The following is a 72089-nucleotide window of genomic DNA, read 5'->3' on the forward strand; positions in this document are numbered from 1 at the left end:
GAATAACATCCTCAGGCCTTATATGAGCAATATAAGGCCTGAGGATTAGTTCATTACCAGGGCCCTGTTTCAGAAAGTGGGTTTAGAAAAGTCAGAGTTAAAAATGATACTCAGGGTTGAGTAACCCCGAACTGTCCAACTCGGAATATTCGGTTTCAGAAAGGCTGATAACAATTAGTTCAATCAACGCGGAGTTGCTTTAACCCCAAGTTAAGCACGCGCATAAAGCCCTGATTAGTGGAGCACAGATTAAGCGAGTCACCATGGAGACGGAGGGAAAGAAGGCGCGGCCAATGTATTTTACAGCGCTTGAGGCCGAAATTCTGATGGCAGCATATGCCAATAACATGCAAATTTTGCGGAAAAAAAGTAACACAGCCTCAGCTGCAAAAGAAAGGGAGCATGCATGGCAATACATAGCCGACAGAGTCAATGCGTGAGTGTTAATTTAAAAATTGATCTAGGATTTCCACCCATTTAACACGTTATTTTATTATATTTCATTTTATTTTTATTTTATACATTTTATTTTGTGATGTGATGTGAGCGCAGGTGCAACCCAACAGGCCCCAAACGTTCCTGGCAGCAAGTAAAAATGAAATATAAAAATGTAGAGGAAGAGGGTCCAGCCACTTCTCCAACAAACCTTTCCTCAGTAAGATGTTCAGCACTGATTTACAACCAACCTAAGTAGGCATGTACTATGAATGTCAATGCTATTTTCTGTGTTTCAATAGCTCCCTGTAAAGCAGCTGTACAAGACCTGTTTGATCAAGAAAATAAAAAATGCTTTTTGGAAATGGAACTCTTCAAGCAGCAGAATGGAATGTGAGTGCCATCTATACAGCCAATCACGCCTGGGAACCCTGAAAATAAATGTAAAATCTAAGTAGTAGTTCAAGTATCACCATGTCATGAATTAAGTTTTGTTCATCCTGATACCTGCAATTTTGTGGAATCCTCTTTGATAAATCTTGTGGGTCTATGACCGGGAACACCACAAACAAGTACAGGAGACGTTTCAGTGCAACTGTAACATTCCTGACTGCCCGACAGACGGTAGCCTTGGAAAGCGTGCTCAGCGTCACCAATATTATACAGAAAGCTCCCGTTTGCAAAAAAAAAAACGAAGTGCAATACAAATAATATGTACAGAACTGAGAGAATGTCCGCGATGTGTCACATGAGCAATATAAGCCCTGAGGATGTTATTCAAATAAATTATCGATTGTGCTGAAAAAGCGGTAACGTTCACACAGAAAATCATCAGGACATGATAAAATGTCCAAACGCGCTCTAATCACTCTCTCCGGCGGAGAGCTCATGGAGAATTTGGGCTTCAACATCTACTGGCTCTTCAAGGAAGGGGGCACGCCATGTCTGACACTTCCTACAGTCAGGTTTCCGACAAAGAGGCAGAGAAAGTCAGGGTTAGTTGAAGTAAACCTGCTAGGGGGCAGGTTAGCTTCACGGAGTGTGTCGTCATAGTAACTCACTCAGAATTAATCTAAACTCGCTTTGTGAAACCGAAAACCCAGAGTTTTTGTTAACTCAGGGTATACTTACTCAGAGTTTGCACTAAACCGGCTTTCTGAAACAGGGCCCAGACGACAAACAAAAGTAAACACACAAGCTGTGTCCCAAAACGTCGGCTGCATCCTTCGGAGGACCCGGCCTTCGCGGTCTACATGGGCCGGGTCCTTCAAAGACCGAGAAGGCCGGAAGTGCGAGGCTGTGAAATGGGACGGTCTAGCCTTCAGATTTGCGTCACCGCTGTGTCGGTGGAGTTTAATAAACTCGGCCGTCTGTTCCTTGCTATCTAAAATATAACAGGACACTGCCGTAAATTCTCGACCGTCTCACACTTCTGTTTAATCAGTTTTCTGTTTAACGTTTATTCAGCTGTGTGAAAATCCCGGAGGAACCCACCCGATGGATTAATAAAGTTTTATTTAATCTAATAATCTAATAATTTTGATCTCAGCCAAACCGATTTACTCCGGAACAAATAAAACACCGAAAAGGCAAACAATTACATTTTAAGTTATCCGAGTGACTTATATATCATGTTTAACCTGAGTAGCGAAAAGAGCGGGGTCTGAAAAGCGATGAAGCCGAGTCCGCTGCTCTCGCCGGCTGGAGTGACCATTGAACCCCCGGCTTGCTATCGAGCGGGCGGGTAACAGACGTCGAAAAGCGTCGGCACACTTTTTGCAAATATCGATGTCTTGATAAACCAAGCAGATATTTGTAATTTGCACAGCTACTTTCTCGCCTGAAAATATGTTAAAAGTTTATTTTGTGACCCAGAAAGATTAATAAGACTAATTTTAAAACTTAGTAGCGGCCGCCATTGTTGGCAGCTGAAATTTGGCTGGGCAGCGCTATGAATTCTGGGATATGGTGGGCCCACGAAGGACACACCGACCCATCCTTCAAATTCGGGAAAATGAAGGGCGCATTTGTCGGCCGCATTTGAAGGAGTCGACGAATTGGGACAGCCTTCGTCGCCGGGCTGTGACGTAATCGGCCTTCAAATGCGGCCTGTGGAGGATGCAGCCGACGTTTTGGGACACAGCTACTGAAGGTGATCAGGGGAAGTGGAAACACATGGGGAAACAGCTGAGGCTAATCTGACTCAATGAGAAAAGGAAGCAAAGCCGACTACACTGACATAGGACAGACTTTCAAAATAAAACAGGAAACAGCATAGGCATGATAACACAACCATGACAACATGAACAAGAAGACAAGAAACATGACAAACTAACACAGAAGACCTAAGTGAAGCACAACTAGACCAAACTTAAGGTAACCAAATGATAATCCTATTACTCAACATATTTCAAGGAATAACTTAAGAACTCAAAATGTAAACTGAAAATGCTGGGTCAGAGAGCCAGGAGCGTGACATCTAGAGACAAGAAGTGCAGCAGCAAGACCTTCAGTGCATAAAAAAGCATGCATCGAAGATAACAGATATGCCTATTATTAAGTCAGACACTCTATAAAAATGAGGTGCTGGAAAGCAAACGATTTTGCCATCAGTCTAATGGATAGGATACAATGTAGGTAGGGCTAATTAGTGTTAGCATCCTGCCATGCTAAACTAAAGACAAGAAAATATAGAGTCTCATTCACTAAAGATGATGGTAGGAGTATAATTTTAAGTATGTTGTTATCTGTATGTAAGCATTCAGTATAGCTGCATAGATAGCAAAGGTTATCGCTATGAGCCACATGACAGATTGGTGGGGCTGCTCTTCACAGAAAAGAACACATTTTTTAATAAAAAAGGTGTATTGAATCAACACAAAGTACGTTCACAGTGACAACATAGTGTAAAGGGTTTTCATTAGTTATAGTTAAGTATTTTTTTCTATATAGTTTAGTGAATTTTGCCAACAAGAAACAGAAACAGGAGTGAAGGGTTTTGTTCCCTTACAAGGGTTTAAGTACAATTGTATTAGAAGAACCAATTAAAGACTCATTTTAGTTTCCTTTGGTCCGAAATGTGCATAAAACGTAAAGTAACGAGTATGGAATGTTAAATATTGATACATTGTGATGTTCGTTTTTTCAATATGGAATGTAAGAAAACATAAAACATCACAATACTGAGAAACAGCATGTACAGCAATGAAAGGTCAGGGCAAATTTCAAAAAATTAAAGGAGGTGGTGTTGGTGGGGGGGTTCTATACAGGGAGTGCAGAATTATTAGGCAAGTTGTATTTTTGAGGAATAATTTTATTATTGAACAACAACCATGTTCTCAATGAACCCAAAAACTCATTAATATCAAAGCTGAATGTTTTTGGAAGTAGTTTTAGTTTGTTTTAGTTTGAGCTATTTTAGGGGACATCTGTGTGTGCAGGTGACTATTACTGTGCATAATTATTAGGCAACTTAACAAAAACAAATATATACCCATTTCAATTATTTATTTTTACCAGTGAAACCAATATAACATCTCCACATTCACAAATATACATTTCTGACATTCAAAACAAAACAAAAACAAATCAGCGACCAATATAGCCACCTTTCTTTGCAAGGACACTCAAAAGCCTGCCATCCATGGATTCTGTCAGTGTTTTGATCTGTTCACCATCAACATTGCGTGCAGCAGCAACCACAGCCTCCCAGACACTGTTCAGAGAGGTGTACTGTTTTCCCTCCTTGTAAATCTCACATTTGATGATGGACCACAGGTTCTCAATGGGGTTCAGATCAGGTGAACAAGGAGGCCATGTCATTAGTTTTTCTTCTTTTATACCCTTTCTTGCCAGCCACGCTGTGGAGTACTTGGACGCGTGTGATGGAGCATTGTCCTGCATGAAAATCATGTTTTTCTTGAAGGATGCAGACTTCTTCCTGTACCACTGCTTGAAGAAGGTGTCTTCCAGAAACTGGCAGTAGAACTGGGAGTTGAGCTTGACTCCATCCTCAACCCGAAAAGGCCCCACAAGCTCATCTTTGATGATACCAGCCCAAACCAGTACTCCACCTCCACCTTGCTGGCGTCTGAGTCGGACTGGAGCTCTCTGCCCTTTACCAATCCAGCCACGGGCCCATCCATCTGGCCCATCAAGACTCACTCTCATTTCATCAGTCCATAAAACCTTAGAAAAATCAGTCTTGAGATATTTCTTGGCCCAGTCTTGACGTTTCAGCTTGTGTGTCTTGTTCAGTGGTGGTCGTCTTTCAGCCTTTCTTACCTTGGCCATGTCTCTGAGTATTGCACACCTTGTGCTTTTGGGCACTCCAGTGATGTTGCAGCTCTGAAATATGGCCAAACTGGTGGCAAGTGGCATCTTGGCAGCTGCACGCTTGACTTTTCTCAGTTCATGGGCAGTTATTTTTCGCCTTGGTTTTTCCACACGCTTCTTGCGACCCTGTTGACTATTTTGAATGAAACGCTTGATTGTTCGATGATCACGCTTCAGAAGCTTTGCAATTTTAAGACTGCTGCATCCCTCTGCAAAATATCTCACTATTTTTGACTTTTCTGAGCCTGTCAAGTCCTTCTTTTGACCCATTTTGCCAAGGAGGAAGGAAGTTGCCTAATAATTATGCACACCTGATATAGGGTATTGATGTCATTAGACCACACCCCTTCTCATTACAGAGATGCACATCACCTAATATGCTTAATTGGTAGTAGGCTTTCGAGCCTATACAGCTTGGAGTAAGACAACATGCATGAAGAGGATGATGTGGACAAAATACTCATTTGCCTAATAATTCTGCACTCCCTGTACATGCTGTTTTTGTTTTTGTTGGGGTTTTTTTATCCTGGTGACAACTGAAATTAAAGCCTTTCAAGAAGGCTTTAAAGTGGCATGACATGTTTCAACATGAGGGAAGTCTTTTAAGATCCGTGGACACAATTATGATAAATTAACATCATAATTGTAAATTCCCAAACTGTGCTTCTAAGATAAACAAAAATTCCCATTATGTCAGAATGTAGCCCCTGGCTGATTTATTTATTTATTTATTTATTTTATTGAAACTAACTTTTTTAATGATTTTAAGGTTGTTTTCTCTGTTTTTTTTGTTGTTGTTTGTTTGTTTTTTAAAATTTGATTAAAGTGGAGCTCATTTCACAACACGGCATTTGGTTCATGTGGGGAACAACTTTGGAGCAGCGTCCACCATCCAGGAAACAAACCCACCTCTGTCCAGATGTGTCTCTCAAAGATTCAGTTGCCTTTGCTGTCTGAGGATCAGCAAGATGTCTGCCATCATTTTCCTCAGAGAACACAGCACCTGTTGATGATGTGACTTTAAAAAAAAAAAAAAAGCCTCATCTGGCACCAAAGATGGCTAAGAACAGAATTTATTTTAAACACCTTGTCATCCTGTTGCTATACCAACCACCAGATTAGATTTTATACTGGGAACCATCCACTGTGATCCTTAACCAGAGGTTTAAGAAAGAGAAGCAGGTGTGTGAGCGTGCATACCGTGTGCCCAGAGATGTGAAAAATAAAGGGAGGCTGTTGTTTTAGTTGTTTTCTGATTAAATAGAGGGGGACAAAGAGGAGAGGAGGAGACAGACGGATTACATTATGTTAGCCAGCAGGAGTCTGTGGTCAGACACTGTGTTGTATGAGCCAGCAGGAAAATGCCTGCTGAGTGTTTCTGCAGGGCTGTACTAGATTTTCTCCATAGATACACCTACTGAATTCTATTTTCTTCTTCACGTGTGTTGTCGGTAATAAAAATTTCTTCCATATGGAATCTAATTGCTTGCTTTTAGGTTTATTTTTAATGCACGGTATGCCTGTGCCTGTAGGGTTCTTCCAAAGAAATATGAATGGGCTTCACAGATTCTACCCATTTTTTGCAGAGGTAAACATTTTGCAGATTTCCCTGCAAGGAAGTAGGGCTGCTGTCTGGTTTTCAATCTTGATTTCACGTCTTCTCAGAAGACTATTTTAGTCAGTCAGGTAATCTCTTGAGTTCACATTGGATGTTAGCCCTAAAAACCTGGTGGTTGGTGACCGCACAGTGACAGCAGAGCTGTTGGGGTGAAAAGATGGGGACATGACTCATGATTACTAATGCTTCTTCACCTCACTTGTAATAAATTAAGCCACGGGAGGCCTTCTTTATTGGCAGTAAGCAGGATAGGCTGCAAGTGGGAAGGGTGGGAAAAAAGCAAATGAATAATAGATTTTCTTACTCTTAAAATCTGGGTGTGGAAGCCAATTACAGTGAGCCTCAGGATTAATTGAAAATGACCGGTCGGGCTTAATGTAAGAAAAAAAAAGCGCTTTAGCCCATGAAAAATGAGCATGAGCAACAAAATATATGCAGGGGCTCATTAGAATTTTTAGCACTTCAATTCCAATTATTAGCACAATTCATCTTCCAGAAAGTGAGAAATCAGGAGGGGATTGCACAAAGAAAAGATTATTCTTTCACTCTGAACAAGAGAGCAAATGAGAGACAGCCAGGAAGAGAGAAAAAATAACCTCTAATTGCTTTTATCCTCTGGATCCATTTTGTACATTTGTGAGAGCAGGCGAGCAGTGTGCTGTTTGACTCGTGGTGCCTCTCACCGAGTCTACAGAGTGAAGATGAAGCCGTCACTGCCACACCTTATTGAATCTCCACTAAACAGACGCCGTCAGCCGCAAGATACGATCTCTGACAGCACGTAGCGCAGAGGGCAACGGTGGATACAATGGCCTCGCTTCCTGAATTGAAGCTGCATTTGTGCGACGTAATTTACAGGGTTTCAGTGACATGTTTACACAGATTTCACTGTATTTCAAGTATCTAGCATTAGCACTGGAAAATCGAGTCAAAGATTATTTCTAGATCACGTTTGAAACTATATCAACTCAGCGAAGTGCTGCACAGGATATATCTGAAATTAACAATAAATGTGCACTAAAACACACAATAAAAACATAAACATTGATTTAACAAAATCAAATGAAACAATAAAAGAAGTCAATGACCTCTGTTTTCACAATAAAAGCCAGGATATCCTGCTCCATCAGCACTGAAAGGTGGCAAGCATGACTTGTTTGTTTGTTTGTTTTTTAAACAGGGATTTAAAATGATTGAGTGACTGCGAAGCTCTAATGTGAAAGGGTGAGGTTGTTCCAAATCTTAGGGGACGCCACCAAAAAGGATCTGTCGCCTCGGCTTTTGTGCAATATCTCTAAAATGAGAAACATCCCATCTCAGTATAAAGCTGACAAACTAGTTCATGCATTTATAACTTCTAGACTCAACTATTATAACTATTATATTTATTCATTATTATCGGGTTGTCCTAAAAGCCTCTATTTGATCCAGCAAGAGTACTGACAGGGACTAGAAAGACAGAGCCTTTTTGTCCCATTTTGGCTTCCCTTCATCGGCTCCCTGTTAAATCTAAACCAGGGGTGGGCAACTCCAGGCTTCGAGGGCCAGTGACCTGCAGGTTTTAGAGTTCACCCTGGGTCAACACTCCTGAGTCACATGATTAGTTCGTTACCAGGCCTCTGGAGAACTTCAAGACACATCTAAAACCTGCAGGACACCGGCCCTCGAGGCCTGGAGTTGCACACCCCGATCTAGACTCAAATTTAAAATCCTCCTCCTGACATACAAGGTCTTCCTCCCCTAATCCCCAACTGCTCAGGGCTCATAGCCGCCCCAACCCTGAGCCTGGTTCTGCCAGAGGTTTCTTCCTGTTAAAGGGAGTTTTTTCGCTATCTAGATTTTGAAATGGACTACAAGCTGGTATAGAGCGGTGAGTACAGGTGTGATGTGAACATGCTATTTCTTTCCTGTCAAAAGTTGCATTTTGTACAACCTGCAGGAGACAAAGTAACAACTGATCCAGGCCAGACATTCAAAGTCATGTGGAGGGAGGCAGGCCTTCACTTTACTGAGGAGCTCGTCGAGCCTTCAAGAGCTAATCTGTTTAAAAGTGACAAAATAAAGTGTACTTCAGAATGGGTTGCCATTTCTCCAAATCTTAAATCAATATGTCTTCTCATTGATCTGTTCAGAGATGTACTGGTCATTTTAATTGCTTTTCTTTTTTTATCATTACAACTGCCAACTTTACACAAGTTACACCATTAAAGTGGGTATCTCTAAAAGTTGTAGCAGAGTTTACTTTCTAGTGACACACACACACAAAAAGTTTGATGTTTTTAAACCGATCAGAGACAAATATTGTGCAGGCCCCCCTCGTGCTGTCAAAAGACTTCTGACTCACTGAGACAGGGATAATAGACCTCTGGCAATTCTTTGTGGCACCGGTGTCTGGCACTAACACGCTGGCACCTATCTGTTCAGTTCTGAGGCTTGTAGTCTCAAGAGATCAAGCTGGCTTTGGTGCAATCTGTAGCCCCTCAATGAGATTGTGTTCTGGGGAGTTCGTATATCAGGTGCACACCTTTGGCTCTTTTCTGTCTTCCTCAAACCTTTGCTGAGCAATCGTTATGGCGTGGCAGGGCTTGGGGAAGTGGCTACCAAGGGGTTGGTGAATGGTAATCAGATGATGTATCTTGACATTTACATTTCTAGGTCTGAGTGAATTCCCTTAATAACCAATGGATGAACTGCCATATGTGTGGAGGTACCCAGTCACCCAGGTCGGGGTAGTCTTCAGAGCTTAAAAATAAAAAGCAGCTGAACTTTGGAATTGCCAACCTATAGAAGACTAGTTTTTTCAAGCTCTAAACACATGGACTGCTATACATGCCAATTCAGTTGTTATTGCATGCTACATTACATTACAGATGTTATATTCTATCTCACAACACAATTTTTAACGTCATTCATGTCAAGCTGCAGAGCTTGTAAACTGATTTAATATACTTGGGGTGTTGCTTTCCATTGCTTTGAAAGAACTGATATGTGCCACTCAACAATGAGCATTGATTCATATGTTTAGTTGCACTGGCACATACACGACTGTCTGAATTGTCTCACAGAAGCCATATCTACTTGTTACTGAAGGATGAAGATGTAGGTAAGTGTGCTTATTGTTTTTCTTGTAACATGAATTAGCATGGAATTTGTTCTGGACATTCTTCACGCACTCTTAATTAGAACATTAAAGAAAATATAATGTTCCACATGCACAGTAATTATCACATTTTGGGGCCAAGCCACAACATTTTGTAAGCGTTTTTTGTTAAGATTTGACTTGTTGGTGATTCTTTACATGTAATTCCAGTGACCATCAAAGATGAAGTGATTATTCACTCACATTTAGGTAGGAGCTTCAAAATAGCTGCACAAATAACTACCCTGAGGCATTTTCCATCATGGCTGTCAGGCGGCATGACTTTCTTCTAGAACAGGAGTCTCAACAGGGGGCCAGGGGACCACTTGCGGCCCACGTCACCCCAACTTGCGGCACGTATATTGACGTGAAGAAATATAATGCAATACGTACAAAATTATAGCAGAAGTGCTGCCACGTGTCACATGGTAAACCATTGTTCAAACTCAGTGAACTTTATTTAAAACTTGGTGATGTCTGATGGGTAGTGTGCATGAAATGATTTGCACTACTGCAGATGCTGTATATGTGTGGTGGAGATTCAAAGCTCAAGAAGTCATTGAATTTGTGAGTTTCTCTGTGTTTTTTATTTTGGCAGTTACATTCAGTTCTTTGTAGCTTCACTCTCATCCTCGTACTCTTCCTTGTGACGGCTCTCTGATAATGACTTCTCCTATTTGCTGGGATCACAGGAAAGCAAATTTGTGTCTGTGCATGTGTCTGCTTTTGAAGTGTTCTCGCTATAATCTAAAGTATAGGCTTCTGAGCGGTAGAGGTTCTCTGAGCTGCAAGGATTTCACGTGAAAGCAGTGATTTGTAATTTGCTGGTTTGGCAGCTGCTAAGCTTGTGCCTCGGGGCAAGCGCTGAATGCAACAAGGGAAGGAACAGACTCTGCTCATTGCCTTTTTATTAAATCTCTTGAAGTCCTTCACCAGCCAAGAACAAATATCCACTGAGATCCAGTTTAAACAGTGTGAGCTCCTACATAAATTCAGCTGTTGATTAAACCATTAACGACTGTCCACTCATTCATAAGAACATTTTGGTCTGTCACTCTGAGTGTGTTCACCGAGACTCTGGTGACAATGCTTATCATTTCATTAGTATGACAGGAATAAAGCTGCTATTTATTTATTTGGTCAGTATACAGGACGCAGAAGTTCCAGGTCCTGGAACTATTAGATATAGAAGTGTGACGCAGAGGAGGACTGAAGCTAAATTTTCAGGCCAACTCTGTTCACACTAACTTTGTGTGTTGATGAGGGCTGTTGCTATATCAGAATGTCTCTGAATCTCTATTGCAGCTAGTTTAATTAAGTTTATGACATCCGCTGTAGAAACTTTTGGAGGAAAAAGGAACAAAAGTGACATCAGCCTGAGTCATCTTTGCTTTTCGGCTTTGTTGTTTTACTTTGCTTCTACTTTGTGTAGTTTCTTTTTTGACTATTCAAGTACATTAAACTATAAATGAAGCCAGTTATTTACAATATTATGTGATATCAACATTATTGCCAATACCTTTAAGCTTTTTAACCCTATTAGGTCGAGTGCCTCGATTACACTCCATTGCAGATGCGGACACGGAAGGCTGGACACCTGCCGAGCAATACCTCCAGCTATACATTTGCCACCTGTTCTGCATATTTGGCTGGCAATGTGTTTTTCCTGCAAGTCCAAGTCCACGTGGTTACAAAAAACAAACAAACAAACAAACAAACACCAGCCAAGATCACGAATGTTCACACAAACCCTAAACCTAGGCAATCAGAAAATGTCATTTTTGTGTTTAATAAATTGTTCTTGAGAATCAGGGAACAAAGAAACATTTAATCTAACTGACACACTGTAAAAGTCCACTTTGATTTTTCCCCAAAGTATTGGGACGGGGTTGGTTTTGGGTTATCAGCTGTTAAGGCTCAGCTCACAGATTTACAAGGTGTGACACTGACACAGAGACTGAGACACAGATCGGGTACAAACTATAAAATCTGTATTTTTATATTCACACACAAAGTGTCAAAAAGATTCACACGCTCATAAAACTGACACAAAGTACAACAGTATAAATTTATTTCTTTAGCATTTTTGTGGTTATTTGAGATTAAATGTGGAAAATACTTTCTGGCCAAGAGGCAAACAGAGACAGAAGCTGCATGTGCACATCCCTTTTTTTTGTTGTCGTCCACCAAGAACGCTGTGGCAGGAACATCATTCCGATTCTGACAGATCTGCCAACTCACTTCTGTTTGACATAATATCACCCGTCAAAGTTCCCACTGGGAAATGTCCCAGTGCTCCCAATACACAGTGCCTCTCTTGTTGTGTGAATTTACTTGAATTTTCTTTTGAAACCTCTGACAGGTGGAGTGAATGATCATTTGCTACAATGTCATATTCTCCTTGGAAACCGTAAGCTCTGCTGTTCAGGTAGGGCAACCGGGTTTCAAAATTTACATGGGACTGCACAGCATTTTTATCCCTTCTTCCCCACGTCCCACATATTGAGGCACTGTCCTGCATTTCTGATTGGTTCCTCAAGTTTACAGAAGCCAACACACACACATGCCTCGAAAAGAGATTCATCTATGGATGAATCATTTCTAAAACCCAAAGCTGGACGGAAATAACAGAAATAAGATGGAAACAATAAAAACAAACTTTAGCTCACATTTATATGTACTATATTTGTACATATAAAACCCCCTTCAGGCCCCTCTTCTATGGAACCAGCTCCCAGTTTGGATTCGGGAGACAGACACTATCTCTACTTTTAAGATTAGGCTTAAAACATTCTTTTTTGCTAAAGCATATAGTTAGTGCTGGACCAGGTGACCCGGAATCCTCCTTTAGTTATGCTGCAATAGACGTCGGCTGCCGGGGGATTCCCATGATGCACTGAGTTTTTCCTTTCCAGTCACCTTTCTCACTCACTATGTGTTAACAGACCTCTCTGCATTGATTCATACTTGTTATTAATTTCTGTCTCTCTTCCACAGCATGTCTTTATCCTGCTTTCCTTCTCTCATCCCAACCGGTCACAGCAGATGGCCCCGCCCCTCCCTGAGCCTGGTTCTGCCGGAGGTTTCTTCCTGTTAAAAGGGAGTTTTTCCTTCCCACTGTCGCCAAAGTGCTTGCTCATAGGGGGTCATCGGATTGTTGGGTTTTTCCTCTACGCATTATTGTAGGGTCTGCCTTACAATATAAAGCACCTTGAGGTGACTGTTGTTGTGATTTGGCGCTGTATAAATAAAATTGAATTGAACTGAATTGAATATTTATTCAGTGGGAAAATGAGTTCATTCATAGCACATGTGTCCTTTATCATGCCAGCCGTGTAATCTGAGTAGAGACCGGAACATCCCTCATCCTAGTGGCTCTTCTCTACATGTATTGCTTACCCAAACTTTTTCTTAACCCAAGCTCAATAGCAAATGGCACTCCCCAGTGGCAACAGTCTCCTCCAGCAGTAATGCACCCTGCCACGCTGCAAGAACACCTCAGAAAGAAGCACAGCCCTAACCTTACAGCTATGCAGATCCAAAACTAAATGAGCCTGTGCGTAACCTGCAGGGTCCACTAGATCACACACCATGATCCATCAGAGCTGCACACAGAATAAGGCAAGTAGCTTTAATGTTGTGGGGGATGGATGTATAATCTGCATTAATCTATCAGCAGTTTGTGACACATTCTGCTTGATCAATGAAAACTTGTGTTGCTTGAGGGAAATCCTGGGGATTACCTAAATACACGGGATTTATTCCTAGAAAAAACAAATGCAAGCGTGTGCCAATCCCTCCAGTAGCGGTGGAACAAACCAAGTCTCACATCTACATAATCAAAATGTGAAATGTAGAGAATATGTGATTTATAGAGCACTGGCCATTATTCATGCAGTGCTTCTTTGAGGGTTAAACGTAGCTTCGGGCTATGTGATGTCAGACCTCTGGGACATTATCTGACCCTTGAAATGATCTGTGGTCAGACTTCTAGAGGGAAGTACAGGTTGTGTTTTTAAACTCCGAGTGCATCCTGATGCCTGAGGGGATGTAAACACGACATACTGAGCCTGTTCAGGCATCAACCACACCGCATGGCCTCCTCCTCCTCCTCCCTGTGCTCTTCTGTCTCCCTTTCATAATGTTCACTGTCTTTCTACCTTGAGATCAATCACAAAAACAAAAGCTAAAATGCCACAACACCTCAAAACTCTGTGAGGCCCACCCAAGAACAGATTGGCTCTAGTTTTAGAATGTGTAGTTTCTGCTTGAAAAATCAACTCACCCAGAGCATATCAGCCATAAACTGTGCACTAGTAATGACAGAGGACACAGGCTGGGAGATTCATTGATAAAAAAAACCATGAAATAAACACAGCAAGAGCAGCAATAAAAGCAAGACAATGCCACAGCCTGAGACATTCACACACACACAAACCCTGCAAAAGCATTTAGAGGCTGGGCTCCATCATGGAGTGCATTCAAGCAAGACGAGTCAGCTGCACAATGTGAAACGCCACTTGGGTTTTTTTTTCATGTTCCTGATTGAAGAGAGACTGCCTCGATGCTAGAAGATAGTATTTGTTCTCAGAGTTACACCCCATCCCCTGCCTCCCTCCATACATCTTCTGTCATGTCGGTGCCACTTTATAGTGCGGTTTTTGCATTGTAAGCTTTACTCGTTTTAAAGAAATCATTTACTACTTGTTACATAGATGCAAACAGAAAACCTTTTCCAGGCTGTCAGTAAAGTTTTACTTCCAGAAAACGCTGCCATTATGAATCTAAAAGGTTAACTTGATGGTAAGGTTTCAATAGAATTAGCAACTAAAAAAGACCATTTAAAAAAAAAAAATTAAATGGCCTTTTTTAAGCAAGTTGCTAAGAGTACAACTTAAGGTTGGAAGGGGTATCTCTTTGGACTGTGACAGGAAACCAGCATGCCTGGAGGAAAATAGTTATTCACTAATTATTCTTTATTGGAAAAGTAAATGAGTTAAATGTGCACTAAGAGCAAAAGAAGGAGAAATGGTAGGGCTGCCTCCTCGAAATTGAGAGCATTAGTCTTAAAACCCAGATCTGAACTCCCAAAACTCCTTTTAAAGTTCAGAATTTGCCCACTCACAGGAATTTTGTAATGACAATGTGTGTGTTTGTGTGTGATGGTTGCAGATGCCAAGTTAATGTATTTACCCAAAAACAATGTGTAGCTATGCCTAGGTCTCAGTGTAACAGTAACCTAAATGTACATTGCCCATGCAGTATAACAGCAGTATCCCCCTTCTGGTTTCCCTCTTGGCACTGTAGTTAACAGTATAAAGGTTACTGAGCTAATAAGCCCAACTAGAGTAAAACCACAGCAGCAATTTGAAGAACCTTAAAGTTGCATTCAAAGTCTTTGAGCAAAAACTGTAATTAATATGTTGAAGTACTTGAAATGGGTAAGATGAAAGGGATCACTTATTATTATCATTCTGCTGCTAATATTCTGGTGTAAACCTATAATGTTGTGTTGCACACTCACGTATGCAAAAGTGGCTTGAAACACACACACATTCTCGTTTTGCTATCTTAGTGAGGACCCTAAACCTAACCATCAAAAATGAATGCCTAACGGTTAGGCATTCATTTTTGATGGTTAGGTTTAGGCTAAAGGTTAGGGTTAGGCCCTAACCTTTAGCCTAAACCTAACCATAACCTAATTGTAACCCTGACACTAAAACCACATTTTGAGTCTCAAAAATACCTTCAAACTTGTGAGGACAGGCACTTCCGTCCTAATAAGTGACTGTTGGTCCCCACAAGTATAGGAACATTCCAATTTTTTGGTCCCCAGAAAGATGTATAAACAGGTACATATACACACACACACGTTCTGAATGCAGATAAACGTGCAGATACAGTAAAATTATGCTGACTTGCCAGTATTTGTGTCTGAGGGGTTGTTATCAGGATGCCAAAGATCACTCATTGTTACAACTTTAGCTCTAAAAAAAGAATAATTTTTTTTTTTTTAAAAGACCATCCAGCTCTGTGTGATGTGATTGTTGTGTTTCATTTCTTTCGCTTCAGACTCTATCTATAATTGTAGCTGAGAAGGATCTGAAAGCATCCGTGAGTTTGGTTCACTGTGATAAAGGTAAATTAACTTCCAAATTTACTATTTGGATGATAAGCCACGGTTTTCTTTTTCTTTTTTAAGTGAAATTTTTTGCCTGGTGATGAGGACACGTCTCTTATACTTAGTGACTAAGATTTTCCAGTTTTTTTCAAAGTGCTCAATTTGGATAAATTATGTTGTTTTTTTTTCTTTCCAGTCAGAAAAATCCATAAATAACTTAAATTTCACAAAGAAAAAAAGCAGCAACCCTGCAGTTCAGATATATTTTATCAATATGGATACTCAAACACATCAAAGAACCAGTCTTTAGCAGTTGATTTAGCAATGAATTTAGACAATAGCAACTGCCAGCAAACACTCACCAACCAGTCAGAGAATACACTTTTGTCCCAAGCGACTGGTGGGCACCAGCTGGTTGCCAGCTGATCTCTGGCCTATGTGAACAACATTGTCTTGGATGACATGACATCAGTATGTCAGTGTGACATGTTTACACCAGTAGTGCTGAAAGTAATTATTAACAGTAAATTTGTTACAAATTTACAAAAGATTCCGTTTCATCTTAAATGGTCATAAATCACATCTACAGTTTTAGAAATATCTAAACAATCAGTGTCAGCATGGCCCTTTGTTGAATATGCATTACAATGGAATAAAATGACTTACTTTTCCAAGCAATCAATCTAACGTTCTAACAATCAAACAAAGAAGAGCCCTGGTTTGCTGCTGCCAAGTGAGTTTGCTTTGATTTTAAATGTCATACAGCCTGTAGGAGGTTTTACTCAGCCCGTACCAGCAAGCCTTCCAAAGTGAGACAACTATGTTATGAGGTTTGGTTGTACATTTGAATAAGCGGGCTTGCAAGAATACCAGAGGATTTAATGTAGGCCCTTTACCCAATACTTCAATTCCTTAGTCAAAGCAAACATAAAGGTCATTGAGGCGGTTTAGAGAACACAGTGTATAAACAATCCATCTTCAGAGAGACTGACGAAATCTTTTCGTGTCTCTATCCTGGCCTTTAACGGGATTCCTCTTAAAATGCAGAAAACAGCAAAAATCAGTTTTTAATACCATCTACACCTTGTTATTTATTTTTATTTTTTTGATAGCTGGTTTTGTTTGCAAGAGTAGCATTCAGCATTTTTGTTTACCAATGCAAAAAAGCTGCATATGCCTGCTGCGGTGAGAGGTGAATAAAAGTGAGACTGAAACCTACAAAATAACCTGAAACCCCTGTCAAACAGCAGCATGGCACCATCACGCTACTTTTGGACTTTATTTGGTATTGTGTGTAAATGCATCTCTCAAGGGATCGAGGGCCAGCTTACTGAGGTCTTGCCGACTCATTAGAGCCAGCAGGATCTGATCAAACTGCACTCAGATCTATACAAATGGAGCTTTTTCAGAGAAACCGCAATCTCTACAGGCACAGTGAAGAGAGAGGTGGGGGTCTAGTGGAGAGGAGAGTGGGGGGAGTTGACTTTGATGAAAGCTGATAAAATGATGTTTGACAACAGAGCTATACAGCAAAGCACCTTGAATCTTTGAACAGACTGCAAGACTTCCGTTTTCTATCACGTAGCTTGTTGATAGAAAAAGTCGCCTTTATAATGAATTGGATGTAATCACATTTCACTGCCTCTTTTCATCACAGCTCCTTGCTCTTTATGATTGACAGGTTTCCATGCAGTTTCATTTACTCGCATGACCTTTAAAACTACTAGTTAATGACATCAGCAGTAATCGGCTTTTTCTCCATTGAAAAAGTTACTCTATGCAGTTAATATCACCAAGGCTGAAGGCTAATGCTTCTCAATATCTCCAAAGAAACTATTAGAGAATATGATTATTATTGCATATAACAGTCCTTTCTAAATTAGGCTGATGAGCTTACTGGATTGGGTGATATCCATCAAGTGCATTTAGGTTGGTTAAAGCCAACGAGTCTGCACGTCACAGCTGCGGCAGCAGTCGTGTGGTGTAGTGAAGAAGGACCCAAAACGTTGGCACTGGCTGTGATGCGAGGGAGCTTTATTGTGGAAGGTGAAAACAACAAAAGCGAGGACTGAACCAAGCATAACCCTAAACTGGGAGAACTAGTCATAAACAAAGAGATTCACCAAATAACACAGATGGAGTGACGACCTGCAGAGGCAAACACGCACTATAAAAACACACCAGGTAATCAGGAAATGACACACGGGGAGGACACAGCTGAAACTAATGGGCATGACAAGACACAGACCTTCAAAGTAAAACAGGAAATTCACAGACTGTTTTACAGTCTACACTCAGAGACACGAACAGAACATCGGGGGAGGACACAGGTAAGGATAACAGAACACGAAACACAAGAACCAAACCCCTAAGAACAAGAAAGAAGAATTAATCCAAAACATAAAATAATACTAATATTAAACACAAAACGCTGGGTCAACCGACCCAGGACCATGACACTGTAGAAAAGATGGATGTGCAGTGCTCAACAAATTTATTTGACCACTTGTCACAAAACATAAATATTTTAGACATCTGTGAGAACTTGATTAAAACAAAAAAGAAGTGTTATTAGGCAAGTAAACTGAATTTTTTTTTTCTATAAACCCAAATCTGGGCCGACTTTACTGAGAAGTCAGAAATTAATCAAACACAACATTCGTCCAGTGAAATTAGTTTTTCTGTTCAGGAATGGAAGTAAATAACTAAATTAGTATCTTAATTTAAAAAAAAATAAGGTTTTTTTGTAAAACATTAAATTGGAAAATTAATGGATAACAACAATAATTATATTTTAGAATTATAAGCTTAATTCAAGCGCTTGCTCATCGATTAGATTGACCATTACATAAACAAAGAAAAAAAAATACTGTCAGCATTACATTGAGTGGTAGACACTGTAGAAACCCTGAGGTCATCCACTGGCTTATGGAATACTTGAATTTGGCATTTTAATCTTCACCATTCCAGTTTTTAAACCCAGACGTTACAGATGTGATTCTGTGCGTGATGCAAATGAAAAATGGCCCAAAGCATACTGCAAAAGCAACACAAGAGTTTCTCGAGGCAAGGAAATAGGATATTCTTCAACAGCCAAGTCAGTCACCTGATCTGAGCCCAATAGAGCATGCTTTTCAGTTACAGAAGACAGCACTGAGGGCAGAGAGATCCACAAACAAGCAGCAGCTGAAGGTGTCTGCAGCAAAGCGCAGGCAGAGAATCTCAAGGGAGGAAACTGTGTTCGGTGAGAGACTGTGCATAAAAATGGCCATTCGACTTTTGTCAGCCTTCTTAAATTAAAGCGGAAAGTCTGCACTTCAATCACATCTTGAGTGTTTAATTTAAAAAATCACTATGCTGTGTACATTTTCAGTATTTAGACAGAACAGATGTGCTTACAATCTTCATTAGTCAGACTTATCTCAGTACTCCTTCGCTTATGATTACATAAATATGTGGAGTCCATACACCTGATGAAGGTTTTGTAGGTGAACAAATATGTATGGGTATGTTAGAGAGTTTCATTTAATTATGCTAAATGTGACCATAATTTACAAAATGAATAATGTTGTGACTACTTTAGTGACTGAGACCATGAACTAACTGGGGAAATATTTTACGAAGGCACAAATCAAGTGAGAAATAATTGTTTTCCCACAGATTACTATAAAATCAAACAGAGATTACACCCATTTTTAATAAACAGTTGTTGGTTAATGGCTAAGGTAATTCATCTATGAGGCAACCAGAATTCATAGAAACACAGTTACTGAACTTTATTTTTTTTTTTTTTATATGCCCACAAATATTGCAATTGACATACCAGCATATTTTTCCAAACCACAACTGGAAACACTCCCTGCTGGGTGTTGTTGCTGCAATTCTACACTGAAGTCAGGGACAGACGGCTTTCTGATTGGTAGTTCAGGCGAGAAATCAGTGACATAACAAAAGGAGCAAAGCAGGAAAACTGCTGAAGCCAGACTCATTTTCACACAGGCTCTGTGGCATGTTTTGGTATGGGAAAAGATTTCCTTATTCACAAAATGCTGTTGCTGTCAGCAGGCCATCTGCTGCTACTTTTCTTCCTCGGGACATTTGTGGGGAACTTGGGACATGAACTGGAAGTAAACAGTGCAACACTCAAGGAAGGAAGGAACTCTAGGAATATTAAGCATAAAGCAGTAGTAGCTGTCAGTTTACGAAGCACATTTGGTCAGTGAAGAGTTGAGTCGGTGCTTTTACCCTGCTGAGTGAGGATTCATGTATGATTCACCCAAGCAGCGCTCTTTATTTATCACACCTCGTATTCTAACAATCGACCGCTTCTCTCTCATCGGAGCACAGCAGATAAAACCAAAGTCTGATTTGCTTTGAATATCAGCTGGTTGATATGGGCTACGTGCCCAAGTTATATCTTGAAGCCCACTGCATCGCCAAGTGGTCTTCATCTGCATTGAGAGTCTCTCTGTGAGAAGCGTCTGACTTTGAGAGAGCAGGGTGGGTAAATTAGAAGATGAAAGAACTTCATTTCTCTACTAATTCATGTGCTGCCAGCTTTGAGGTCTATGTGTAACGCTGTACCATGCACTGACATGAATATTCTTTTTTTTTTTTTTACAGTGAAGGGGGCTGTATCGTACATGTAGATTTGATTGTTTTTATCGACAGAGCTTCCGAGAGCTGGACTACGTTGGTAAGTAAAAGAAATCCCTTGGTTACGTCAATCTAAAACATACGCCATATTACACAATTCTCTAATCCCACTCTATTAAATGAAGAGGTTTACATAAGCGATAATGGGAATTTGCAGAGCAACATTTGTGCAGCAATCAGACTCACTAAGATGCTTCCAAAGCTGCGGCCAAGTGTCCTTAATTTTGCTTCATTTTGTATACATATACTGAATATATTTTTATCTCTTAGTTTACCCGCCTACAGGATGGGGCAATATTCCCAATCCCTCTTTGGCGTACATTTGATGAGATCTTTTTTTAAAAAGTAGTGTGTGAAGTCAAATTTATTAGCCTAAAAATCATTTCACTTTTCGATAGAAGTCCAGGAGCAACCCACTCTCCCTGGAAAAACTAAATAAATAATAAACAGGCAGAATACGGAGTTTGAAAGCTCTTGTGATCGGCGATCTCTGTAAAGTACTTTCTGCAGACAGATATAGTTTGTGGGTGAGTAAAATAAGCTGCAGATTTAAAACTAAAACAATTAAAAAGAAACTTGCAGAGACAACATGAGTCAGAACACACACAGAAAGATAAGAACCTGCAGGGAGGCAAACCTTTGAAAATCACTGCATCGGTTCTTGGAAATGGTGCGATGATGTAGCTCCCCGATATATTCTTTGGAGCCCTGTGTGGGATTTTTGTTCTGCTGCTCTGCTCGGTAACACTCAGATTTCTACCTGGTGGGATGAGAACAAATGCTAATCGAGTTGAGACGAGCAAAGTGCTGCAGGCGTGTCCCCCTCCGTATGTTCAAGTTTACTTTTGAGAAGTGATGGCAAGTATATTTACTCAGTTAGCCTACAGTTGCAAAATACACCTCCAATCTTATAAAATGCAGTAGAACCTAACATTACCCACTGCTTCCTAAACTGTTTGTCACATGAACCATTTTGGTAAAAACTGACCCACTCAGTCACCCTGAAAATTGTAAGACACATATACGCACACCCCCACACACCAAACATCCACAGATGTTGTTTTCCAGGCTAAATTTGTTCATCCACTCACAGCCTTTAAAAAGACATCCTTTTAGTCTAAATTTAGATGAAAGGTTAAACAGTTGCCTTTTCAAGTTACAAAAGACTTTAATTCAACCTAATTTCAGCCATTCACCAATATCCCATTGAGCAATTTTCTCTTGATTAGAGGCCTGAAATATATCTAACTGGCAAACATCCAAAGGCTAAAATCCAGTTAAATTTTCACTTGTTGAGTCCACACCTAGCTGTTTAGAGAATGGAAATGCATCTTTGACATGGAGGAAAACCACTTGCTGCCAGGATTGTATTCACAGGCAACATATTTTCCATCCATCGGTCATCAGAAAGAGAATTTTTACTGCACAGATGCCGGAGGTCAGGGTTCATGTTCCTCTGAAAACCCTTACCGCTTGCTCTGACGATCTTTTTTTCTTCAGCCGCATTCTTATTAAACTATGACTCATTCTGTATTGACAGATTTACCAGCTCACTTGGATGGAGAACAATAGTTTTAGGCAGAACCATCTATTCTTTATCACAGCCAGCACAATCAGGTATGAAGAAAAGAGAGCTTTGTGCAGCAGCACCTGGCTTCATCTGAGGAAGGGATTCCCCGTGGTCGCCTTTAACAGCAAAAAGCATTGAAGTTTAGCTTCAAATGATGCCTCAAAACTGTCATGAATGCTGTACAGGATATTTTAGGGTTTTGTGGTCTTCCCAAGGCAGCACTGAGGATGCTTTAATGGGACTGAGCACCTTCATCAGGCTCACAGGCTGTTAATTTATTTATTGTAATGATATTCTACAATCTATGAGAACAGCAGATCATTGTAAGCAGTTTAAATAACGGTCAAGCAGAGTATTGATGTCCTGTTGACCCCTCACCAAGCAAAGATCATAAATGAAACTGGTGCAGGACTCTGTCAATATCTATGAAAGCAAAGAACAGGGTTAATAACTAAGAAACAAGTATCTGAGAGGCCTGTAGAAGTAGTTTAAAGAGTCCCTCACACTGCAGCAGCAACAAATCTGAGGACTCATTTGCTAGCTTGTAATGCAAATGAGGCAGCTAAGGCACTAATGATAAGCACAGCCTCGTCTGACTGCCTATACTTTCCACCGCCATCTTTTGGATTCTCATGAAAAGGAAAAAAAAGTACAAGATAGTCAAACTTAGATAAAGAAATGTGTGAAAATGAGTTCAAACTAATTGCGTGATACTAGTGAATACAATTTTTAATGGAGCAACCCAATGCTGACAGACACACAAAACACAAAGAAATAAATAACAATATAACTAGAAGGTTTCATGGTGCAGATTAAAACTGAATGCACATCCTAATACATTAGAAAGTAGTACACCAGCTTACAATACTGGTCTTGAAACGCCACATAAAGAAATGCAACACTGCTGCAGACACTTCAGAGTTACAGAATGAGCAGTAAGCGGCAGTGCGGGGCTGCTTGTTATGGACTTCCATCCATATTCAAGCTGATAAAGTTCACACCAGAATACAAATCAAGCAAACAGAACAACTGAAACTAACAGAGCTCCATAGTCAAATATTTAATCCCTGTGAGCTGAGATGAATACACTTAACAGGAACAGAAAGCAGTAGTATATCGTTTGACCCATCCTCGCTGTGTTAAATTATCACTGGCACACAAACGTGGCCAACGTGTACTGAAACCAGCGTGTGTGTGAGGACACACAAAGTGTATAAGTAAAGGTCTGAAGTGGACATGGAATGTGGTCGCAGCAGATGGCCCCGCCCCTCCCTGAGCCTGGTTCTGCCAGAGGTTTCTTCCTGTTAAAAGGGAGTTTTTCCTTCCCACTGTCACCAAAGTGCTTGCTCATAGGGGGTCATATGATTGTCGGGTTTTTCTCTGTATCTATTATTGTAGGATCTACTGTACAATATAAAGCGCCTTGAGGCGACTGTTGTTGTGATTTGGCGCTATATAAATAAAATTGAATTGAATTGAACATGGCTAAGTTTTAAGTTGGCACCATGAAATAGCCTTATAGTTTTTTAACAATTTCAACAAAGTTCTTTAACGGGTGAAGCTCTGTAAATAAAAGCATTTCCACTGACCTTTGAAAAGTTTGTGCTACACTAGCTCCAAGGCTAGCAGCCCTCAAATTTTCACTTTATTTACCCTGTTACTCTCGAGAGGATGAACCTATCAATTATGAACTTCACAACACTGCTTTGCAACCTGTAGGGCTGAAGTGGATGTGCAAAAAAATTGTGAGTGTCTACTCGAGGCTAGTCTCACAAAGCAAGTGAGACTCCCATGTGAAAATGACCAACAACAACAGAAATAAACATGTTTTCTACAAAGTTATATAATTTGGTCAACCTCAGTGGATGTCAGCTAAAGTGGTTACCGGCACTAGCTGTCTGCCAAATGCTACCTCAGCAAATTTGAGTCCCTGTCGTCTTTCAATAAACAGAAACTGAGACACAGCGAGAGGGTGAAGACGGCACTATTTACGCACAAAAGGGTAATCAGGGAAGTGGACACGGGAGGGTAACAAAACATAGGTAATTGTAATAAGCGACATTAACATGGTGGTGGTGACGGTCTGTGAGGGGAGGGGGGTGGGGGTCACCTGAATGAACTTAGGAAAATAGACAGGAAAGAATGAGGGAAAGAATTAACAGTGACTAAGAATCAAAACCCCAGGATACATGAAAATCTAGGAATAAACAAACTATGACCCAAACAGAGAACAAGGGATATACCTACAAAAAGCTAGAAATATTTATGGTCACATGCAAACATTGTGAATATAGTCCTCTAAAGTTGTCTTATCACGGGGTAATGTTCTTTCAAATTCGGTAAATCATTAGAACTGATGCCCAAACTCCCCAGATTCATCCAAAAGATAAATTATCTCGCAAAAGGCAAATCATGGGACTTCTTCAGTTTGACGCACATAATCAGAAGTGCAGATATCAGCGATATTTTCTAAGAACTGGCATGTTTCCAAATAAATAAACCTATTCAAAATCAAAATGTATTGCATGTATTACAAAATGTAAATTCCTTGTAACTATAATACAGTATGATCAGAGATTACATACATAATCTTTAAGCTTACAGTTTTCTGGAAACCACTTGGCAAGACTGACATCCCTCACTCCAAGGAAATCAAATCCACTTAAGCTGACAATGAAGCAATCACACAACACAGATACAAAAAGAAATCCTCCTGCCTCGCTGGTATTAGTCCAGGTGAGCTCAGCAAGCGTACTCTGTCCAGCACTCCCCTCTAAGGCCTGACATTGTGGTCTGTCTAGCAGAGCTGTATTGTACAACTCATTGAGTTCTCCCCTACGGGACAAGAGAGCACAAGAGTGAAATACTGAAAGATGCCGCTTCCAGGAGTCAAAAGCAGCAGGGCAGAGACCTTTTATTGATCCTTCTGAGGTGGGATGCAGAAACCTGGTTGAAAAACATGAGTTCAGCATCTGCTCAGGGAGTAACTAGAAGAAGTCAGAGGACAGAAGTGAAGCCTCTTTAGCCAAGTAAGAGGGTTGAAAGTATTTGGCTCTGCAAGCTTCAGTCCACTGAGGAAACGAAAACAACTGGAAAAAGAACCTTAAGCTCAGATGACCAATTAACTACAAGTAATTAGGGCACTGAAAACCATGTCTTCCAGGGACATGTGCAGTTCCTTATCACTGTTATGGAATCTGGAGTCGTCCCAGTATACACACTGAAAGTGTGAGGATTTTTCATTTGATTTGATTTTTGAGCTATTTAAAACTAAAGCATATGGTAGGAATAAGCGGAGGTTAGGTAGGACTTCCTAGACATCTGGTAGGGTCATTAGCACTTATGTAATGTACACTATGTGTCATTTCAAACTCCCTAACAGATAGGGACATGTTTGGTATTTATCAGTCTGTTTTTACTGCACTGAGTGTGTCTTCATATGCGTAGTGATAAATCATTCGCGAAGTAGCCAACTTTAATTAACGTTTCGTCCACATTGTTGTGTTTGTTGGGGAGAAAACTTACAAACATACCGTACACCACTTCAGAGTCACAGTGCTAGCGATCGAAGATTTATGTAAATTTGACAAGCTGAACGTATTCTGTACTGGACGGAAAACACGGCACAGAGGAGATTAACAATGGTCTACAGCCAATCAGGATGTAGAACACAATGCGCTGTAAAACAAAAAAACAAACAAACAAAAAAAACATGTAAAATTGCACAAAAAAATCTGCGAAACAGCGAGGCCGCGAAAGGTGAACCGCATTATAGCAAGGGACCACTGTACATGTAAATCTACAGCTTGTCAACACTCTGACTACACAAAACACTACATTTCTGATGTTGATGATGTGCCATGCTTGTCGCTGCCCAATGCAATGCAAGGTGGAATGCTTGTTGTTTTTCACCTGCTAGCTGCTAACTTTCTCCAGCCTTTGCTAGCTCTTGGTGGTCTCACCACAGCTTATTGAACAGGAACAGACATGCCCGTAGCTACAGGAAGTGAAACCAACTGGAGTTCAATAATATAGCCAATAAAGTCAGCTTAAAAATCAGCAGCTAATTGTATTCAGTCTTATTTTTAACATAGGGGATGTAATTCCAAAGCCAAGCTACTCTTCAGCACTTATAATGAAAACTCTTTTTTTAAAATCTAAATACGGGCAAGATGGAATAAGGCAGGCATGTAAATATAATCAACAAGTGCACTGTGTAACTTTACCCTTAATTGCACGTGGCAGTCAGAAGTAACAAGTTGAAAGCTTTGAACTTTCATCTCCAGTTATCCCTTATGTTGCCTCATTAAACTGCACACACCAAAGGATCCTAAAGAGATGGAAGGCTATCGGTGACCTGAGCTTACCGAGTGCCCACTCAATAAAGTTGTGGTTAAGTTAGTTATGTTTTGATTCATCACATTGTGTGGGCAGGGAAGTGATCAGACACCAGGATTTAATTTCGGCAAATGGAGTGGGTCTTTGCCTTCTCAGTGGAGGAGGATGAAGTACTACTCTTAGCCCCTCTCTGTGGGGTTTAAACACAGGTGGATTCGGCTTTTTAAAAAGCTGAAGCTTTTAAAAAGCCCGTGCATCACCAGCAATAAGCACACACATCCTGAATACGTGCATGTGAAGTGCAAAAAACTCAAGCCAAACAGCATTTCTCCCTACTGATGACAGCCCCAGAAGCCAAATGTATCTGTGTAATAGCCGGCATTATCATTACATAATGTGCTTACTGGGATGAAGGGAGGGCAGAGCAGAATTTATATCTGATGAAGCGGGGCTGCTGCTAACTTAAAACACTCAGTGGCTCCTGTTGAGAGACAGCACCAGTAATAATAACCCATAATGTGACCAGGCTGACAATCTGGCCTGCTTTGTTAGTGCTGGGTTAGTCACAGGAAAACATGGAACACTACAGTGAGTCATTACTACTGCATGACAGCTTGCAGATAGACTCTTAATAGGATTCTGGTGTGCAGGGCATGGCAGTGCTGAACTCACTCTTTACATTAAACTGAGCATTATGAGGCTCAGGGGATGTTTTCAAGTGGATTGCGGCAGCCCTGTGTTTATCAAAGGTTTGGAAATGGCTTTTGGTCTAAGAGAGGCAACAGATGGCTCAAGGCCTCCCTTGCACTCGTCCTTAAAGTACCACGCAGAGTTTTTAGGTGATTATCTCACTGCCTAAATACCAGAAGCATTTAAACATTGCTGTTGAACTGCTTGCCAAATAGCAGCAACTTTGGAAAATTGTTACTCGGTGTGTTAAAAATGGTTGTTTATTGAATTTGGTAGAATCCTTGTTAGCTTATGTGTCACTCTACAATATGCCGCATTGCCAGTAAATCTCCAAGCCTTAACTTATTCTCTGACTGTGCTTGCAAACTTTTGCACTTATAACACTCATAAAAGACAATAAATATTTGAGTAATCCTCATCATCTGAATGCAAATTGGAATGGTGCATAGGGAAATAACTTCATCTCAACTCTCATACCTGATAACTGTGCTGCCATTTATTTTTTTGGCATTAGCAGAGTTTGGTGTGCTCTCACTGGGTCCCTGAGAAGGTTCTGTAGGCTTTAAAAAGAAAATTACCTCAGTTTTAGCCTCGTTATTCAGTCCCCAAGTTTGTTTTAGAATCGGTTTTAAAATTGTTTTAATTAACTACAAGGCACGACGTGGCAGAGCCCCAGAGTACTGCTGAACTTTAAAAAGCAAAGTCATGTTAAATCCTGCATGAAAGGCGCTGCTGAATTAATAGTATAATTTTAATTTGTTTAACACTCTTGATTTCTTTCATCGTCACTGATAAGTTTTAATACAGACTTTGATGTAAACTTTTGACCACACGCAGATGTTATACCACACTGAAACCAGACTGTATGTAAAAGATGGAAACGGCAAGTTTGAAAAGTCTTAAGCTTGTATTCTTTCTAATGGCCAACAGGGGGCGACTCTAATTACAAAATACAAAATAAATTAAAACCCCCAAAAAATGACACTATATAAAAGTCTATGAGGTAAAAAGCTGTCTTTCTTATTTAATTGGATATCATAGCAAACATTTTTCACATTTTTCTGGCAACACGCTGCTAATTTTGCAAATTAGGGTTCCTTTTATACAGTCAAAGACAGGAAATAGGTGTGCAAACATTCACAGTCATCTTCACACCGACTTTTGTGAGTCAAGATAACAACGAAATGGCAATAAGACAGAGTCAGACTGTGGTCTACTAGGGTCAAGCTGGCAATAACACGGTATCTCTTTAAGAAAAAATGCTGATCAACTGTGATAAATCAGCAAAAATTGCAAATCTGTTGCTATACACACAAAGGTTTACATTCAGAGTCAAGACCAGGACCTAATAGTAAAGAAATGCCCCCACAGTAGTTGTTGAAGGACGGTGATTTACTTGCACAGTGGCACAGGGATTTGGTAACCTTGCTTTTATAGAGTATAACCAGTTGGCAACCGGTTGAGTCGAGTCCCCAATTGCAAAGAGATGCTTCACAGATCAGTTGCACTCATCGGCAAAGAATGACTGCTTTTATAAATAAAACTGGGCAGTTATTTACACACCTTTGCCAACCTGTCTGAGGGTGACTGCAGTCAGCCAGAGGCAGACCACGATTATTTGGAGACAGGTTGAGGTGGTTGAGTTACAATTAAGAGATCAAATTCAACAAAGCAGAGAAGTGCCCTGTGCAAGTCACTGCACCACCACAGTCCTCAAGCTCGATCCTCGGCACATTTGATATCAGTACCTCCAACACCTGAACTGCTGCAATCTCAGGAAACACACAGTTTGTGCTAATTCTATCACATATATAAATAAAAAAGAAAATAATTCCACATTCACTGCAACAGAACATAAACTACACTTAGTGATTTGCTTCTTCTGGTGCGTTACTGTCCTGTTTTAGACTCTTCTCTTCTGCTCCAACAGTGTCTCTTCACCGTCTGACAACTACATGCAAACGCTGTAGCTCAAAACTTGTGCTGAGGAGACAACAGCAGACAGCACTGCACCGCCAGAGCAAGACGTCTCGGGGGAGACCTGTGTGTGCAGACACTGTGGACCCGACCCCGCCCCGCCCCCACGGCCACCCTGTGTTAGTTTTGTCAACACATAGCAAGGCTTGGAAGCTTATCTCTCAGAAACACAAGCTCTCCAATGTGGGTCACTTCTTTGGGCTCTGACAGGGACATGGCTCTCAACGACCACTACAAACAATCATTAATTAATGTGGCAAGGATCCGGATGTTCAAATGCTTCTGATTACCCCCTCCCCCCCTTTTGCAGGGGACCCTTGGTGGGTGATGCACTTTTCCGTTTCAATTAAAATCAAGGTTGAGTCACAGCGAATCAGAAAATGTTGCCGTTATGCAGATTAGCCAGCAGGTTCTTAGCAAGGATTGAGAGGTCCCTGTGTGATTTGGTTCATAAGGGAGAACACTGCCACGCTGCTCCACCCACCCCCAAGAGGAACCATGCAGATACTGGATCAAGTCCCGCAGGACAATGAGGAGCCAATTTGGGGCAGCGCTGGCTCTTTTAAATTACAAACAGCAAAGAGAGAGGCTTGAATTTTGTGCAGCAGCAGAGCAAAAGTTCCAACTTCTAGACGAACAAACTCAAAGTAAAGCAGCGTTTTCATTTGGATCACAGCGGTGCTCGCTTCACTGCCAGGAGGGAGAAATTACTTTACCTCAGTGCGCGCTTCATATGTATGAGTCCAAGCGTTATCAGATCAGCCTCGCAACAGGTGCGATAAAATGTCACCCACCACCCAAGATGGAATAAGGCAGGAAACACACATAAGCAAAGCAGACAACACAGGAGAAAGTAGATTTTAATTAGTTCTATTCCTATAAGCTAGTAGAAGCTGTTAGGTCTGCAAATAATAATTTGTTCTCTGCTTTTATAGATAGCTTTTATTATATAGCCTGGGTTCAGCTGTCCTTCAGTAAGTCTTTCAACACAAGCAAATGAGGGTAGCAGGGTAGCTTAAAGGAAAAATCCATCCACAGCAATGCACATCAATCCATGATGTTTGTACAGTGTTCAAGGGCTTATTTGTCATTGCACGTTGATTAACATTTTCGAGATTCACACTCGCTTTTATGAATGTCCTTTCATTTTCTTTGCACACAAGGCCTTGACTTGACTAGAAAATTAATATCCAGCAAAATGCTTTCATATAGTGTAACACCACAAGTTCGTGAAGAGTAATTACAGTAGCTTTTGCTGGCAGACACGGGGAAAAAAAGTCAGTTTTTCATCTTAATCCAAAACACACGCGGCTGCAGTAAACTGTAATTTGTCTTGTGGCTGTGACTGACAACACCGAAACGGCGATTCTGAGATTGACACCAAAACCTGCTGAGTTATTTCCAATATGAATCATCACTGGAGCTGCTGCAGGCATCCCAGTATGGGGTCATCTTTTTCCATGTTTGATAATGTCACCTCGGAATTAACTTTCATACGCAACAGCAGATCGGAGCCAGACAGCTCATGCATTCATCACCTGTACTGTTGCAGTGTTTTGGTGTGCCTTTTTCTATACACTATACAGAACCCATGACGCAATTTCTAAAAGCAGATTGTGAGCCGCTGCAGTAGTATTATGCTTCTTTATCTCCTTTGAAACTTCCATGGCGGCAGCAGCAGCAGCAGCAGAAGAAGAAGCAGCTTGGGATTATTTAAGACATTGCATCAGACCCAAACAGCTACTTGTTATTCATTTCTTAATTATATATTTTAGTGCCTACGTTCATTAGAGAGTAGTTGAGGCTGGTGACAAGCATACAGATGACTCATACTTTGGATAACGCATTCAACATACTTTATACTTTTCATACTCCTTCCTTGTTTGGCCTTTCTCTTTTTTCTTTTTCTTTTTTTAAAGTGGAGCTGACATTGTAATTATCGTGCATCACTGATGACTCTTCAGGTGATTGCAAAATCATTAAGACTATACACCGGCAGATGTTTGGGTCTAATTGCCCTATTAGGAGGGAGGGTGGAGGGAAGCTGGGGTTTGATGTTTGAATAAACCTGCAGTGTGACCAATCCTCAGCTGACATGATTAGAACCGTGCACCCAGTCCTCTTTGATAAACTTGCAGTAACATGCATGCCACAACACGCCACCTGTTGCACAGAGCAAACACACCGCAGCTATTTCATGCATCTCGGACAGATTGGATAGCAACTGTTCTGGAGGAAAAAATGAATGCAAATGTTACCGAGAAGCACTAACACACATTCAGTCCAGATGTTGTAAGGGTTGCATCTGTTTTTCAGAGTCGCATAGATAATCTGTGAGACTCCGGTAAGTCTTAGACGTATCACATTTTATTCATCCACTTCCAAAATGAATTCAATCTCTTACTTCAAAGGCGTTACAGACGGAGAGTTCAGTAGTCTTATGAGTTGATGCTAGGTCATAATGACAGCTGGAAAACACATCGGAGAAGCCAGGCTTCTGTTGACACATCACAACTACATTTTCTTGCATTTTGGACTCTTATTTCATTTTACCCCCGTATATTGTGCTTTTTGTTGGTTTTTCAGTGGCACAGGTTTTCCACTGACTGTATATCAAAGATGGATGTAACCCGATAAACTTCACTCACTGGATTCAAAGTCTCGTTCTGAAGCCTTAAGCCGAGCATCTTTGGATATGAGGATTGGAGCGGGTCCGAAGGACTGAGCAGTCATTTATTTCACTAGTGGCTCTTTCGTTCAGGTAGTAAAGGTAATGATGACCAGTTTGTACAAATACTTCTATATTTTGCAGATTCACTATTTTAAGTATATGCATCCTATCAAGTATCAGTTACATGGAGTGAACTACAAATACTCTTAACAGTTCAAAAGTTAAGTGTGCAACACTGTACACCGCCTATGGTTGCTTTCATGAAGGGATCGCTGCACAATCTGCAGGCAGTTATTATCAGTATTAATTAATTAGTACAATGTACAAATTTTTTTAAGGACTGCAGGTGAAGCCACATATTACGTACTTGATTTATAAAGTTATGTTTTGAATTCTGGAAAGAAGCATTTTTGAGATCCCCATCTTGGTGTTTTGACACTGAGTGGGGTGAGCGATGAGTGGATCTTAGTGAGAAACCAATGGATGCTGTATGTTAATATCATAGCAAAGCACTAAAGCATACGCTTCTTTATCTTCTGTTTAACCCAATATGGACTCTTAGTTCACAAAATAAGCATTTTCTTGTTTTAAACAAGATGAGAAACTAGTGGCAGAGACCAAAAACTCACCACAGGGTCATTTTCTCATAGATTTATTTAAAAAATCTGATTTCTTCTGACCACCAGAAGACTCATTCGCTGCTGGAAAAATGCAGGTTTAAAGCACTTTGGCACTGGCTTCACTTTTCTGACCTTGTATAACTTTATATAGACTTTATATATTTCTGATCTTACATAAAGACTCAATGATCTTCAAGTCATTTCATGCTGCATTGTTAATGGTTGCTTAACAGGTCATAGCTGTAACAACACTGTGCGAAAGCCCTCCTAAATTTAACACTGTTAGAATATTGTTCCAGGCTATCTTACATCACAAGACCGTTGGAACAGCTAACTTTGAAGCTCTCTCACGGTGTAACGTGGGACCGCAGTGTTAGAGCCACGAGCAAAGACATTGTCACAGTTGGTCATCTTTCGTCTGGGACTGCCCAGGATCACACAGTGTTTGCACGGCTTAAGGAGCTCGGTGACATATCTGCTTGCCCTGCATTCCACGGCTTCTCTAATCTCTCTCCACACTAACTTTATCAAGTCTTTCAAGTTTCTGGATGACGAGCCCTAAAGTCAGATATAATGGTGCACACTTTCAAACAGTCACAAAAGGCATTCTTTGTGTTGCATTTTTACACTAGAAGCAATTAAAAGCACCTTATAGAGACGTTGAAACACTGCCTACTCTTACACACCTCCGCAGTCCAATCCCTGTGCAAATGCAAAGCAGGTACAATCCTCCTACTGCCTCTTTCAGAAAATGACTGAAATTGGCAGATACAGCCCCACCTTGTGGACTCCACAGTCAGAAAAGTGTTTTCAGATGCTTTTAGTCAACCTAGTAAGTCCTCTAAGGTTTGCCTATTGAGCTATTCGCTCCTTCAAATCCCTACAACGTCAGTTTCCTGTTAAAGTATCCACTTAAAATAGCAGTAAGTGCTAAATTAGCTACACTATAACAATCAGAAGGCAGTTTCCCGTGGTTCTAACACTTACGGTCATATAATCATGCTGCACTTCTGCTTCTGCTGCTAACTTATTGGACTGAGCAAGCCCAAAATTGAGGTAGAATTTGTAGCAACGTGCAAAGACAAAGTATTTTATTATGTGTATAAGGAGCCACAATCAGTTTACAATATCTAAAAACAAAAGCAGTTTGAAAAGCTAGGTAACAGCAGTTTTCATAAGCATGTAAAGATAAGAGTCGCTTTGCAGTTTATAGTATGAATTCCCACACAAGAACATCTTAAAACTCTAGGTGGTGATGGCTAAAGAAAGGAAAACATGGCAGGAGTCATTTCTTTTTCTAATGAAGGCATCCTTCATAGATTTGAAGAATGTCTTCCTCCATCTATTTTTGCACACTGAGTGAAATTCTGGTTGCCTGGCAGAGTTCATTGACCAACATCTGCCTACCCTGCTCTCTACCAACCCCCCCTCTTACACCACTCTCCTACTGCTGTCCAGTTCTGGATTAGAGCTGGCCTAAGCCCCCCCTTGCATGCTGCTCTGCATGGATTAACTCTCACAGAAGCTACACTGCTGTCACACATTAACCTGCAATCAGAAGTCTCTTGTGCAAAGGACGCAAACCTCCATGTGTTGTTAGAGTCTGACAAAAACCAACCGGGAAGCGTTTGTTCTGTTTTTGTGCGCTGCGAGACCAACGTGTAATTCAGAGTGATGCCAGGCAGGTCAAGTTCACTACCAATAACAGAAAAAAGGAAAAAAGCTACCATTGCTGTCTCACTGATTAATCAGGCAGATCCAGAGGTTTCTTTTAAAAAAGACGAAGGTAGCAACAGCTTTTATTTTGGCAGTACATTTACTCGAGTTGTGAAGACAGTCACGTTATCTTCCCATCAAGATCTCTGCTGGGAGTGAAAATGGTTTTTGCAGGATGCTGGAATCTTGCTCTGTCTCTGTCACTTGCAATAGCAGTGCTGCATATTAATTCCTATTATTATTCGGCCACTCAAAGCTGTTAGATTAAAAGAAATAACATTCGGCAAAAAGCTTCCTCAAAAGGAGCCTCCCCTCTGTGATGGACAGAGATATGGAAACACACACACATACATGCACACACAGACACGCAAATATCTTTATGCTTTAGAAACTAACACAAAACAGACCAACGAACGGACAATACAGTCACATGAAAGGAACTTTGTGGCCGTCTTGCCACTAGTCAGTATAAAATGTGGATGGGCTCTACAGATGCAGCCCGCTGAGCTCAAAACTGCGACTAATTTGAGGCTTCATCAAGGAGCCGTGAATAATGCAGTCTGGTGAGACTGATCGACAGTATAGATCAGGCACCCTGTAGACGCTGGGAAGAGGAAAATGCACACACAACGACTGCAATCATTCACTTCAATAACATCACACATCCTTTCAGTTGGAGGAGAGCTGAAGAGGTGGAGAAGGAGGGGGAGCGGTATTCTTTGCAGCAGCAACAGTTGGCTGTCTGTCGACTGAGAGGCAAAGAGTTAGCATGCGCACATACGCCAGGCGACTGGAGATAGAACGAGATGGACGGGGGAGCTGAGAGAAGAAAAAGGTGACAGATAAAGCCACAAAGCCACAAGGCTGGAGGGATGCCTGGCAACCGGTGGCAAAAATGGAGATGCAGTAATAAGAGAAAGGCAGAGAGAAAGAGCTGAAAGGGATACACACACACACACACACACACACGTAGAAATGTTAGGAAACACCGTGGTAAACAGTGGCATGGAGACAAGTGGGGAAATCATCACTCACTGGAGTCATCTGAGTCGTATCCCTCCACATCAGGCTCCTCGTCCTTTTTGGTGGCCTGTAAGGAGGCGGAGGCTCCGGCAAGAGCCCGGTCTGGGTTATCCTCATTGGGGCGGTCACTCTCAGCAGCAGCAGTCGTGGAGGCAGAAGCTGAGGAGGTGGAGAGGGCAGAGCGGAGGGGCCCAACGTGGGGCAGAGCAGGGGGAAGGCCCCGTGGGTACCGGGGAAAGTAGTCAGAGATCTGCTTGATGGGCTGGATGGGGCCAGGGCACACGTCAATGGCCATGTGCTCCTGGATGCTGATGGTGGGTTTCTCGCCTTTGCGTTGTGTCATGCATGCGGTCCAGCCAGGAGCCAACTCCAAAAACCAAAAAACTGAGAAAATAATAAAAGAAAAAGAATATAAACAGACCCACCTCCCTGGTCCTACTCCGCTTACTTCTAAAACAGGCAGGTGTTGTCTTGGGTGGGTGCTGATGAGTGAACAGGTCCAGGTGATCTGTGGATGGCACCACTCTGGTCTACATGGAGTTCAGTAGGCGGCTGTTTTGTCTTCCAGTGCTGTCCTCAGACCCAGACCATGCTGTCTGACAGCCTCACACACACTACTACCTACCCTCCCGCTCTCTCCTCTTCCTATACCCCCACACTCTGCCCACGTCTGCGCTGCCTATCAGAGAGAGAGAGCATAAGAGTGGTTTGTGTGTGAGAGAGAGAGAGGGAGTGTGAGGGAGAGGGAAGGGATTAGAGAGGAAGGAGGGAGGGATCAGCTGATGTCACTGCCTAGCAACCAAGCAGTAAACAGGAACCGTCGGCCGAGGTGCTTAATTATGATATTAACCCCATCCATCTGTCAGTGGGAGGGACGATCCACAGCCATGCCAGACGCATGTGAATTTGTGTCTCCTTGAGCGCGTGGGCGTCCGTGTGCGCGTGTTTGTGTGTGCACATCACGTGCTGTGATAACCTGGACAATGAGGCATGAATTGACGCTTTGTGAATCCCTTCCAGGATGTTTTTGTGCTGAAAATCAGTCTCACTCGATTAATTCTCAACTGCAAACACCCAAATGAGAAAAGTGATTTCACCTTTGTTTTCTAAAATTTCACCGTGCCGCCAGACGCTGATTTGGTTTTTCAGAGCGAGAAAACAATAAGAGTAGAGGGGCCGACCAAGGCGAGTTCTCCCTTCAGGCCCCAAAATGTCTAAATGTGCTCCTGCTGCTGCCATCACATTCAGATTTTAATTTGTTGTTTAATTTGTTTCCTTTACACTAATCAACACATATATCTTAATACCCTGCAATATTATACAAATATTGCAAGGCTGCTAAGATGGTAATGTTGTTACCTTACAATATAAAGCCCCTCAGGTGACTATCGTTGTGAACTGGTGCTATATGAATAGCCAAAGCAGTGAATTGGATTTGTTTTCACCAGCTTATTACAAACCTTAGATTATCTGCTGGGCTGTAACAATAATAAGAATAAGAATAATGAACAACTAGCTACTCTTAAGGTACCTCGTCTTTCGCTAACCGTTTTTACACATAAACAGGACTTTTTGTTTTTAAGGAACAAAGCACTACAAATATCAGTTGAGGTTAAAGTGGACAGATGGAGCTACGTGAACTGAGTGCACCACATAACCACTGTGTCTCAGCTGAAGCACCTGCAACAGTTATCCTGGTGGAAACCTGATCGTGTGTCATATTGGTTTATTTTAACTGCTACACATCATTCAGCTGCCCTCAACTATGTCCTTCCTGTTAATTTCCATTACATGTGGAGTGCCCCAGGGTTCGATCTAAGGCCTGATCTTATTTTCATAAGCATGTTTTTGGGGCGGATGCGGCTCAGGTGATAGACTGAAACCTTGTTGACTACAGTGTAGGGCTGCCACGATTAGTCGACTAGTCACGATTACGTCGACTATCAAAATCGTCGACGACTGATTTAATAGTCGACGCATCGTTTGAAGCTTTGTAAGATCACAAAAGACGCAGGAATAAGTAGTAGGATTTAAGAGTGTAATAACGGACTGAAACAGAAGATGACAGCACTGCATGTACAAGGATGCCAGCTGCCGTTACACTCCGAAGAAGAAGAAGCAGCAGTGTCCCAGAATTCATAGCGCGGCCCTGCTCAGTTTTCAACAATGGCGGCAGCTAGTTAGTTTTAATATTACTCTTATTATTCTTTCTGGGTCACAAAATAAACGTTTAACATATTTTCAGGCGAGAATGTAGCTGTGTAAACCTCAAATATTTGCTCAGTTTATCAAGACACTGCATATTTTCAAAAGCGCTCCGGCGTTTTCGGAGACGTCTGTTACCCACTAGCTCGATAGCTAGCCGGGGCAAGGCTCACTAGAGCCCGTGAGAACACCGGACTCCCGGCAAATCGTTTTCAAACCCACCACTGTCTTTCGCTACTCAGGTTAAACATATATAAGTCAGTTAGATAACTTAAAAAATGTTATTGTTTGGCCTTTTTTTGAGTATTTTATTTGTTCCTGAGTAAATCGGTTTGGCTGAGATTAAAGTTATAGTTTATACACGACTGAATAAACGTCAAGCAGACAACTGATTATCAGAAGTGTGAGATGTTCGAGAATATACTCCGGTGTCCCGTTATATTTTAGATAGCAAGGAGTTTATTAAACTTTACCGAAACAATCTGTAAATCTCATTAAATTTAATAAACTATCATCTTGTCTTTATTTTTAGTTAGCACATACCCTAAACACTTAAAACTGTAAGCTAATGTTATATAAGAGCAGATGCTGCTGGTGCAATAAGCTGTACGTTTTACGTCCAATGGATGCATGATCCGATTAGTCGACTAATCGCAAAAATAATCGGTGACTAGTCGACTATCAAAATAATCGTTTGTGGCAGCCCTACTACAGTGTTTGACGGTTTGATCTCCAGACCCTTCAAGTGTTGATGATGGACCCTGAATCCCAAGTTTCTCCAGATGGAACACAAACACCTTGTGTGACAGCTGAGCCGGTAATTGTTTGTGTCTCTATGAGAAACATTAGAATTCGCTTTAGTTCAAAGCAGCTATACAAGTGCAGACCATTTACCATTTATTGTTTCATTTGTGCAGGCCCACCTGTTTAAATGTGCATATACACCCATCCCCGAGTACAAATTATACACCCTGATGTTTTCACATGTTATTTAATTCCTTACCACCTGTTACACAATTATAGGTGGCGGTGGAAATATGTACACTCTCAGATTGCTTATATCATTACTGTGTATGGATCTGGCTGACACCGTGACCCGGTGATGTTGATGCCAGACTAGGTGAGACCCTTCCTGTCATGACACATCAGTGTTTACAGAGAGCCACACATAGAGAAAGCATTAGCTACAGGATTTATGTGTAAGTAAGTCCAAGCAGTTGTGATGTTAAAAAAAAATCCCTTACGTGCATGTGAATCTCTATATCCAGGAGTGCAGTTCACAATATGTCAAAGCTGACTTTCACCCTCAGACACACCAAGCATGAGCTCAATGCTTTGTCACATTACATAACAGAAAATCATTCTGGCTGCAGATTTACTCCAGCCTCTGCAGCTCAGCCTTCACCCATTCACAAACAAAACAAACATGCCTGCAGTGAACAGATGATGTAGCACCCTCTTGTGTCAGTCGTGAGTAACTAAATGTAGCTTTGGGGTTCAGAGGCCGGTCCTTTGCATTCGTTAACTGTATTAATTTCACATGATTATTTGACACAGGTGCTACACATCATTCATTTGTTCAGTTCTACAGGAAAATGCCTCCTTTATGTGTCATAAACGATGCTTGACAACAATGCCTTAAAAGAGATTTCATTCCTCACCTCATTTTGCGCCGTCTGAACAGGTGTCCTCGATTATGTCCTTCCTCTAATAAAAAGCAGTGGATCCCCGCAGGATATGTGCCGAAGCTCTCCTCACTATCAGAACCAAAGCAGTTCAGATAAACAATGATTATCAGCTCAAGAGGATCAGCTTAGTTTAATTCAGCAAACAAGACTGTAAGACTTAAATAAAAGTCTAGGCTTTGGTCATAATTTGGTCATTTCCCACAACAGATTTGCTATTTTCACTATTTTATCAACGTTAAGGAGTATCACAAACAGATTGCATGTAATTGCCAACTTTAACATACTCGATTGCAAACTGACAGCAGACTGATTCAGTCTTATTGCTGTTCTTGACTCACCAAAGTCACACAAGTGGTTGCAGACCCGGTCCCCTCTTCGAGCCGACCAAATGTAAGGAGATTTTAAGTACACGGCACATTGCTACAGTAATTTTGGTTATGCCACAGCCTCCATCGCTGTTTTTCCCTGCAGCATTACCTTGACACCCTTTAAGCAGTCATTTGAACCCTACTCAGTGTTTTACATTTTATTATGAAGTCCTGTGGTTCTTTGAAATAGCCGTTTGCTCTCCTTTCCTTTTCAGCTCCTGATATTGAATAGCACGAAGCATTAATGAGTGGCAGCATCCAAGGAGAGCTTTAGAATTTAAATTGAAGGCACTCGCTGTCATCCAGCAGACACCGTAAATATCACTAAATTATGAAGCAGTTCATTGATACTTTGAGAGATTGGCTGGTGTACACAGTGGAGACAGGCATTTCTCTCAGGAGACAAAAACCGACCTGAAGCAGAGTCTGTATTGCATTTCCATTCATTAGGTTGCCAGAAACACAACTCCAATAAAGGCTAATGTTTTTCTAAAAGTTGCTTATATAATTAGCTAATGAATTCAACACAGTTACTTAGAAAATGATATGTCACAAGTTATTTCTGCTGCCTCCAAATTTCCACCTTAAAGAGCAGACAAGTGAATTATATCATTTACTTTTTCTACAACTTGTTTAAAAGCACCATTTAAATATGAAAGACGTTTTTCTAGCATCAATCAATGCCGGCACTCACAGCCACTCCAGCATGCTGGGTCGATAACTCAAAAGAGGTCCGCTAGAGCCTTCAGAGTAAAGGAATGTAATTTAACTTGGTGGCTCTCTTGAGACGAGTAGAAAAGGCAGCTAGGAGCATCACAGTGTGGCGCTGCTGAATGGGTTAACCGAGAGTTCACTGATTAGAGAATGGCTCCTGTGGGAAGGAGAGAAAATCTGAGTGGGACGCATGAAGATGTCACCACTTCCTCCTATTTGAAAATTGAAGTCAAAATATTTTGGAAAAGAGCATCCGCTTCAGCTGACACCACTTTCACCCAGAATCTGAGCACATGATCAAAGCGGAGATGTATGGCACTAACAGCTGATGTGGACAGTCTCTCAGTACCTGTCCTGGAATAGCTTCAGTGCCTGCAGCTTTATGAGGGCCTCGTTTAATGAACTATCACTGAGCGGTTGGTCATCTGGTGTTAGAGTAAGTCTGACGCAGGGGAGGTGTTTGAGTCCTCAAAGAGCATCAGGAAGAACTCAGGTCCCTGGGGCATTCTGCATGTTTAGTGCTATCCGGTCTTTAAGTGATGACGTGATGAATCCTGCTTCCGGGCCCAAACTACCCTGCGTTTAATAAGGCTTTTGTGTTTTTAATATGTTTTAATGCTTTGTATCTTGTTCTATTTAATCTCAAAGAGCCCCTAAAAACAGTCAGTGATCACTGTCGGCCTCTCTCGGTTTTTATTACCGCAATTCATATTAAAGCTCAGTTTTTAAAACCTTACATGTAACTACAGCCCAGCCCATGCAGCAGTATATTAATAACTAACCTTGTATTGTGGATGGATTATCTCAGTTGTTCTCCTGACTGAAGTTTGGTCTGTTTACAGCATCCTGCCATGCTATTGCATTTGTCCCTAACCATCGGGAACCCTCACGATAACTTTTATCAAGTGGAAAAATCCTCCATCCTCCAGCTTCACGGTGTTTATATTATGCTAACATAGCTGTGTCGCTAGCGATCACGTAGCACATCATTATATACCAGCTAGCCCAACTTCAGCAACCCTACAAACGTCACTGCTGTTTAGTTTTCTGTCTTTATTTATGTTGGAAGTGACAGCAGAGCTGTACGTCTTAATTTGTTTCAGAAATCTCTCAGTCAGAACATGCTATATTATATTTAGATGGAAGCTAGCGAGCTAACTCCATGCTAACTTCAAACTCTGTTAAATTTAATAAATTCTGTTTTCACGGATGCCTGGATGTTAAACTTAATTTTTACACCTGGAAGATAAAAACTGTCTAAATTCTTTCAACTCTCAGTGATGCTGCAGTGAATGTTTGACTTTGGGACCTGTAGCGGAGTTGGCTACTGACATCAGACTTAAAGACCAGATAGTCTATGATTCACTTAATGCCTTTCCATAAATCCCGTTAGTTGTTGGTGGAGAAGTGTCTCTTAATCTTCTGGGTCTTTGTGGCTTTTGCCCATCTGAAGCCTGCTCGTAGCATCAGTGGACCTAGATGCAGCATTCCTGTCTGTCAGCAGAGATCGAACCTCTGCGTTCAGCCAGGGTTTCTGGTTCAACAGATACAGTCTCAGTGGTGGTCTGCTGTTCCCTTATATCATCTGCCTCCATCTCACCCTTCTACTAGCATCCACCACTGTCCCACCACTCTGCATTTCCTCCTTCACAAAATCTATGAATCTTCTCTGTGGTCTTCCTCTTTTCCTCCAGCCTGGAAGTTCCATCTTCATGTCCATCATATCCACTCTCCCTCCTCTGCACATTTCCAAACCATCTCAGCCTTGCTTCTCTAACTTTGTCTCCAAAATGCTCAACCTGAGCTGTCCCACTGATGTGCTTATGTCTAATACCGTCCATCCTGGTCACTCCCAATGAAAAACTTAACATCTTCAACCCTGCCACCTCCAGCTTGGCTTCATTGCTTTTTATCAGTGCTATCATCTCCAACCCAAACATCATACCAGGTCACTACCATCTTGCAAACCTTCCCTTTCACTCTTGCTGCTATCCTTCTTCACCTCTTGCTTTCCCAGTCTGTTGCTTGGGATAACGATGATAGCTACTCTAAACATAATGTAAGCCTTATTGTATAAATAGCGTCCTTTTTAGTGTGTGGATAGTGTTCTTTCCCCGTCTCCTGAGTCAAAATCTCACTACATTATATTTTACAAGCAACTGAGTTCATTACAAAGTTGAAGCCATGGACGTATTACTTTATATTTCATTCAGTTCTCACATGATTCATGCTGTTTGCTTTGCTACAAATGCCAGAAACATATTTATGATTTTAAATTATTGTTTGAAATAAATAGCAGCCATTATTGTTCGATTACAAGAGATATTAAAAATGTAACACTAGTACTCTAATATTTGTGACATCAACCTCTAAAGACGGTAAAATGTCATCATCTAAAACAAGCTGGCTGTCCAATCCTGTCAAAGTCTGAAACGACAGCTGCAAAACCCTGGATGTCTCTTCTTTGCTGTCGGTCTCTGTCTTCTAACATTTTCTTCTGGGAAACTTAACATGAACTAAGTTGCTGTAAATCTCTGTATGTGCTCATTAGCTTTGTGTCACATTGCAGCCACAAAAAACCGTTAACCCTCAGGCTGATGATTTAAGTATTGTAGGACACATAAACACACAGTTGGCTTGATTTCAGTACCTTTACCATCTGAGTGAAAGATCCAACAATGTAAACATGACTATTTGGTTATATAAGCTACAACTTCTCAGTAAGCTAACATAGTCCAATTTACACAACAGATGAAATCAGATGACAAGCGAGAACCAAAAAGCGATGCTTACCTACAATGTAAAAAATGTGTTTTCCTTCCCGTTAGTGTATACCAGGTGAAAATCAGCTGAGCAATGTTTTCCTACATTTTTCAACTGAACGACAGCCCTATGAAAAATGCAGTGCACACAATGGATGGCCTGCCATTGGTGCCATTTCCATTTAAATATTTTGGTTACTTGTTATTGAGACTGATGGCAGCTCAAAAAGGTAGAGCTGAGAGGGCTAAAGCCTTCAGTCCTTTTTTAAAATTAGGGGCGCTTTCTGCAGTGACTCACCTTTAAGGAAAACCCCCACATCATAAAAAGGACATTAATGTTCCTGAGGTCCAAACTGGACTTTTTCTCATGGCCTGAGGGTCAGAACAGCCATAACATAAAAACAAGGAATGAGTCAACAGAATTCAGGCATTGCTCCCTCTCTCTATCAGCGCAGCAGCCAATGTCTGCCTGCCTCTCTACACATAATAGATGCCTGACAAAATGGATTGTCACAAGGAAAGGTGGAGGAGAGAGGTAGAGAATAAGATGGAGCTAAGTGCTAAAAAATAAGTGCCAGTCAGGGAGCAGGTCAGTAAAAACCACAAGGTAAAACACACACACATGCACACACACACACAGAGTATTTGTGTATTAGTTGTTGAAACCCATGTTCAGTTCCAGTGAACGTGTTTGAAGTTATTTCTTTGAGCTTTTGCTACAGATACAGAGCTCAGTCTTTACATGAGCTAATTCTGTTGTTCTTGTCTGGTCTGTGCATCTGTTTGTGCAATAATTGGTGGATCCCATAGCTTAATAGGCTTAATATGTCTTAATCTGTCATCAAAATAACATTCAAACTGTTGAAAAGTGTGGTCAAAATCAGAGTTAAAGATATTATGTTAATAACACTTATACTGTATTTTTCATACATAAGGCGCACCGGATTATAAGGCGCATTAAGCGAAACAAAACAGTCAGATAAGTCAAACTTTACTCAACTCATTCTTCTTGCTTCCTCCACTTCTGTACCATTGATTCATTAATGCTGAATTCTCTCGCAGCTGCTCTATTCCCATGTTGTTGCAGTATATTAATGACTAACCTCACATTGTGGATGAATTATCTCAGTTGTTCTCCTGACTGAAGTTTGGTCTGTTTACAGCATCCTGCCATGTGATTGCATTTGTCCCTAACCATCAGGAACCCTCACGTTAACTTTTATCGAGTGGAAAAAAGTTAGAGTTCATCCTCCAGCTTCACTGTGTTTATGTTATGCTAACATAGCTGTGTCACTAGTGATCATGTAGCACATCATTGTAAATCAGCTAGCCCAACTTCAGTAACCCTACAAACGTCACTGCTGTTTAGTTTCCTGTCTTCATTTATGTTGGAAGTGATAGCAGAGCTGTACCTTTGAATTTTTCAGAAATCTCTCAGTCAGAACATGCTATATCATGTTTAGGTGGAAACTAGCGACCTAACTTCCCGCTAACTTCTAACTCTGTTAAATTTAATAAATTCTGGTTTCATGAATGCCTGGATGTTAAACTTAATTGTTACACCTGGTAAAGCACCAACTCTGATTATTTTATTAAAGATGAAATAAAGATGACAGTTTTTAACTCTCAGTGATGCCGCAGTGTTCGTTTGACTTTGGGACCAGAGGTGGACGGAGTTTTGGACCCAGATTACTCCGCGAGGCTCCTGACTACGGTAGCTGTAATGCTCCGACAATCCATCAAGCAGTGCGGCTTCATAGCTTACCAAAGTCGTACTAAAACATCTTTTGACAGATTTCTGAGCGGCGTGTACCACATAAAATCGGTTCGAGGTCAGTAAGCACAACCAGAATTCATACATAAGGCACACTGTCGATTTTTGAGAAAATTAAAGGATTTTAAGTGCGCCTTATAGTGCGGAAAATACGGTAATATCTTAACAAAAGGTGTCATTTTTCCATATAGAGCTATATATACAGATTCCCTTTCTAACTTAAGTTTAATTCATTTGTCAAAAAGAGAGAAAACACACAGCTGACTGATACCTCCGTGTTTATTCAAGCTTGTTTTCCAAAGTGAATTCTTTTTGGCCAGAAGACAAACTGAGCCGTGACGGTCTAAATAACACATCGGGTTAGTCGATTCGCATGAGAGTGAGAGCAGAGTGGCCTCGGGTGGATTTAAACTCCCAGCCTGAATTATTGCTTCAGTGCACCCCTGGGTCCAAAGGTTGAATATAAAACGCAGTGCATAATAAATACTCCATTTACCTCCTAAATTTGACTTCATGTTGCTGAAATACAAACACCTTGGTGACCGTGTTTTCTGTGGGTAATGATGCATACTGGCAGTTTTACTCTGGATGCTGATAGCACACTGTCCCCTCAGTGGAGTTATAAATAATGTCTGTACCTTTTGTTACAGGTAATGAGTTTTCTACAGACGCAGATATGCCCCTGTAAAATGACTTCATTGTGTTTTGTTGTTTAATTGAAGCGACTGGCAGCTTTCTTTCAGGTTTTCCTTTGTATTCACCTGATTATTGAGCGAGAGAGCTCGGGCATGATTCATGCACAATAATGTCCAATGCAAAGATGTTCTGAAATCACATCAGGCCTCTAATATCTCACATTTATAACCCCCCTCCCAAAAAAAAGGAAAAGATGAAAAAGATAGGCACATCCGGTGTTCCACAGGATGGGTGCTGGATCAAAAAGACATCTAGCAGAATTTGAAAACAGATCGATCCTCACACCAAACAACTGCAGGGTGAGGAGTTTATTTGCTGTGCTACATTTTGAGTAAAAGGTAGAAGTCAGAGGAAGAGCAAACCTCATCCCGTCAGTCGATGACTGACTCAAGTTTCACAAGAGCGTCATTTTAAAACAACTCTTAAGCCAGAGATTTCAGATATGAAGACAATTCACTTCCTAATCTCTTTCTTTCTGCCTTCCCTTGAAGGCACCGATGACACTGGCCCACCATAAATCTGCTCACAACAAAGTTTTGCATCAGCAGAGTCATCACTTCTGAAAAGAGATATTACTGCTGATTTTTCTGCACTCCAAGGAGCTCCTGCAGTTTCATCTGTACAGCCGGTGTTTTGTCACTGTTTGACTTTGAGGTGAACTTTCCCTTTAACTTACTAAAAATGCACCGAATGCCTGCAGCTTCTCTGAGAGATGATCTGAGAGGGACACCAAAATTACACCGCCGCGACCCACAATTTGTATTAACTCTCCCCTCAAGTGTTGATTTTTAGCAATGACATGATGCACCATGAAATTACCAAATGGAGAAAATTCCACTTTTCCTCGTGAGAATTACCGTGTTTCCAGATTTTTGTTAAAGTGGCAGAGTGCATCCCTGTCATTCGAGTGGATGACACCTGCATTTTTATTTGCATGCATTATGAACATGATAATTATAGTAGCAGTGTTTAGAATACGTGTATGTGTACATGTCACAAATGGAAGAATGGAGCTTTTCCAGCTTTGTTGGAGCTGTGAAACTGTTAACAGCATCAGTTCAGTTCTTTTTGAATATTTGTACTTTGATTTCATGATCATTTCCTATCATGAAAGAATATTTACCACCTGTTTCGGTCGACACAGTCTCATCGGTTGGGCTCTGTACACCGCTCAAAAAAAGCTAAAGGAACACTTTGAAAACATATCAGTCTCAATGAGAAAATAAAATGTGCCATATCTATACTGATATGGACTGGGCAATGTGCTGGGAATGAAAGGATGCCGAGTTGTTTGGTGGAAGTGAAAATTATCAACCTATACAGGGCTGAATTCAAAAACACCCCAGAAATCACAGTTAAAGATGCTTCATCAGGCTGGTCCATTTACTGAATTTAATTGCAGCAACTCAAAATGTTACTTAGTAGTTTGTATGACCTCCAAGTACTTGGATGCATTCCTGACAACATGATGTCATTAGAGCACGCTCCTAATGAGATGACGGATGGTGTCGTGAGGGATCTCCTCACAGGGCACTGAGATCCTGGACAGGTTCAACCTGGCAGTGTCGAATGGCCTGAAAAGTAATGTCATATAGGTGGTCCAAGCATGGGGGCCAGTCAGTGGTATGAATTCCTTCATCCTCGAGGAACTGCATGCATACTCTCGCCACATGAGGCCATGCCATGTCGTGCATCCTGAACGAGCTGGACTACCTGTGCAACATTACCTTTGCCAGTAGTGACACTCAGATCATGGGTAGTGCTAAATAACAGGTGATTATCAAAATACATTGTGATCAGATCATGCAGCCCAATTGCTGAAATGGTTTGGAACCACAGGCTGTTACAAAAGACACTGTGATGTTAGTTATCAGCTAACACTAACAAGCTTGTTTACCAAGCATAAACTCTATGAGTGCATCAACACGATTCCTGCTAATTAGTGCTAAGCAACAGACTAATTAAATCCTAGAATTTTAGTCACGAAAACTGGAGCACAGTCAGGGACATGGTTTATAACACACACCAAGCCACATTATGGTTTATTTGGCAGACGGTCGCATTAAAAATGCTTCGAAATGAACCCCACTGGAACTGAATGACCGTGAGCGAGGTGAAGTGTTCTGATCTGTTTAAAACCACCCATGACAAATACAATAATGATCTCGTGGCTAAAGCATCGGTCCAACATACTCACGATACAATAACCCTTTTCTCTTGTGTGAATTGTCCAGCTCTTAGCTGTGTGAGAACTGTCTGGCAGTTGATGTTTAACCGTGACACTGTAATGACAGACCAGACAAATGAGACCTACATTTCACTAAATCTGAATTATTCTTAAATTAATGGCTGGTAGAGCGTGCGTTGTTCATTTGGTTGGTAATTCTGCACCCATTTCACTCTCTGAACTTAAGGAAAACAAAAAAAAGTTTTTTTCTTGAAGTTAAAATGTTAAAAATTAAAAAGTTAAAACAATTTAGGCCAAATTAAGTGAAAATCGACCCACAAGAGCAGAGTGGCTCTATCTAGCAATTTGTAGTTCTTTGTACAAGCTCATTAATTCTCATTGCAAGTTTCATTTGCATTATTATATTTGGTCCATATTTGATCCAAAAAGGGCTTTTTTTTAACCAGCTGTGCCCTTGATCGTTAACTTCTGTTTAAATTTATCTGGAGAGAGAAGGAAATGTGTGTTGGACTGTCTTGATTTCTCTGTTAAGCAACAGTCAGCTATATTGGGCACTAACAAGCAGCTTTGAACAGAACTGAGCCCTAAAGGAGTCTTTGTTTACGCCACCCTGATTCAGAGAAGGGGTGCAAATGACAAAAGGATAAACAATCTCAAATTGCATACCGAGCCTGGAGAAATCTGATTAATGGTCTCTTAACAAGCGTTGCAAGGAGACTGCAACTCTCCAGTCACCCAGAAACTCAGTGCAAATGAGGGAGTCAAGAGTAAGAGTGACCTTTACAAATGTTCTTGTTCATAATGGCTCGCGCTGACGTTTAAATTTCATCCCTATACTTTGGCTGCTTTTACGACAGAATATTAACCAACTCATCAGATTAAACCAACAGGCCAAAGAGTCAAATTCTCTTCAGTGAAAAATGTCTGAATGCAAGCACTTGCATCCATTTTAGCACTATAGCTTTTATTGATGGGAGTGTCTGATTTTTATGTCTTTTTATATATATTAGTGTTATTCTCCAGGATTTTAGTGCTATAAAACACTCAACACTCAGACTTTGAAGGACAGTGTCTGAAAGGCAAAGAAATTGGAGCTCAGGTTCTTTTGATCCAGTCTCTCAACTCTTTATCTGCTAACCCTGCCCTCTGGTGGTGTAAATTGAACTCTACTCTCCACAGAGATTGCTATTCTTCCCCCGTGAAAGCATATATTGTTGCAACAAGCTCGTGTTTCATGTAATACCTATAAGAAAGCAACGTATAAATCAAAGATTAGACTATAGAAGAGAGCAACATTAACTTCACAGTGCAGCGGCAAGCTACAGATGAAGAGAATTACCCCCTTTCAGAAAAATGACCTGGGCTTGGACATTATACTTTTAGTAAATCGAGGTAGTAATGTTCAGTTACGACTGCCAAAACTACTGATTTAACAATATTATTATGGTTGCAGAGGCTATACTGTGTTTTCCAGTATTTTACCTGCAAAGTTTACAGAAAAGATGAATATCAGAAAAACACGTTCAGTACAGCACAACTGTTATTTACTGAGGGATCTTTTACAGCAGACCATTACAGGCTTTGTAAGACCAGAACACAGGCCTATTGTGCTGGCTTCCCTACTTGACTGTATACAAAAGATGGACATGGCAGCTATGATGTTGTCACTCATTAAATTTGAGGATCCCAGTTTTGCATTGTGTCCATCACAGTGTTGCTGTTGTGGATCACATTTGGACAAAACGTTATCTCCAGTAAGTTGTCTCTTGCTAGCTTGGTTATCAAGCTGCAACCACAGACTGTGCATGGTACAGACACGGATACCTTTTAGTTACGTACAATTAAATTGCTAGACTTTCTCTCATCAACTTAAATAAAGACTGGGTAGCCTTTTAGTGCAACTACAAATAAGGCCAGCTGAGTCAGCACCTACCTGTAACTCAGAAAGGCCACGCCTCTAATAATGCAGACATAAAGCCTTAACAGTTAAAAGTAGAGATGCACCAACTGTGATTTTCTTGACTGATTCCTGATTTGATTCTTTCTAATAACTATATAATCATAATTAAATACATTTTTTTAAATTGCACTAAATTGTAAAAATCTTCTCTCACTGAAAAAACTGAAAATAAAATGCTCTGCTCTGAAATAATTAGCAGATATTGACTTGCTCCGCCTTTACTGGACATACTGTACTTTACCCACGAAACTAAAGCAGGTGCCACAGATTTATTTAAGAAAACAAATATCTGTTCTGTTATTTTCTGGTATATGGTTTATAACTTCCAAAAATGAGAAGAAACCAACTCTTTTTTTCTTTTTCTTGTTTTGTAACTGCTTTGATGCATTGCTAATGGCTGCTAGCATGTTTCTGGCTCCGAGCCTTTGTTAGATTCTTTATGTCTGTGTTCAGTTAGGTGAGAGTGACTTGAGTCTGCTAAGACTTCTTGTTGTTCAGTTCATTCACAAAAATATTCACAACTAGCAAACTTTACTTGTTTGCTGACTGGCCTGTTTCCATGTCGACCACGCCGTCTGTGTCCAGTTGATCGCTACATTTCTAGTTAAAAATGGGTGACTTATAAATGTGGTGTACTTTTTTTTTTATTTATCATAACAAATCACTGGTAAATATCCTCATTTTTGCCACAAAATGAAACACCAGAATTAAATGTCGAGAGGAATGATGGTTTATGATCTCTTTATTTTGTTTTTCTTGCAGCTGTCTCTCCTGATCTGATTATAATTACAATACCCGAGCTCTGTTTTGGTTACATTTTTACCGTCACTTGCTTCCTGTGTGGTTGTGAGCCCTCAGTCATCTGATATTTTATTATTATTTATCTATTTAGGGCAGGTAATGTCTCCTGTAGCATTTTATTGGCAACTTTAAGGCAGCAGAAGAAGCTGAAAACATGACGGTGAGATTTTATGACCTCATGCAGCGCGAATGTGAGAACAGACAGCTGCCTATTCATCCAGCAGACGTGGAGCTAAATCATTATTCATCTGGAGTTGTGTTTTTGGCAACTCTACTGTCTACCCAATATTCACTCACATTTGACCTCTGTTTTGCTCGTCAGCAACTCCTTAGAAAAACAGTTTATCTCATTTCCTGCAAAACGGTTTCTTGCATGGTCTAGTTGTAGTACACGGCTCTTATTTGAGCTTTTCTGCTGAAAACAGCTGCTGCCTGCTGTTTTGTGAGCAAAGTTTCAGGACAGGAAACTAAAATAATGAGCTAAAAATGAAAAGATGAGTGGTACTAAGGAGGACGGCGATGATTTTCTGTTAGTTTTCCCCCCGAAATTTTCTTTCCTACAACACATGCCAGATTTCTTTTGCTTAGAGCCAGCCGGCTTCATTTGCTTCTTTGCTGTGCTCATGAATGAGAGCAGAGTGGGAACGCTTGGCATCAAAACTGACTCTGTGCTTTGGACCTTCTGGCTCTATGCCTGGCAGTGTTTTGGAGTTTCAGGTTATGACTATTGATAATAGATGAAACACACTTTGGAGGGAGGTTTCGGCACATTACACCATATTGTAGTAGTCATTCATTTGGCTCCTGTGCAGATATTTGGCTTTCCCTCTTAATTTTGTGGGAATTTATCAGCATCAGCAACAGGATGTGAATTTAAAACATTAATCACTCCTTGTTTACTGACTTTCATTCCCATTAAGAGCCTCATGACAAGCACTGAGCTTCACAAACAGATGATGGATAATAACCGCCTCTTAATGTCTTTCTTGACTGTGTAGCTTTTCTCTACCTCCTCCCACTCCATAAACAGCAGTAAACATACTGTTTTCTCAGCATTGCTAAGTGGTTGATTTATAGTCATCCGCCTTACACTAAAATTACATGTTATTTCATCCAATTACACGTTTTTTATGTATCACCGCTCTGTTGCTGGACAGTCTGTGCCTCCTCCTTGTTTGCAAGGATTAGTTTCCGCGTTGTGGTGGATACTGCATGAATCATATTTGCCATTTTTTCATATAAATTGCATTCATCGACACGGGATATGATGCCTTGCCTTCTTGAATTAAAAAATAAAGTGTTTATCCTTTCCTCTAAACACAAGTCTGGCATTTTTTTCTTTTTCTTATTGTCTGAAAATCCCTGGATGACACCAAAGCCCACACAAACTGTGCTCTGTTGAGCATTTACGACAGCAGGATGGCGCATGAGGACTCAAAATAAACACAGTAGCGTTGTTTGTTTGTGAAGAGAGAACATCACCCAGTGTAATAAAAAGACTCATTTATGCACTTTAAATAGTTTATGTACAACAAAATAAGAAAAGCTCTTGTCAGCACTGACGCATGTTGGGCTTATGCACTATGCGTTGTTCCTGCTGGTAGATTGTCCGGAGCTGGGTAAACACGGTGTTGCTGTTTCTGATTATATTACTGACAGGAGGAAATCAATCGAGCCAAATGTTCTCCAATACTTATGAGCTTCTGTCTGTCCAGGTTTTGAATGCAAGTTTGAATTTCTGCAAAAATAAGTGCAAATGAGAAAGAGAGGTGCATGGAAAGTTGCACAGGATGTAAGCGGTCCTGAAACACTGTGCCAGTCTCAGAGTTGATTCTGGTGGAAAAGTGACATGAATGCAGGTGGTGGGTACTTAAAGGGGAAAAAATCCTAAATCTAACTCTATGTTTTCCAGTCAAACTTTTTGTCAGAATTATTTTATTTCTCTTTGTCCTTTGATTTAGGGTCAGGCTGAGCACCGATGATGAACACACTGTAGATTTTACCATCGCACAGCTCCAAGCAGCTCTGTGATCTTAACAAAGACTAAATATACACTCACTGGCCACTTCACTAGGTACAGCTGTTCAACTGCACAATAGCGCAAACATCCATTCTGCAATTCACACGGTAGCAGCTAAATGCATGCAGGCATGCAGAGAAGATCAAGTAGATCTGCTGAAGTTGAAAAAGAAACAAAATTGTGATTTAAGTGACTTTGTAGCATGGTCGGTGCCCACTGGTCTGAGTATTTCAGAATCTGCTGACCTATTGCAATTTTCCCACACAACCATCTCTTGGAATGATAGAGAATGGTCTGAAAAGAGAGAGAAAATATCCAATCATACTCTTTTGATGACCAGCTCCAGTTTACGTGGCCAACATATGACTGAGGAGCACACTGACAAAAAGGTTAGTGTTTGTATTGTGTCTGTGCAATGGATGTTGGTTTATGGAAAAGGGTACAGAAATATTTCTGCAGCACTAAAGGAGCACGGTGAACTCCATCATGTGTAAATAGAAGTTGTTTGGAACCACCAGGACTCTTTTAGAGCTGGCCAACTGGCAAATCTGAGCAAACAGCATAGGAGGTGACTATGATCACTCTGACAGAGCTCCATCATTTCTCCGTGGAGAGAAGGACAACCATTTCTGCAACACTCGACCAATTAGGCCTGTATGACCGAGTGGCCAGATGGAAGCCACTCCTTAGTATGAGGCACATCACAGCCTGCTTGGAGTTTGCCAAGAGGCACCAGGAGGGTTCTCAGACCATGCAAAACTAAATTTTCTGGTCGGCTGAAACAAAGTTTTAACTCTTTGGCCTGAATGTCAATCATCATGTCTGGAGAAACCCAGGAAGTGCCCATCGTTTGGTCAATATCATTGTTACAGTGAAACATGGTGGTGACAGTATCATGCTGTGGGGATGTTTTTCGGCAGCGGGAAATGAAAGATGAATGCAGCAACATACAGAAACATCCTTGATAATAACCTGCTCCAGACTTAACCTCAGACTTGGGATCACTACCTTGAATGGTTCAGTTAGAGCCCAGACTTGACATTTTGAGAGAGATCTGGAAATGGCTGTGGATGCATGCACCCCATCCGACCTGATGGAGCTTGAAAGTTTCTGCAAAAAGGAACAAACTGCCCCAAAACAGGCGTGCCAATCCTCTAGGATCATACGCAAAGAGACACAAAAAGGCTTTAACTGCTGGCAAAGGTCCTTCAACAAAGTAGTGATCAGAGGCTATGAATACTTATGTTTTTATTTTTATTACATTTGCAAGATTTACTTTATCATTATGGGATATTATGTGTAGATTTCTGAAGTGAAAATGAATTGAATCCATTTTTGAATAAGGCTATAACATGGCAAAAAGTGGAAGAGAGAAGCACTGAATACTTTCTGGATGCACTGTTGACATTCGTGAGTTGGTAATGAGTAAATGGATACCAATACCAGATCACATAGCACTTCCTAGTCACCAGAGAAGCCAAGAGAGAACATATATGATGACTACGCACATCTATACTGGTACATCACAGAACAATACTTATATTACTTCCATGAGTAAGTCCTCCACATCCAACTATGGCTTTACATCAGGGGTGGGCACCTCCAGGCCTCGAGTGCCGGTGTCCTGCAGGTTTTAGATGTCACCCTGTGTCACCACACCTGGATCAAATGATTGGTTCACTCCCAGGCCTCTGGAGAACTTCAAGACATGTTGAGGAGGTAATTTAGCCATTTGAATCAGCTGTGTTGGATCAGGGACATCTAAAACCTGCAGGACACCGGCCCTTGAGGCCTGGAGTTGCCCACCCCTGCCTTACATGAATGAACCATTGAAACAAAATGATTGGCTGAACTTCAGTTCTGCTTGAAATATTCTTGGAGCTTCACCTTCATCCCGAGTTGTCCATTCAGGGGATTGCTTGGCAATTTGGGTCTCGAGGGCTGGTTTGGCATTTCTTCATCTCCAGCGGTCAGGCCCTACTTGGTAATTCTGCCTTGCTGCCATCTGCCCTTTAAGTCACACTGATAATGTGAAGAACTTTTGGAAAAACTGATGCCATGTACTTTATCTTAATGCTAAAGTGTCTTGACTACAGTATACTCACATGACGCCATGGAAATACGTTACCATCACCAGTACAATCCTTATTTCATGCAGAGAGATCTAGAGCTTACAGATCTTAATATTTCTCTGACCTCTTATTTTAGGTAGAGCCAAATTACTTTATTTTCCCTGGCAGATCATTAATCTCCCTAATCTAAATTAATAAATGCTGTGGTGTTGGGGATAAAGGGAGAGTCGGAGACGAAGAGCGGTTGAACTTCAGAGACAGTTTATTTAAACTTGAATTCATTTACAGCAGTTCCACTGGGGAGGAAAAGGGTCTGAATGACATCCTAGCCACATTAAAACCTATGGTCCTATCTACTGTATGTACAGGGAGGAGGATGCAGCTCGACAGTGCAGAAGGCACAGAGTTGGCTTAATATTTGCCTGTAAGCGCTGCTAACATGACAAAAAGGATGACAGAGAGGAAGGGCACCTTTTATTGGAGTCATGTCATAGCAAAAAACACAAAACACCAGTATGGTAGCCTGAAACTGCCAACAGGACAGATGAAACAAATTAAAATGAATGTAGGCGTCGTTCAGTTAAATGTGCTGATTTGTTTACATTTTGCTGTCATATTGTGTTCTTTGCTGTAATTTCACTCTTTTTTCGCTTTTCCATTTATATTATTTGTATTTTTCATTTGCCACCTGTTTCATAATTTACTTTTTTTATTTTCTTATTTTTAGCCATTTTTTGCTCCCTCCAATCAGGCGGCATCTAGATGTGACAAAGGTGTGGAAACTGGTCGGCAAAGACCTGGCAACTATCCAGTCGCTAGGGAAAAATTTGCATTCCCTGACTGGTTGGCAAGTGGTTGCTGGTACAATCGATTGCAAACTCCACTGAAAACCTTTCAATTGCTTTAGTTGCCTTACTGCTGCAGTAAGGTGGCAAGTTTGCATCTTCCCTCTAAGATATGGGCAACTGTGGCAATCTATTAGGGTCCAAAGCAATCGCAAGGTTTGTAATGCAGCATCGCATAAGTCTTTGCAACCAATTTCATCTCAAATTTCATTTTTTTTCTCAGCAAACTGCATGACTAAGACCTTCTTTCACTGAGCTTTGTTTTTTTTTTGACAGTTTCAGTCCTCCATACACAGCGACATGGTGCAACTTAAGGTGAATATGGCGCAACTGTTTTCACGTCATTAGTGATATAGTGGAGTAATTTGAAAACTACAACCGCAAGCATCTGCTCCTTTAAAATCCTTTAAATGTACACTTCACAATAGTTACGATTTGCTTTAGTTTTTCCTGTGCGATTTACAATATGTGATAGATGAAGCAAAGACAATGTTAAGGCATTTTTTGCAGTCAGAGATGCAAATTTAACCGAAGGGAGGGGGGTGAAAATCGCACAGAAAAGGATATGAAGTAGCTAAATGCAAGTGATACATGTTAAGACAGCTTCATTCACAACTTCAAGTTCCTTTAAATCAATCCCGGCTACCCATCCATACCCAAACAGACCAATAAGAGCTGCCAGATCTTCCAAAAGAAGAAAAAAAAAAAAAACCAAAAAAAAAAAAAAAACCAAAAGCAGGTGAGAGCACAATAGATGGATGAGAGAACGCAACAGATCCATGCTCATCATCTGAACAATAGAACTAGGAAGACTTTTTCTAGCATCATTTTCTGTGTGTATGTATTGGGGGGTATCGCAACCATTACAACCAAAACCAGTCATTCACTGACATACACATGAAAAACGCAAATGTTAAGTACAGCGTTTCATACAATAACATGACGGGAAAACCTTACACTATGAAAACCAATCAAAACAAACAACACAATTCAAGTAAAGCCTCCCAAACTGAAAAAATTATATATATTTATATAACATTTTTTGAATCACTTGGAATTCTTGCATCTCAGATTTCGATTACGCTGCTTATAAAAAAAAGTACATTCAACAGGTACATCAATTATGGAGCAAAATTATAGCAGAGGTAAGTTAAAAGTATCGGTAATTCTATTGAAAAGGAAACAAAACACATAATTACAAACAGGCAATCTTTACTTCTGTTCTGTTAAGACTGTAGGAAGGTTTTTACTCAATTCTCTGGACACAGATCGCATTTCGACAAGCTCAGACCAATGCAACAAACCAACAGAAATATAGCACTGTCTTTTTGTTTTTGCAAATCTAATATGTGCTGCTGTGCTGCCCTCACAGAGAAACGCAAACAACCAGCAACAACAGATGGAAAGTTTTGCAGGTGGAAGTCGGGGGAGGCGGCTTGTTTTGTCTCTGCGACGGTATCCTTTTCAAAAATCAGACGCTCGGAACGAGATTTCAGAGAATTGCAGTCTGCAGCTACACTTCTTTATCCAAAACTCACTCTCATGCATTCACACACAAAATGAGTCTTTGCACAGTTTCATGTCATTCAAAATAATACAAATGTTAGTTTAATAATTAATATATAATAAATGGATAAATATGATAATGGTATTCCCACTGCTGCTCAAAAGTTTGTCCTTGTTTTTTGAAAGAAAAGTACATTCGTATTTAATTCATATTTATATTTGAGAAATGTTGCAATAGTCCCTCTGTTCTGATGGTATAATGTATTCTCAAATGAAAGTATATCCTGGTAAAATGCCGATTGTTTATTATACATTCATAACCACACTGGTTTTTGGATCTAAAGAAGCAACATACTTGGCTAGTCGAGTGCATAATTTTATTCTGAAACTCAGTTTTCCTGTTTTAAGAACTTTCCTGTGGCAATAGGCCACAAACAATGGTGTTTACTACTCCCTTCAGAGACCAGCAGCACCTCACTCTTACAAAAACACATTGAATGAAACTGCCCATTCAGGGTTTCTCAAACTCTGATGTACTCAGCGGTGGACCAACTCCTCCTACTTCTTTCTCTTCTGCTTGGGGGCATTTTAAGTTGTCCTCTAGGGGGAGTAGTGCACACCGTTGTATGAAAGAGGGGTAGTGACCTTCGTTAATCACTGGCTGCCAGAGAAAAATGTGTATTCTTTTATTGGTTAGCAAGTGATTGCCTGAGGCTGCCTGTCATTAGGTGAAACTGGACCAAGGTATACAGTGCTACACCAAAAACTACCTTGCTATTATTACTGGTTGCAAGCAGAGTCAAAGAATGGCCTGTAGTTTGCATGGAGAACAACAACATGTCTGTAAACACAACTAATTGCCAAATGGTAGTGAAACCAAACAGTGTGATGCAAACTGAAAACTGAAACAGTCCACCGTCAAACTAAAAGCTGCACCTTGTGAAATCTTCCTATTTCATGTAACTTATAGCAGACCAAAGCGATCTGCCAGGTTCTGGTGCAGCACTCCCTTTGCGATCAATTTCACCGATCATCAGCCAGCAGCTTCCTGAAACCACTTGCCAACCAGTCAGAGTACACATTTTTCAGTCACTATGACTCTGCGACTGATGCCTTACATACAGCGGAAACATCAAACTTTTAACATGATAAACTTGCATTTGCTATATATGGAGTCCCAAGAGCACAGGAGTAATGGTTGCTGAAATTGGGCCTCTGAACACCTACATAGATGTATTAAAAATGACGAGTTATTAATAACCAAAGGATTCACTAAATGATTTACAGTATTTATCATTTCACATTATATTAGACGAAAACTTTTCTTTATAACAAACAAGGATGGTTATGTAAACGTCTGAGCGGCAGCATAATAATCATATTTATTTTTTTACATAGAGGCCAATTCGTTTATTTACATAAAAAGAAATAATCACAGGAGATAATAACAAAATGTGCAAGACATCCAAAGGTGCACCATCTATGAAAACACTTGAACATGTGCAACTCATATAATTTATCATTTCAAAAAGGTGAAGTAACTAAAGTGTCTAATATAAAGTAACTCAAGGGTCACGTGACATTTACAATAACAGGACAAAGAGCACAAGCTTGATTTCAAACCACAGGCTCATCATACCAGAACAAATAAAATGTGATATTTGGCTGTGGAAGAAAGGGGGCGGAGAGTTAATGTGGGGAAAGGGACAAAAGTGATGACCCACGCCTATTTTCAAGCAAGCAAGTCCACCGTAGGTAAGGCAAGATCAAATGTTCTGTATCTCCTGGGTGTGACAGAGAGGACTCGATTAAACATCAAAACTGCTGCACAGTGACTGGCAGCAAATTAAATTCAAGAGGCAGGTGAGTGAAGAAGCAACTGACAGAGGAAAGCATAAGGCCAAAAAAAAGAAGAAGAAGAAAAGAATATGTGACAAATTTCAACAACAAACACCAGGAAGTTCTGGTAATTCTTTAACTGCTAATCAAAAGCAGTTCGTAAAAGGAAGATGTGAAATTCTTAAGTTTACAGTCGACACTGTTAATGCACACAGTGCAATCACCTAAAATCTTTACTTTGTGTTTACTCATATCACTTAAATGTCACTTAGATGTCTGAATGGACTTTAAAGAACCCGATTCTAACTAGAATTTTAATTAAACCTTTAAATTTGGTGCAGAGAAAAGTGCTACTTTATTCCATTCCTCGCTTAAGCTGCTATGGCGAGCACACGCTGAGGATTTAATCATTATTTACCTGCTTTTCTGTTTCCTTAAACATGTTCCAAGTGATTAAACATCACGCTTTGTTATCAGGGCGACAAAACCACTTTGCTTACAGTTGACCTTAAGCTATCTAAACATTTACCACTTTGATAAAACACTTCTGTCTATCATGCTTGATAAGGTGAGACCTAATCACCACCAGAAAAAAGAAGTAGCTCTTGGATGTGGCCTTCTGCTTTGTTTCTGTACTGCATGTTTGGACATGGCACTGGGGGGCTCAAGCAAAAATCAAAAGAAATAACAAAAAGGGAAAAAAAACCCAAAGAGTTCCTAGAAATATTTACACCACAGATACAGGCACTTGTATATCTTTGGTTGGAGAAACCCAACATTGCAAGAGTAATGCATTCACAGAGCTTTTGTGTCCCTTATTGTATTTCCAGGGTCCACTAGGCAACTGGTAAGTCGTGTTTTTGTTTTTTTAATTAATTTCTTCACTTTCTTAAATTTTGTCCATGTTACAGGTAAGTCCTGCCATTCTCTGATGTCTTTTTAACCCTCTGACAACGCCACCTGCAACAAAAGAAATGGAATTTAGTTTCAGTAATAACAGAAATTTATGATACCAAAAATCTGGTGATGTAGCAAAGAGCGGTGAAAGTGTGACAGAAGAAGACAAGAGTCTTGTTTGCAAGCATTTAACCCCCACCCCCACCCCCAGCTGATCAATCAAAGCTGATGCACTTTACTGATGTTTATTTGGGAAACACGACTGGACTTTATCAGCTATTGGTGACTGTTCCAGTCCATCACCTGTTGTTTTCTGCTGCAATATTTTGAGTGATTTGTGCTATTTTATTTTTGAAAATTTACATTTCAGCATCCTTAAAGTGGTACACAGACAGTATCCAATTCTCATCGTATCTGTCTCGGGATGCAACTATCCATCGTTTTTTTCCCAGTTCTGATATGATAAAGATACTCTGGCTTCTTTATCTGTTGATACAGAGAACAGACATGATGCCAGAGTGAAATTAAGTTAACAAATCAAATTAGTAAGCTGGACTTCCTGCTACTCAGGGTGAGTATGAACCTTTCTTTTATGTATAAGGCAACATTAGGTTCCACTTTCACATTGCTTTCCAAACAATAGAAGCTAAATTATCGCTAGCAAATACAATTGAGAAGATAATTTCACTTAACTGGAAGTCATTAGTAAAATAATGACAAAAGGACCACGACAAATAACATGAACTATTTCTGCTACTCAACTCTACTTTTTTGTTCTAGTCTCACTTCCACACGTGAAATAGAAGCGATAACATTAAGGGGACTTTTAATAATATTAATAACAACAACAACAACAACAATAGTAAATAAATTGATAGAGAATGGTTAAGGTCCCATAAGTGCAGTAAAGCTTCCCAGCAATTGTTATAGCAAACATAAGCAGTGGGGAAAGTGAGCAAGAGAAGCAAACAGGACAAGCTCTGTGTTAAACCACTGGACCACCAAGAAAAAAGAAAAAAAAAAAAAAAAAAACTGCAAACATGGCGCTGCATTTGTGAAATCCTTTCAAACTGCTGTTTGTTTGCTGTTGTCTTCCCACCAGCAATGAAAGGAAAATAAACAGAGCAAGACTGAACTGAACAGCTTTGCCCGCAAGTCAGCACGCTGTCACAGATCAAGCTTTGTAAGTGCAAAACGAGACAGGTACGCAATCAAAATATCAGGTCCCTATGCGTGACCAACAAATACAGCAGTGTGGAGAGGTAGCAGTGGATAGTTGATGTTAAGCACCAGTGTAATGGTTAGCACTGGTTTAAACCCAAGCTGGGGCTACACCCCGTGCCTGTGTGGGGTTCCTCCAGCTTCCTCCCACAGTCCAAAGACATGGGTCTCAAATTATCTGGTGAATCGTCAGTAGAAGACAGGTTGAACAGAACCTTGTATGCTGCATGTATAGTTATGAACGTGTGGTTAAATGTGGCTTGTAGTCTCTGTAATCTGAGTGTTCGACATTTATGTGCCTCACAAATTTCAGCTCCAACAATCTCACCCGGACACGATGCTACATAAGCTTAAACACACATATTATATCTCCTTGTGTTTGTTACGTTAGACAAATCAAAGAGTCCATCTGTTTGCTTGCTGGTGGTCTCCACTTTAGAACGAAACACACAGACCAATGAATATGTGGGAAACTGCCAGTTAGTGGACTGGTAGTTTGGGTGTAACCAACGCAGAGTCATGCAGAGGTAAACACACCAAGAAGACAGACATACTGCATTCTGTTTGTTTTGCTCCTCTCTTCAATATTTCAAACTAAGAGTCCCAAGATGAGCTCTTAGATAAAGAAATCTGCAGCTGTTGCCCCACCTTCCTTATCCAAGCAAATAAAAAAAACAGCTATGTTAGCAAGTTCACTACTTTGTGAACTTGCTATGTGTATAGGGAAAACGAACTGTGCTACATGCAATGAACAATAAGATCAAGGAGGACGAACTCCCTTCACCTCTGGAAGCGAGATGCAACTACTTCAAATACAATGATGTTCACCCAGACTTTTACACCAAATCTTACACCATTCGGACGTCTTTATTATGCTATCAAGGGAAGCTTAAATATTCTTTCATTTGGTTTGGAGTTTGTAAGGAGTTCATGTGCCAAAACAAACAAACAAAAAGCAGAAATAGCAGGAAATCAGCAGAGTCATTGATTGGAGCGAGTCTTTGACCGATCACTGGTCAGTTGATACTTGACTGAAACTACCTGTTGAAGTCATATAGCACTGCTGGTGTCTGTTGTACCTTCTCAGGACAGAAGTCAGGGTTGGTTTGTCGCACTTTGCCAGGCCGCCCTTTTATGACTGCATAGCAGAACATAGTGATGACCATGACAAACAGGAAGTAGCTAGTGTGCATCAGGTGAAGGTTGATGAGGGAACGGTCATCCTAGTAAGACAAGTGTTAAAAGACACGGTTTAATGTCACAGAGTAACTTCAGGTTTTATTTCAAGCAGAAGGCTACAAGCTTGATTTTTTTTATTACTCACTGCACAAGTTATCTGTAGTTTTTGGTGAAGGTGGTACACTAAAAAAATAATTACTTATAATAGTTACTGCATGCATGTGGGTTTTCTCATAACAGCTGCAGCTCCATGTTACACAGATCAGCCATTTCTCGTTAGAATAGGTCTTAACATGTCTGCAGTTTTCAGGTGTATTCTTCAGCTGCTGTTCATACTTACCGTGCTGCCTGCGTCAATACCTCAGACAACAGTATGCGATTTTCCTCTGAACTCCACTTTGCGGCTCCTCGTCAAAATGCATCATCAAAAATTCCTCAAAATCACAAACGTGTTCCCTCATTGTTCAATCTTGTCTTTCCATTACTGTAAGTACCTAATGAAGGTTCAGGTACAATAAGTGAGGTGAAACTTAAAAACCCACACTGACACAAGGTATTCATGGTTAACTGATGCGTCGTCTCTACAGGTAGGTAGTTTATATCGCTCTCCTTAGGCGACAGAAACATTAATTATGCGAGTTGACGGTACAACTTAATGGCCCGCTCTGTTTAGAATGACAGGCCCTTCTGGCTGCTGTCTGATATAATCTAATGCAAAATTATAGTTGAAACACAAGCACATTTAACTGCACAGTAACCTTCTAGAGTGAAATATTAAAACATAATTAAAGCAGAGCCATTATAATCATGTCCAAATCTGTATTTTTATTCATGCACTCTATTAGAACAGCTTCAGAGTTCAAGATCATCCTTCTTCATCTTAAACTGGGCCTTGGTGCAACACTTCCGTTAATCCTCAGTCTGAAACGATGTATTTAAGATGCCTTCCTCCTGCTTTTTAACCTCAACTTTCTTTCATTTGTTGCCCCTTATAAAAGAAAGTTTTGAACCGCTGGAGGGGACTAATGTGCAAAAGACTGATGTGAGAGAGTGTTTATAGCAGTCTGAAGCCTGAGCTTTTGGTTCACATGGATTACTTACACGTACGATAACCTGATTAATCTGAAACTCTGGCGGTATGTAACGTGAGCCTATAACACTGTACCAGTACATATATTGGGGAAAAGCATATTAAGTCCACTCTAATGATAATTTAATTCCAGCCTCGCTGGTACATTTGCAGCTCAAATGCAGCTCACTGTTCCTGGAACAACCTACGCCCATCAGTACAGATCTAAATCCCTTTCAGAATAAACTATGGGTTGAGGAACATTTACTCCTAAGAGGGTAAATGATCTCTCTGTGTTACAATGAGTTTAAAAAAAAAAAAAATACTATCAACAAAGTATACCATTCTTATTCTCAGTAATCCTACTTGTTTAAATCATGGGGAAATGACACTAAAAGGATGTATATCACAGAAACTTCAAGTCTATTTGTTTTTACTTTTACATATTTAAATGAAATGAAACATAAAGAATTACTGTTGAAATTCAAAAACTGTGAGGAGGTGTGGTGACTCACATCTGGAACAATCACGGTAAGTTTTGGGTTGAGTGCGTGGTACACCTTGCCAATGGCTCCTTTGTAACACCAGAAGGGGTTGTAGTCCTGACTGTACTTGGTATCTGAGTCGCGGACTGTGGTGAACACCTTGTACCAAGATGTGGCATTGGTGTACGTCTCTGGCACGCAGTGTGGTGGCTGCCTGCAAACAAAAGAACAAGGGCTTTTGTTAACTGGTGCAGTGGAACGGTTCACACCATATTGTAGCAGAAAATCGTACAGATGTTGTTGCTGTTTATCTGCTCTGTATATTTTCTTATGTTTATTTGTGTCAAACATCCTTATTATGAGAAATTGCTTATTTGGGTGACAACAGATTATCCATCCTGACAGGAAGGAAAACAAATGCGACACACAGATGCCACAGCTGCTCACAGGGGAAAAAAGCACAAGAGCAGACATATCAAGAGGTTTTTATCAATTTTAAATAATAATTATAGTAATAAATAAGTAAAGTAAAAATTGTGAAATTGTATAAAACAATTTATAACTTCTTAATGTATAATTCCATATTATGCAGTTTACAACTGGGCCACCAGAGGGCTCTAAAGCAGTATCCAAGGCAACTGATCCAATAAAACAAAATGACTGTCTACAAATAATGATAAAGTACTGCTACTACACTAATAAATGGCATAGTTCAGTAAAACATAACAAATGAAGCTTAATTAGTCTGATGGAGCCTCGCTCGCACTGCCAGTTCACACTCTACACTTTAGCAGGACTGCTTTGGCTATCTTTAGTTTTACAAAGTGACAAGTCATCCTATCACTGATCTCAAGTACTGCTGACGTCCAGGCCCGCATTTCATCATATTTGCAACATGCAAGGTGATGCAATTTGCACCTTGATTACCTCTTGCTTATCTTGACAGATTCAATTAATCAAAATGAGTGGCATATGTGTGTTCCTTGCATGGGCATGCACAAGCCCTGCAAAAATATTTGTGAGTCAATGATTTGCAAAATGTAACGCTGTAGTAACAAAGTACTTGCAAATCACTTTAACTGCAGAGCTACAAAAGGAAGCTGCACATTACTGCACATTTTGTGGTTTCTCAAATGGTTCAAAATTACAAACAACAACAAAAAATGCATGTTTCTGTAAAACAAGGCAACACAGACTTATTGCCTTTACTGAATGATAAACTCCTCAAAGCTGCATTTCATTTAGTCTGCATCAGAAAGCTCAAGACTAATTTAGTGCGCTTGTTCCCTTGAGTTATGGAGGCAGTCCAACTCACACTGTGACTGGGAAGATATTGCTGGCCGCTGTGATGGTCATGCAAGTGCTGAACACCACCTGCTCGCAGTGACCGTGCAGAACACAGTCGTCCGAGTTCCAGGATACGGGCAGAGTGAACGTGATGTTTATTTCTTCATGAGCTTCTCGGCCTACAGGCAAAACAAAGACAACGAGAGCAGCAGAGATTGTTTTAAACTTTTCATGACAAGATGTCATCAACTCATTTCTTTCACATTTTAATCACAATGTAATGTTTTTAAGGCAGCCTTGTGTTGCATTTCCATGACCCCACAATCAAGCTAAAAACCTCTGAGCTCTAAAGCAAATATCAGAGGCATGAACAGTCCAAACAGTATGAATACAACTCCTGCAGCGGGAGGCTCATACCAAGCTACCCCCTGATAACTAATGACAGGCTGATTTTGTAGGCTTATGCAATATTTTTCAAACTGCAAAGGAGATTAGAGGATTATCAGTCAAATTGAGTGGACTCCTGGGTGTGACTTAGGACTGACGTGTTCATCCAGATGGAGGAGACAATGGAGAAAACAAAAGGAATTCTCACAAAGTCCAAAAACTGTTCTACTAGGCAACTTGTGCTTTATACAACTCTAGTTTAAATAGATGAGAAACTTCAATGTACAATAATAAAAATAAGCATTTATACTAAAAAAAAATAACCTGTCAGCAGAACTAATACGCAGCACTTTCATTTGTTTTTTCTCTCCGACTAATACGTTTGTTGCCATTCAAACTCAAGATAATGCTACCTGTTCCTGTTCTAACAGCTCAGCCAATCACAACACCAGCACAATACATCAAAAGACAAACTAGGGCCTCTTTATGAGATTTAATTTACAAAATAAGGCTGCAGGACATAATTTAAAGGAGAATCAAGGTGAGACAGTACAGTTCAGATGAGTACATTTTGATGTTATGTTACATAATCAGTTTCATTCAGAAAGTCATGCCAGCGTTTGGATCTCTGCCCTCATAAAGACTCAAGCAAACCCCACCCTCCACTGACTTTCCAGTCCAACAAGAAGTAATAGCGTAAAGTCTGAGAAAGTTATTCCAACCAGCTGTATGCGTGACAATAATAGTTCATCATTATCCATTAATATCGACAACAACAATATTTTTGGTTTGTGTAAACAGGAACTAAATCGCTTTCTTCAAATAGAGAATTGCAGATGACTACCTGTTTTTTAAGGGTTAATTTGGATCTAAAATGACACGTTCAACACTGAAGTCAATGACGCAAAGTGACTGAGGCAGCAGGAACCTGCAACCAGAAACCTGCCCTTAAAAGGAGAGCATGGGTCACTCCGAACAGACACAGCAATGCTCATGCCACTAAACTTGAATCACAGAGTTATTTATTTTAAATGCAAAATTATTCTTACTGACAATTCAACAGACCTCTTCTTTGACAATTTTCACCGCCATTTGTCTGTTTCACTCCAGACCTGGCAGGTACACACACGTACACTGCTGCTTACCCAAATAAGTTCAGTGCTGAGTGTGATGTAGTTTGGATGAGCAGCTCTTATAATTTGGGTAAAAACTGTTATTTGTTGCCAATGTTTCATCTACACTGTCAGAAGACATGCGCATACAGGCATGTTTGCTTGACTCTCTTTATGAGAATACTGATTAACATTAATGCATTCATCAGCCTCTTACAGTTGGACATGTACAAAGTACATTTTCGTTTTTTTAAATCATCATTTGCTTTGGTTTCCTGTGATAAATGACTTAATTCACTCATATAATTAGAACAATCAAAATGCAAGGAAGCCGCAAGCCACAATCTGCCTTTTTTCAACAAACACAATCACACACACACTCCCTCACACACACTAATAATGACCGTTTCCTGATAGCTGTCCTTGTTTCAAAGCAGCACGTTCTGACTGCATGTGACATTCTGGTAACTAGTGCTGGGTGATATGGAAAAAATATTTATCACGATATGAATTATTTTATATCACGATAACGATATATATCACGATATACCACCTGACCTGTGGTCATCTGGAAAGTATGCAGTCTTTAAACAGCGAGTGGAGAGGGTGCAGTCTTTGTTTTGAGTTACTGTAAAGCATGTCGCAAATCCGGGTGCATGTAAAGCAGCACCATGTTGCAAAACAACAAGACAGAGTTTCTTTGTGAAAAATGTCATTTTTTTATACTTTATTTTCTCTTGCATAAAGTTAAGAGTATGTAAAGTGAGAAGACAACATTAATATATTTGCACAGGCTATTTAACCCTTTAAGACCTACCATAGAACCAAGTCCACCAGAGCTTATCTTAAAATTGATTTATTTTGAGTGTCTTCATAGTTTTATTTTTGAGATACACAAATTTTTATATACTACAGGAAAAATGAAAATAAATAAATGCAAATTTGCAAAAACACAGCATGTGCATCAAAATAAACGATTTACAGCAGTGTAATTTGACTTCTAAGCATCCCAGAAACGATACAGAAGAACATAAAGTCAAACATGACTTTTAAAAACACCAACATAGGCTTTGAAGCTTAAAAACTACATTTTCCATGAAAATGACGTCACTTCGGTTTCGGACATGTAATGGCGGACATGCGATAGTTCGCGCTGAGTTATATTCCAACGTAGGAAGTGTTATGAACAGTTGATCGGATCGGCAAAGCCTGTTTCTGGAATATTATGTTTTTGTTGCTGCAAGTCTGAATATTATGTTTTTGTTGCTGGAAGTGCTTTTATGCAATTTTGCAAAGCTATGTGTGGAAGGAAACCGTGACCTAGGGCAAGCTAATGGAATAAGATGTAAGTACAACTCCTACCGTTTCATATGCAAAAAAACCATTATTGCGCTACCTTACGTGGTTACAGTTCTACAGGGATTTAAAATAGTTAGGCAAAACGGAGTTTGCCTGCTCGACCGGGTTTTAAAGGGTTAATGATATATTTTATGTAATAATTTGTAAAATTCGGGTTAGAAACGATAGAAGACAAATGGCACGATAGAAACTTTTCTATCGTCCACACGATATATATCGTCATATCGCCCAGCACTACTGGTAACTGTAGCCATTTCCAAACAACCAGGCTTACACTCTCTCCAAACAAGCGCTGCATTGAAGTCATATAAAAAAAAAAAATCATTTGACTAAAAACTTTGCCTCTAAGTAATAAATAAATAAAAAATTGGACTTCATGTGGACATAGTAAATCCTGAACTTTGAAAGTTGGCTACATTAAGCAGAGTCTGTTAGCCAGAAATCTGCCAAGTGTAATGTTTCACACATTTTTCTTTTTTGCCATGCCTTCCTCATTCCAACATGCAGCACCTCAGAAGCGAAGCAGCAAGAAAACACACATGGTCTTTCAGTGTGTATCAGCACTTTAGACAAAAGGAAAAGTTCACTAAGGCACAATCACAAGCTTCACAGCGTTTTAGGAATTCACGTTTCACTTTGACAGGTGGACTCACCGGGATCAGCTTAACGTTACACAACACCTCTGCTGTTTGCTCACCATGTCGAAGTCAAGTCACAGCACAGAGAGGTAAAGTAAAAAGCCCAACAGAAGATGCGTCTGACATCAGCAAAAGGTTTCACACAGCCACAATGCAAAAACTCTCCACACTATAGAGAACACATGTTTCTCCCATGATAATTAAAGAAAGCACCTGTTGCACAGCACGAGCAATGACTGTAGAATTCATCCGAGTTTCCAAATTTGCCTGTCCATGTAAGGGTTCAGAGCAAATGCGTAATTCCTAATTTGTCAGATACAAAGATATCCTCTGCTAAGCAATGCCTGAAAGGCCTGATCACCACCTGTTACATCAAGACTCCTGCGCCATTTTAAACAATCGAAACAAATGCTTTTTTTAATACCTGAAAATTAAGAAATAAGACCAAATAACACTGATATAAGGTATTATATTTTTGCCTTTTATAGACAAGACATAACTACTACTTGGTATACAGCTATTTAACTGTAAAATCATCCCAACAGCACAGTATTTAAGGCTCGCCTTTACATGAAATTAAAGCCAATCTCTGAACTTTTGGATGCTGGCCAAACTAAACAAGGAAGTTGAAGATGTATGGTACACTGACAACCATTTGAGCCACAGCTGACTTAGCTGTATCCTATTGATTGTAGATAAAAGGGTATTAAAATACCTTGTGCACATTTAATACCTCTTACAAATTTAGGGGAAATATAGAGGCAATTAAGAACTTGACTGATTTCGATTTCAAACCTTTTCATGACCCCTAAAAACCAACATATTGTTGTTATTTTTTAGGCTACTCTACATCTGTATGAGCTGACATGTATTAGGAGTACATCTACCACCTGCAGTGGCAAGTAACAATCTTTCTTCTTCCTTAATCGGAGCTACAAGGCAATTAGACATTGTATGACAACAACACGTGGAATTTTGGAAATATTTCTGGCTATGCAACCTTCATGTATATAAACTGGAATCATGTGAAAACAGTTTTTTTACTGATGTAGATAAACAGGGAAGTAGTTTATCCTACTTTACTAGTCAAACTAACTACAGAGCAATCAAACCTAGCAAAGAAATATGAGAACCTACCTGAGAGGCCTACTTGCTGCCCCAGCACCGTGGCATACAGGTGGGTGATATTGCGAGAATACCCTCCAAACGGACGCTGAGGGTCCAGCGTGAGGGTAATGGGGACTGAGATGTTAATGGGCCCCGAGTCCTCCAGCAGTAGGGGAACCTGAGTGCTGGAACGAGCCTGGCCGCTAGTCACCACCATGCTCTCCGGCGTGGTCGACTCATTCAGGCCGTGCTTTATCGTTTCATTCTCTGACACACAAAAGTCCAGCTCATTGAAGCGCAACAGAAAGGTGTTCCAGTCCTGTGAAAACAGTGAATATGTTTTTAACTGCCAGACATGACATGCCATTATTGTGAAATACCATGTACAGAAAATAATGTACAATGTTGCTGTTACTGTATGTATTTGTAGACAATATTTTATCTCTGTGCAACATTTAGTTTGGTTACAATGCATCCAAGTGTTTAAACTAGAACAACCTTTTTCATTTGCATATGCCTCCTGTTCAGATTTACATGCTGCACACTGTGCAGAGAATGTGTATACTATATCATAACTTGTTCCCTCTGCATGCCGAGAGCTGAGGCAAAGCTAGTTGCTTAGTGCAGGTTGTTTGTCAGCTTTATCCTCCAAAAGCTACCTGATCAAACATCATAAATCCTGGCTGAGAGATGGTGCATGACCAAAAGAAGAATTCATGAAATTTCTGTGCAGGTCCAAATCATTTTCTTTTGAACTGGGCTTGGCAGAGCACCATGTGCTCCAAATGCCCCTTAAACCTGACTCACATCAGAGCCAGGTGAAAAGGAGTCAGATACATATATAGCCCACTTTATCCTACAAGAGAGCCGTTTTCAGCCTTAAAACCTGCAGTGCAGTTGAAGCATGGTTTTAATAAAAAAAAAAATGCATCCTTTAGTCATAAAGCAGGCAATAAAGGTCACCACCTGACATTCAGCATTAGCAGTGATCACACTTTACCATTTTAGGTCACATAATTTCATCTACTTCAAAAAACTGCACGGGTGTGCCTTACCTCGGTCAACTCTGGAGACTTGATCTCTTTAATCTTGAAGAAATAACCGATGGTCAGGAAGGCGATGGCCACCGCACTTACACTGATCATAAAAATGACCAGAGGTGGACGGTTGTTGATGTAGCTTCTCAGGTTCTCTATAGGATTTAACAGGTACACCTGCACACAGACAAACACAGATTAGCTAAAATTTAAGTATGAGAGAGAGTGTGCTTGCTTTGCATTGAGGTTTGCACTAAGAGACAAACCTAACTTAAATGACTGATACGAAGCATATGAGCATACGTGCTCAAAAACAAGCGAAAACGATGACAAAGTGATGCATTAAATGCTTTAAACACAGCATTAGCAGTGATCACACTTTCAAATCAGCTGCTAATACAGAGGTGTAAAAATGAAGAAAAAAAAAAAACAGAAGTCTGCTTTAGAGTCCAGTTTAAGATCGTGCACAGACTAAACACCAACAAATATGCTAGGCTCACACTTAAATCTACCTTTAACCTTTAAAAATTATGCTTCAGAGTTACTCTGCACCATACAATTACATTGTCTGAAATTTAAGCAAATGAGGCCATTTCTGGCAGACAGTTCGCCACCAGAGTCATCACTAGTGACGCATTATAGGCAAACCACATTTCGATGATCTGTCTTGCCAGCACAGGGAAGTGAATACTTATGGTTATGGTTTATAGTGTATTTTGTTGTACAACTGTGCATCATATAAATACTGCGTATCATCAGTATGAAATAACACTATAAAAAAATGTATTCAGCATTGTATCTGGTTAAGCCCCACTGATACAGGTTTTCATATCCTGATAATAAACATAAGACAGCTCAAGACAGCATTAATGTTGTTAAATGACACCGCAGTCAAATCAGACCGGTATACACAAATTGGCCACAGGTGTTTCAAAAATGCCACTCAACTGGTTCAGCAAGTTGCTTTGGCTGTGGAATTATTTAAACAGGAAATTTATCAGCAGAACTACCTTTAAAAAAATCTTCTCACTCAATCAAATAAAACTTTGAAAATTGCACTGATGCTTTGGAACAGAGTATATATCTAATAAAATGCAAATTATTTTACACTTGCAAAGCCAGTCAGATGGAACTATGCAGGCAATACGCTCACGGCCTTTGACATGATGTTTACCACGATGGGGAACTAAGATAAACTGTTGGCTCTAATAATTACAGCACCTCTACATGATTCAAGGATCCCAGTGTGAGCTTTTTATGCATGTTTATTTAACTCATTGCCCTGTATCGAGTGTGCAGTACAGTAAGCAAGGACATTTCCGCGTATTTCTAAAGTTGTCAAAACATCCAACTGTATACTGAAAGAATTCAAAGAATTAATGCAAAACGTTGATGCAACAGAATTGGGACGATAGTGTGAACATCTAATTCTACAATTAACGCCCTACTAGAAGACACCGTCGATATTATGACAGGAAATCGTTTAAAACTGCAGACGTGCGTTAATTCAGCCCTGTGTTTAAACGACAGGCAGGTGACAAGCTCTCAGTAACATACTACGACTCGGGTCGCTAGCTACCTCGACAAAGTGACAAAACTGGCTAAATTAGATGAAAAGCACGCACAAGCTGTCCTTACCATTTTTCCCGTGTGTTCCTCTGACGGATGCTAGCTGGAAGGTTCGTTTCGGGCCACAATAACAAGGCAGCTAGCTCTCTGCGAAGCTAGCCTGTGCTGCTAGCTTACTCGCTTTCCTGAAGCTAGTCCCTGCTGAATATCCCGCGGAACAGCAAAAATCGATGTTCGCTTGAGACAGCCGGGCTTTCAGCACACCAAACACCGTGTGTACTGCTTCCCATTCTTTGCTCTAAAGCTCACTGCTGCACTAATGAGAAGTATTTTTTTTCTTGTACAGCCTGGAACAACGTCAATAATGTCTCCGGGTCCTCCCTCTCTGTCGACAT

General features: G+C 40.4%; 2 protein-coding genes and 1 long non-coding RNA gene across 4 annotated transcripts in view; 1 reads left to right on the top strand and 2 right to left on the bottom strand.

Annotated features, from left to right (window-relative positions):
- The first annotated feature begins 17948 nt into the window (after positions 1-17948).
- LOC120442180 lies at positions 17949-28855 on the top strand. Its single transcript, XR_005614545.1, has 3 exons — positions 17949-17978; positions 20272-20344; positions 28833-28855. It is a non-coding gene; the product is annotated as an uncharacterized LOC120442180 (long non-coding RNA).
- On the bottom strand, positions 24598-39393 carry LOC120442179 (double C2-like domain-containing protein beta). Its single transcript, XM_039618038.1, has 4 exons — positions 39141-39393; positions 38776-38871; positions 34922-35588; positions 24598-24709 (listed from the first exon to the last, which is right to left on the bottom strand). The coding sequence occupies exons 3-4, from the start codon at positions 35250-35252 to the stop codon at positions 24672-24674; spliced, it is 369 nt and encodes a 122-aa protein (XP_039473972.1). The 5' UTR covers positions 35253-35588; positions 38776-38871; positions 39141-39393; the 3' UTR covers positions 24598-24671.
- Positions 39394-54396: 15003 nt separating this feature from the next.
- tmem248 (transmembrane protein 248) overlaps positions 54397-72089 on the bottom strand; it is a 17733-nt gene continuing 40 nt past the window's right edge. The window contains exons 1-7 of one of the 2 annotated variants that reach the window (XM_031750275.2): positions 71764-72089; positions 70144-70302; positions 69119-69407; positions 64514-64664; positions 63229-63412; positions 61545-61688; positions 54397-59307 (exon numbers count right to left, since the gene is read on the bottom strand). The exon at positions 71764-72089 is cut by the window's right edge and continues 40 nt beyond it. In XM_031750275.2, the coding sequence (XP_031606135.1) occupies positions 59287-59307; positions 61545-61688; positions 63229-63412; positions 64514-64664; positions 69119-69407; positions 70144-70302; positions 71764-71766 (951 nt within the window). In that variant the 5' untranslated portion in view covers positions 71767-72089 and the 3' untranslated portion in view covers positions 54397-59286. Of the gene's footprint in view, positions 59308-61506; positions 61689-63228; positions 63413-64513; positions 64665-69118; positions 69408-70143; positions 70303-71763 lie in introns of both variants that reach the window. The other variant, XM_031750274.2, reaches the window with a different exon arrangement.

The sequence above is a fragment of the Oreochromis aureus genome, linkage group 10, assembly GCF_013358895.1.
Source record: "Oreochromis aureus strain Israel breed Guangdong linkage group 10, ZZ_aureus, whole genome shotgun sequence".
Classification (NCBI taxonomy): Eukaryota; Metazoa; Chordata; class Actinopteri; order Cichliformes; family Cichlidae; genus Oreochromis; species Oreochromis aureus.

Coding starts and splice junctions, on each gene's coding strand:
- LOC120442179 (XM_039618038.1), bottom strand. CDS start 35,252: ATGACACAACGCAAAGGCGAGAAACCCACCATCAGCATCCAGGAGCAC. Junction 24,710..34,921: donor ATACGACTCAGATGACTCCA/GTGAGTGATGAT, acceptor CTTGTCCCGTAG/GGGAGAACTCAATGAGTTGT.